Here is a 72,089-nt window from a genome sequence, read left to right as displayed (position 1 = left end):
TGTACAATGTCAAATCCAGTGGCGGCTGGCCCATAGAGGGCGCTTGGGTGCCGCCCTCCCAGATGTGGAGGGGAAAAATTATAAAATATATTTTTAAAAAAGAATTATCAATGTCAGTTTTACTTAATAGTATGTGCCTACATGTAATCTAAATTATTAAAACAACATTTCCACCAACTGACTCTCATTCAGCAGTGCATTTCCACCAACAGAAGCACAGAATGTATCATTTCTCTTCTTGGGCAATCACTCAAAGAGCCCCTTGAAGTGCAGTGAAATGACCAATTGTGTATGTTGCTAAGGAAAAATAATAAATATTTGGCCAATCAGCATCGGCAAATTTAATATCTTGGGGGTGAGAGAATTTTCACCCCTGGACCAATTGTGTGTGGTTGCTAAGGAAAAATAATAAATACGTTTAGGTTATTTTTATTTTTTTTTTGTCTCTGTGTGTTTTGCTGGAGTAAGTTGAAGAACTTTGGGACTTTACGATTGCTGCTTCTCCTGGCCATCATGTCCTCAGCGGTTTTCAGCTCTGGATTCACCTTTGGATCGCTCAGGTGAGCTGACGAGCTGTTAGGATTTACTCCCAAATGTTGCTCCTGGTGTGGAAATTAGGATGAAAACTTAAGATAAAATGAATGAGTGATGTTTGTTTATTTGTTTGTTTTAGGGGTCAAAGCTGTGATCTTTATTGGTACAGCGGACCAGTTATAATGGTTTGGGGAGACTGGGGCTGTTTGTAACAGTGTTCAAAGCTGCAGCCATGGTGGCATTTTGGTCATAAAATATAGGAGTAGTTTCAACTTGATTTCAGTTTACACATCATGAGGATCAGCCCACAGAAGTGAAATATTGTTTGGAGTATTCCACAGTCTAAAACAAATGATTTGCTCAACTAAAAAAAAAAAAACTAAAATAGCAATTTGCATGTTTTTTTTTTAAGAATTTCTAACTCAGTCACTACTGAGTACACAGAAGATGCTTATAGTCAGACTAACTCACGTTTAGCAAAGCATTTAATTAAGTGGTTTTATATATTTAGTTTGCTTTGTCCTCTTCATCATCATCATCAAACCTTTATTTAACCAGGAAAAGCTCATTGAGATAGAAAATCTCTTTTCCAAGAGAGTCCTGGCCAAGACAGGCAGCAAAAAGACTGATCTGGCCAACCAACACGAGAATACAACAAACAATGATGAGTAAGAGATTTTAAGTTGGTTGACAAATTCTTAAGGCACCATGATAAACAGAATCCAAAACAGACTTTGAACAGAAGCATTTCAATTTCAATTTATTTGAAAGGGACCATGTGCAATTAAAAACATAAATGTCACCATTTGATGCATTGCACCAGAGTTAGCCTTAGGCTAATTTACATCTGCAGTCCCTGACCACAAATAAATATGACACATATAAAATCATCAAATATCACAAATAAATACAACCAAGATGTTAAACATCACTTAACAAATAAAAACATATAGCGACACTACGTATTGTAAATAGAATGCCCCATTCATATAGATTACATCACTGTAATCCAACACAGACATAAAAGTAGATGCAACCAATCTCTTTTTTGCCTCAAATGACAGACAAGACTTGATTCTAAAGTAAAAACCTAATTTCACTTTCAGTCTCTTTGCCAGCTGCTGGATGTGAGGTGTAAAAGAGAGACTGTCGTCAACTAAAATCCCAAGATATCTATACTGAGACACTTGTTCAATTTGTACTCCTTGAGAAGTGATTCCTGGCAAATTCTGTGATTTAGATTTGGAGTTTGAAAACAACATGCATTTGGTTTTGGCTGCATTTAAAACAAGTTTTAAGCCATTAAAATTTGACTGGACAATATTAAAAGCAGTCCTCTACACTGTTAATTAATTTTAACCAATTTAATATAAAGGTTTTGGTGTTTATAGCCAAATTATTTAAGTTATTCTAGCTTCTTTTCTTTTTTGCCTCCATTCCACTCAGTAATGTTCATGCAAATTATTACCTTTATTTTTGTTGTGTGGGCCGCCAGAAGAGGAGGTACTGCTGGCCCACCACCAGAGGGCGTCCTGCCTGAAGGCAGGCTTCAGGCACTAGAGGGCGCAGTCGCCGCCCAGGAGCCAGAGCTGACAGCTGCCATCAATCATCCATCATCACCATCTTCCATAAAAACTTGGCAGTGACATCACATCCCTGCCGAGAAATCTGCTTACCCTACAGGTAACCTTCTCAGCCTTTCTCTGTGCCGTACGTACATATTGAATGCTAACCTGTTTGCAGTCGTAACCTACTGTAACTAACAGCTTGGAGCTGGTGTGTTGGAAATTTGGAGGAGTCGGCAATTCCACTCCTAAATTTCTTCATGTTCAGTAGGCGCTGCACGAACTGGTTTTCATGCTACCTGAGAGTGAAGGACTTGTCACTCCAGAAAGAACTGTGAGTTGCTGACTGTTGCTGGGTGTTTCACACACCCACATAATCTGTTTATGCTTCCTGCCAGCAGTACCCGATCCGACAGCTGGAGGCAGTGGCCACCTGGGGACTCAGGACTTAGCAGCTCCGGTGTGTTGCAGGTCTCCGCTGGCAGTGGAAATCGTGTGGGGGGCCGACTCTTCTCCAGACAGGCGTCTCCTATCCTCGAGCCTGCCCACACGTCACCTATTGTTTAATTGACTGTTTCCTAAAGTGGTATCTGTATTTCATTGTGCACCTTTTCACAACATTAAATTGTTATCTTTTGGCATTTTCATTGTCCATTCATTCACGCCCCCTGCTGTGGGTCCGTGTCACTACACTTTCCCAACAATTTTACCTTAAATCCCCCCCCCCCCCTTCTCTTTTGGAAGGTGGTGTGAACATTGTCATATGCACATAATGTTCAGGTTCAGGTGACTTTATTTGTACGCATAGGTAGATTTGACTTTTGTTCTTTTGTCAATTGAGGAATTGCGGAGTCTAAATTTGGTGATATTTTCTGTTAAGGTCGATGTCACTGTGAAACCTGTGATGTGTTTGGCTGAAGATAATGGCAGTGCAGTACAGTTTGGTGTACTATGTGTTAAATGGTGAAATGTTCCTTGCTCAAGAACTTGAGTGTTGTTGTATTTGATACTGTTCCTTTCCAAAGTATAAATGAGGCCTAGTATAGCTGTAAATGGTTAACATTATCTGTGAAACTGCTGATTTTGAGAAACACATGAAATGATTATTGTAGAATTGTAATAATTTTCCGACTGTTCATTTGAATGCCTGTACTGGACTAGGCAGGGAAATCTATTTGCACACCAGCCCCACCAAGACTTTTTTCCACCAGCCGCCACTGGTCAAATCTCTGTCATTGCCCAGACGATTGTTTTAAATGTGACCCATTTCATGTGGAAAATGGTCTAAGAGATTCACCAAAAAAGAGCAATTAAAACAGCACCAGCTGAGCCCATTGAAGTTGTTTCCCCATTTGTTTTGTTTCTGAATAAAATCCATGAAATGTTTTTACATTAATGTGTTTGTCATGATGGGTTTTTGTTCTTTTTTCTGAATTTTCATGTCGTCACCACTGACCAGTGGTGTTTATCATGAAGGCTGTGCAACTGACAAATTGTTCAAATGTGCACTCATACTTACTGTTGACTTCATTCTTCATCAAACCACAGAAGCAAACATCAGATGAACTGATATTAAAAACCACCAGGCTGCTCCACAGAGTGCCGAGAGTTCAGCTTGAGCTCAGTTGTTTCCGTAATCACCTTCCCTTTAGAAGGTGTTTTCTCCCCACAGCAGAGGCGGCACTTTGCTCGGGCTAATTCAGACACCAGGTGGATTTCAGAAGCAATTAGACACACCAGACAAGGTACGACATGCAATTATAACAAATTAGGCAATTATCACCATTCACCAATACTACTGGGGGGTAAAAGTAGCTCTTAGTGCTTAGCAAAATGGTGATCCAGGAAGACTGATGGAGCAAAGCGTCTCCAGCTCTGAGAAATACAACATCTTTATGTTAAAGGAGAAACTGAAGTCAGTGCTGGTCCTTTAAAGTACTGTTATCACTTTAACAGAAACAGTCGACCACTGTGACAAGCCAGCATGTGAAGATGATGGTTGCCCATGAATGTGATCTAGTGTCTGAGCTGATGATGTACCACAGCGGAATTAAGTTTAACATAATTTTAATTCAAGTTCAACTTAATTCTTCTGCATCCAGGCTGTGAGTTTTAAGTGACTACTTTGGTTTGTATTATATTTTTGTTTTTTGTCATCAAAACCTCATCACTACAGGTCTGCCCTTTTTTTTTCTCACAGTTTTGCAGTAGAAATTTCACACAACCTTGGTGCTTCAAGAAAACCTCCCGGTAATGTCATAGCATGTACGATGTACCTGGCTTATCAATATATATGTTAAGCAGTTTCAGACAGTGATTTTCTGGGATTTGTATCTGTTAAAGTGTGAATGAGGCTTAAACATAGACTGTATATATACTGGACAAATGCTACGTGACGTCACCCGTAGGTTTTCTATAGAGATTCAGAACAGCCGGTATGAAGCCCACATCTGGGCATCAATGGCAGCACTGACTCTATGTCACAATGAACCCAAATGACAAAGGGATGGCGCATGGGCGGGTTTATTGTCTGATAAAACACAATGAAAACACCCCTATCTTCAAGACCAAAGCAGCTAAGCTAACAGGCTAACCTTGGTTCAGGTGTTTATTAAATCATATTTTTGGGGACGGTGTGGTGGCTCTCAGAACATTTTGCTTAGGTGTGGGCATAAAACATTATGAACCACTATTTTCTCTGTAATAGTCCATTAAATTGACTTAATGAATCATGTTACTGAGATCTGCTAAAAGTGCTGATGCCGTTAGCGTACAACACTAATTAACACTAGAGTTTCACTCAGCGCGAATATTACAGCAGGGGCATCTTAGATGATGTGTTAGGTTGTTTCACCACACAACAACCCAGATTATTCCAGGTGTTTGTAATAAAATGCTCAAGTCAACAGACACAGCCTCCACAACAGCTACAGTTGGGTTCAAAATAATAGCAGTGACTACGTTTACATACAGCCAATAACCCTTTCATAACCCTTTCATAACCGGAATATTAGCAATAACCCGGTTGTGCACAGCCATGTAAACACCTGCAAAAACCCAAATATGCTCATATTGTTGGGAAAGTGTAGGTACACGGACCCACAACAGGGGGCGCAAATGAACGGACAATGGAGGAAGTCAAATACAACACTTTACTGTTGTGAAAGGGCACAACAAACACAACAGATTACAATAATAGACAAAAGGTCAAATCACAACAGGTGTCGTGTGGGCAGGCTCGAAGATAGGAGACGTCTGTCCAAAGTAGAACCGGAACCACACGATTTCCTCCGCCACCAGACCCCGGGAATACTGGAGCCGCCAAGTCCCGAACTCCCGGGTGGCCACTGCCTCCGCGTGTCGGATCTGGTACTGCTGGCGAGGAACAAAAAAACAATTAAAGGTGGGCGCGTAGGCACCCAGCAATTCACACAGCAGGAAAACCAACTCCACCTCTTGTTGGAAAAAGAGTCTGTTATACGATACACAAAAAGTCACAAAAGGTTACTGTCGAATAAATCTCACAGCCAGCTGAGAACGTTACCTTCCTGGTAAAGCGATATCTCGGCAAAGAGGTGGAGATGACGTCTTGCTGATATACTGATACTGATCAGATGAGTGGTGACAGCTGTCATAGGTGATGAGTGTCAGCTGTCACCCCGGCTACTCCTGTTAGGCGGCAGCGCCCTCTGGTGCCTGGAGCCCGCACTCCAGGCAGGGTGCCCTCTGGTGGTGGTGGGCCAGCAGTACCTCCTCTTCAGCGGCCCACACAACAGGACCCCCCCCTCAACGGGCGCCTTCTGGCCAACGGGTGGCGGCGGTAGAAATCGGCCAGGAGGGCCGGGTCCAGGATGAAGCTCCTCTTCACCCAGGAGCGTTCTTCGGGTCCGTACCCCTCCCAGTCCACCAAATACTGGAAGCCCCGGCCCATCCTACGGACGTCTAAGAGCCGGCGCACAGTCCAAGCCGGCTCGCCATCGATGATCCGGGCAGGAGGTGGTGCCGGACCCGGAGTACAGAGGGGTGAGGTGTGATGGGGCTTGATCCGGGACACGTGGAAAACGGGATGGATCTGCAGTGAGGCCGGAAGCTGAAGCCTCACTGCGGCTGGACTGAGTACCTTGATGATTTTAAACGGACCGATATACCGGTCCTGCAGCTTAGGGGAGTCCACGTGAAGGGGTATGTCCTTAGTAGACAACCACACTGCCTGCCCTGGCCGGTACGTAGGGGTCGGGGTCCGCCGACGGTCTGCATGGGCCTTCGTCCTCATCCGGGCCTTCAGCAAGGCAGAACGGGCGGCACGCCACACCCGACGGCACTTCCGTAGGTGGGCCTGGACCGAGGGCACACCGACCTCTCCCTCAACCACCGGAAACAGAGGAGGTTGGTACCCCAGACATACCTCGAAAGGGGAGAGGCCGGTGGCTGACGACACTTGGCTGTTATGGGCATACTCGATCCAGGCCAGATGGGTACTCCAGGCCGCCGGGTGCGCGGCTGTCATGCAACGCAGGGACTGCTCTATCTCCTGATTGGCCCGTTCTGCTTGCCCGTTGGTCTGGGGATGATACCCGGATGAAAGACTCACCGTGGCCCCCAGTTCCCGGCAGAAGCTCCTCCAGACGTGCGAGGAGAACTGGGGACCGCGATCGGAGACGATGTCTGTTGGGATCCCATGCAGCTGGACGACGTGGTGGACCAGGAGGTCTGCTGTCTCCTGGGCTGTTGGGAGCTTCGGGAGGGCCACGAAGTGGGCCGCCTTGGAGAATCGGTCCACTATCGTGAGGATGGTGGTGTTGCCCTGGGACGGCGGGAGGCCTGTGACAAAATCCAGGCCGATGTGGGACCAGGGGCGATGGGGCACGGGCAGCGGCTGGAGCAGTCCCGAAGCCCTGCGATGGTCAGCCTTGCCCCTGGCACAGGTGGTGCAGGCCTGGATATAATCCCGGACGTCGGCCTCTAGGGACGCCCACCAGAAGCGCTGCTGGACAACTGCCACGGTTCTTCGCACCCCTGGATGACAGGAGAGCTTAGAGCCGTGACAGAAGTCCAGGACTGCAGCCCTAGCTTCTGGTGGGACGTAGAGTCTGTTCTTCGGCCCAGTTCCGGGGTCCGGGCTTTGTGCCAGGGCCTCCCGGACGGTTCTCTCTACGTCCCAGGTGAGGGTGGCCACGATAGTGGACTCCGGGATGATGGGTTCCGGTGGATCCGACAACTCCGTTTTGACTTCATCTTCATGTACCCGGGACAAGGCATCCGATCTCTGGTTCTTGGTCCCGGGACGGTAGGTGATCCGGAAGTCAAAACGGCCGAAGAACAGTGACCAGCGGGCTTGCCTGGGGTTCAGCCGCTTGGCGGTCCTGATATACTCCAGGTTCCGGTGGTCAGTGAAAACCGTAAATGGCACGGACGTTCCCTCCAACAGATGTCTCCACTCTTCAAGAGCCTCTTTCACCGCAAGGAGTTCTCGATTGCCCACGTCATAGTTCCGTTCGGCCGGGGTCAACCTGCAGGAAAAATAGGCACACGGGTGAAGGACCTTATCGGTCTTCCTGCTGTGGGAAAGCACAGCTCCTATCCCTGAGTCTGAGGCGTCCACTTCAACCACTAACTGGCGACTAGGATCGGGCTGCACCAGAACGGGTGCAGACGAGAAGCATCGTTTCAACTCCTTGAACGCGGCATCGCAACGATCCGACCAGGTGAAGGGGACTTTTGGTGAGGTCAGGGCTGTCAGGGGGCTAACTACCTGACTGTAGCCCTTAATGTACCTCCTGCAGAAATTTGCAAAGCCGAGGAACTGTTGCAGCTTCCTACGGCTAGTGGGTTGGGGCCAGTCTCTCACCGCCGCAACCTTGGCCGGATCAGGAGCGACGGAGTTGGGGGAGATGATAAACCCCAGGAAGGACAAAGAAGTGCGGTGAAACTCGCAGTGGTCCGCCACCAAGCCGCGCCAACCCGTCGGTTGCGTCGGTTGTCCGGACAGGGCCCTTAACAAAGAAGTTTCTTTGTACTAGATTTCTGCTCTAAGGTTGTCCATTTTAAGGGCCCTGTCCCACTGGTGTTTAGGAGGATTTGCGGATGGAATGCTCACAAAAGTGGCCCACATCTGCCAAACAACCGCAATAACGTGTAACATTCCTGTATGAGTCGGCCGCCATCCAAACACGTCCGTGATCATCTGCAGAGGCACGCATGTCCGCAGCCAGGATTTTTGAGCAGCTCAAAAATCCTGCTGCGGATGAGATCCGCATCACTGCCTGAACACATACTGAAGACATACACAACCAACGCGCCGCATATCCCCTGTCATCCGCTGATATCCTCAACCGATGGGTTGGCACGGCTTGGCAGCGGACCGGGACAGCGTGCAAAACAGATATGACGCATGGCCAGCACGGCCACATCACGGTCGCAAATGGTATGTTGCGCATGCAGACTAGAGCATGACACAGGAGTGGATTTTCACTCCCGTCCCATCCCGCTCCCAGAAAAAAAGTCCCATCCTGTCCCAATCCTGGACTGGAGTAAAAAAATAAATCCCATCCCGTCCCACTCCTGTAAAGATGACTCCCAATCCCATCCCGCTCCCACTCAAAATCAGTCCCACTCCCATCCCACTCCTGTATGTCTCGCGCCGTGATGATCAATCACGGACTGAATATGTAGTGACGTGGAGATGTCTGGAGTTTGACTGAAGATGTGAACATGTCCTGTCGCTGGTAGCAGCCTGTGAGCAGGACTTATGTGTCTTTTGTCCTTTATTTCACAATTATGACAGAGTTTTTGGAGCGAGCAGCGCCCCGCAGCAGCAGGAGCAGGGTTTCTTTGTCTTTTTATGTTATGTGCGTGTGCAAGCGAATGAAGATTATTTTACTTATTAACTACACAGATGTATATTAGAACAAATGGTGACTGGTTTCTAAACACAATTATGACAGAGTTTTTTGGTGGAAGAGTGAGCTGCAGCAAGCAGCGGAGTTTCTTTTTTTATTATTATTATTATTTACATGTGCGCGCGTGAACGGGACAGTTGGTCCTCAAACTGGGTCCTGCAGAGGCGGAAGGACCACTGAAAGCAGCCGTCATCCAGACGCAGCTCCTGCAGCAAATAATGATACTCTCTGTATTGAGAACTTTCCACAACTCACTCCGTGTGATCAAGGTCCGTCATGTTAACTTGACTGACAGCCGGAGCCGGCGAGCGGAATGGAAGCTCCTCCTATTTGATGACGCACCGGGGTGAATTTTCACAGCAAAAGCAGAGCGACACACCGGGTGAAGGAGGCGCGTCCGTCGTCACGAGAACCCCACAAATTTGTAGCGTCTGATCGCGCCCGGTGTGAACGCGGCATTAAATAGATGAAAATCATCATCTATTTTTGGCATTCCCGCTCCTTCCCGCTCCCGTTCATGTTTATTCCCGTCCCATCCCAATCACAGGATTGATAAAATTTTGACTCCCATCCCGCGGGAATCCCGCAGGAATCACGTGACCCACGGGAATTCCAGAAAAGTGTCATCATGGGGGCGCCTCCGCGGTCGCCCTCGCTTCTGTTCCCTGTTATATCCGCTGTTCTTCCTCATGTATTCGCTGATCCACCCCGGGACATTTGTCATTTCCACCCACCTTTGTTGCGGATGCTCAGCTTTTGTCTCCTCATTTCATGCGCAAATCCTCCTAAACGCCAGTGGGATCTGCAAATGCGTATAGAAATCTGTGCGTGCATATTTTGATCTGTGCGTGCGTAAAGAGATTTACAAATGCGTATAGAAATCTGTGCGTGAATATTTTGATCTGTGCGTGTGTAAACTGATCTGCAAATGCGTATAGAAATCTGTCTGTGCATATTTTGATCTGTGCGTGCGTAAACAGATTCACAAATGCGTATAGAAATCTGTGCGTGCATAAACAGATTTGCAAATGTGTACAGAAATCTGTGAGTGCATATTTTGATCTGTGCGTGCATCAACAGATCCACAAATGCGTATAGAAATCTGTACATGCATATTTTGATCTGTGCGTGTGTAAACAGATTCGCAAATGCGTATAGAAATCTGTGCGTGCATAAGCAGATCCGCAAATGCATATAGAAATCTACGCGTGCGTATTTTGATGTGTGCGTGCGTAAACAGATCCGCAAATGCGTATAGAAATCTGTGCGTGCGTATTTTGATATGTGCATGTGTAAACAGATCCGCAAATGCGTATAGAAATCTGTGCATGCGTATTTTGATCTGTGCATGCGTAAACAGATTCGCAAATGCGTATAGAAATTTGTGTGTGCGTATTTTGATCTGTGCATGCGTAAACAGATCCGCAAATGCGTATAGAAATCTGTGCGTGTGTATCCGTGTGTCTGTGAAAGTCAGGCCACTCAATTGGATGTGTTGTTACATGCTACTTTTACTACAGTTCTGCTGCGTTAGATCTGTACATGTGTGTGTGTGGAGACTTGTCAGTGCCTCCGTGGTTATACAGCTTCATAGCACCAGAGGGCGCAAGCACCAATGACATCGCTCACCGCTGCCTGTCCTGGCTGGATCGACTGTATGGGGGATGAACAGACGATTCAGTGGAGTCTGGATGGTGTGCAGTAAGTACATAATCGTTATATTGTGATAACTTCAGTTGTAATAAGTGATATTTCTGAAGAAATAACAATGTTAAAAATATCTACTATCTGTTAACAAGTTATGTTTTCTTGTTGGAGACACAAGAAAATATCTGAAGTCCAACAAATTAGCAGCTAGCCTTGGAGCTGATACACAGCACATAAGATATCATCAAGGATTTCGCTTGCACTCATTCCATCTGACTATCTACCAGACTTTTCAGCATATTCAAGGAAATGTGATGTGGTGGCAAGAAGTATTTCTAATGTGGTAACTTTCACAGCTTTTTCAAAGTACCCAGTTTATTGTCATTGCGCCAAATGCCAGAGAAGTTCAGAGTTTGCATAAAAATAAATATAGTTAGGTTAAAAATTGCTTTTCTTGTAAGGTCAGGATCTTGGATCACAGAAAAATGTGGAGTCTATAGCAAGAACTCTGGTTGCACACATCCAACAAAATATGGATGCTCGTAGTTGTGAGGCAAGAGCATCCATCAACCCCTCATCCAGCGCTGCCACTGACGTCAATCCTGCACCCAGAGCAATTCCTGTCCTCAACCCGTTGTCTGGAACAGCCACCACGATGCAGTCATCATTCTCAGCAGAAATGCAACGTTTTTACACGCAACAAAAATATAAACGCAACACTTTTTGTTTTGCTCCCATTTTGTATGAGATGAACTCAAAGATCTAAAACTTTTTCCACATACACAATATCACCATTTCCCTCAAATATTGTTCACAAACCAGTCTAAATCTGTGATAGTGAGCACTTCTCCTTTGCTGTGATAATCCATCCCACCTCACAGGTGTGCCATATCAAGATGCTGATTAGACACCATGATTAGTGCACAGGTGTGCCTTAGACTGCCCACAATAAAAGGCCACTCTGAAAGGTGCAGTTTTATCACACAGCACAATGCCACAGATGTCGCAAGATTTGAGGGAGCGTGCAGTTGGCATGCTGACAGCAGGAATGTCAACCAGAGCTGTTGCTCGTGTATTGAGTGTTCATTTCTCTGCCACAAGCCGTCTCCAAAGACGTTTCAGAGAATTTGGCAGTACATCCAACCAGCCTCACAACCGCAGACCACGTGTAACCACACCAGCCCAGGACCTCCACATCCAGCATGTTCACCTCCAAGATCATCTGAGACCAGCCAATCGGACAGCTGCTGAAACAATCGGTTTGCATAACCAAAGAATTTCTGCACAAACTGTCAGAAACCGTCTCAGGGAAGCTCATCTGCATGCTCGTCGTCCTCATCGGGGTCTCGACCTGACTCCAGTTCATCGTCGTAACCGACTTGATTGGGCGAATACTCACATTTGCTGGCATTTGGCACATTGGAGAGGTCAATCAATCAATCAATCAATCAATTTTATTTATATAGCGTCAAATCACAACAAACAGTTGCCCCAAGGCGCTTTATATTGTAAGGCAAAGCCATACAATAATTACGTAAAAACCCCAACGGTCAAAACGACCCCCTGTGAGCAAGCACTTGGCGACAGTGGGAAGGAAAAACTCCCTTTTAACAGGAAGAAACCTCCAGCAGAACCAGGCTCAGGGAGGGGCAGTCTTCTGCTGGGACTGGTTGGGGCTGAGGGAGAGAACCAGGAAAAAGACATGCTGTGGAGGGGAGCAGAGATCAATCACTAATGATTAAATGCAGAGAGGTGCATACAGAGCAAAAAGAGAAAGAAACACTCAGTGCATCCTGGGAACCCCCCAGCAGTCTAAGTCTATAGCAGCATAACTAAGGGATGGTTCAGGGTCACCCGATCCAGCCCTAACTATAAGCTTTAGCAAAAAGGAAAGTTTTAAGTCTAATCTTAAAAGTAGAGAGGGTGTCTGTCTCCCTGATCCAAATTGGGAGCTGGTTCCACAGGAGAGGAGCCTGAAAGCTGAAGGCTCTGCCTCCCATTCTACTCTTACAAACCCTAGGAACTACAAGTAAGCCTGCAGTCTGAGAGCGAAGCGCTCTATCGGGGTGATATGGTACTATGAGGTCCCTAAGATAAGATGGGACCTGATTATTCAAAACCTTATAAGTAAGAAGAAGAATTTTAAATTCTATTCTAGAATTAACAGGAAGCCAATGAAGAGAGGCCAATATGGGTGAGATATGCTCTCTCCTTCTAGTCCCCGTTAGTACTCTAGCTGCAGCATTTTTAATTAACTGAAGGCTTTTCAGGGAACTTTTAGGACAACCTGATAATAATGAATTACAATAGTCCAGCCTAGAGGAAATAAATGCATGAATTAGTTTTTCAGCATCACTGTTGTGTGGGCCGCTGAAGAGGAGGTACTGCTGGCCCACCACCACCAGAGGGCGCCCTGCCTGGAGTGCGGGCTCCAGGCACCAGAGGGCGCCGCCGCCTCACGGGAGCAGCCTCGGTGACAGCTGTCACCCATCACCTGAGACAGCTGACGGCAATCATCAGTGGGGTATATCAGCAGGACGGCATCTCCACCTCATTGCCGAGATATCGTTCTAACTGGAAGGTAATATTCTCAGCTGACTGCTTGACAGTAACCTTTTATGACTTTTGTGAGTGATAACAGACCTTTTTTTCCAACGAGAGGTGGAGGTAGCTTTCCTGCCGTGTGGATTACTGGGTGCAAACGCGCCCACCTTTAATTGTGTTTTTGTTCCTCGCCAGCAGTACCAGGTCCGACACGCGGAGGCAGTGGCCACCTGGGAGTTCGGGACTTGGCGGCTCCAGTATACCCGGGGTCCTGTGGCGGAGGAAGCCGTGTGGTACCGGTCTTACCTTGGAGAGGCGTCTCCTATCTTCGAGCCTGCCCACACGACACTTTTGTAAATTGACTGTTGTCCATTTCTGTGATTGGTTGTATTCGTTGTGCACATTCACAACAGTAAAGCGTTGTTATTTGACTTACTCCATTGTCCGTTCATTTGCGCCCCCTGTTGTGGGTCCGTGTTCCTACACTTTCCCAACAATCACTCTGAGACAAGACCTTTCTAATTTTAGAGATATTGCGTAAATGCAAAAAAGCAGTCCTACATATTTGTTTAATATGCGCATTGAATGACATATCCTGATCAAAAATGACTCCAAGATTTCTCACAGTATTACTAGAGGTCAGGGTAATGCCATCCAGAGTAAGGATCTGGTTAGACACCATGTTTCTAAGATTTATGGGGCCAAGTACAATAACTTCAGTTTTATCCGAGTTTAAAAGCAGGAAATTAGAGGTCATCCATGTCTTTATGTCTGTAAGACAATCCTGCAGTTTAGCTAATTGGTGTGTGTCCTCTGGCTTCATGGACAGATAAAGCTGGGTATCATCTGCGTAACAATGAAAATTTAAGCAATGCCGTCTAATAATACTGCCTAAGGGAAGCATGTATAAAGTGAATAAAATTGGTCCTAGCACAGAACCTTGTGGAACTCCATAATTAACCTTAGTCTGTGAAGAAGATTCCCCATTTACATGAACAAATTGTAATCTAGTAGATAAATATGATTCAAACCACAGCAGCGCAGTGCCTTTAATACCTATGGTTTGCTCTAATCTCTGTAATAAAATTTTATGGTCAAAAGTATCAAAAGCAGCACTGAGGTCTAACAGAACAAGCACGGAGATGAGTCCACTGTCTGAGGCCATAAGAAGATCATTTGTAACCTTCACTAATGCTGTTTCTGTACTATGATGAATTCTAAAACCTGACTGAAACTCTTCAAATAGACCATTCCTCTGCAGATGATCAGTTAGCTGTTTTACAACTACCCTTTGAAGAATTTTTGAGAGAAAAGGAAGGTTGGAGATTGGCCTATAATTAGCTAAGATAGCTGGGTCAAGTGATGGCTTTTTAAGTAATGGTTTAATTACTGCCACCTTAAAAGCCTGTGGTACATAGCCAACTAATAAAGATAGATTGATCATATTTAAGATTGAAGCATTAAATAATGGTAGGGCTTCCTTGAGCAGCCTGGTAGGAATGGGGTCTAATAGACATGTTGATGGTTTGGATGAAGTAACTAATGAAAATAACTCAGACAGAACAATTGGAGAGAACGAGTCTAACCAAATACCGGCATCACTGAAAGCAGCCAAAGATAATGATACATCTTTGGGATGGTTATGAGTAATTTTTTCTCTAATAGTTAAAATTTTATTAGCAAAGAAAGTCATGAAGTCATTACTACTTAAAGTTAAAGGAATACTCGGCTCAATAGAGCTCTGACTCTTTGTCAGCCTGGCTACAGTGCTGAAAAGAAACCTGGGGTTGTTCTTATTTTCTTCAATTAGTGATGAGTAGTAAGATGTCCTAGCTTTACGGAGGGCTTTTTTATAGAGCAACAGACTCTTTTTCCAGGCTAAGTGAAGATCTTCTAAATTAGTGAGACGCCATTTCCTCTCCAACTTACGGGTTATCTGCTTTAAGCTGCGAGTTTGTGAGTTATACCACGGAGTCAGGCACTTCTGATTTAAAGCTCTCTTTTTCAGAGGAGCTACAGCATCCAAAGTTGTCTTCAATGAGGATGTAAAACTATTGACGAGATACTCTATCTCACTTACAGAGTTTAGGTAGCTACTCTGCACTGTGTTGGTATATGGCATTAGGGAACATAAAGAAGGAAACATATCCTTAAACCTAGTTACAGCGCTTTCTGAAAGACTTCTAGTGTAATGAAATTTATTTGCTGGGTAGTCCATCAGAGTAAATGTAAATGTTATTAAGAAATGATCAGACAGAAGGGAGTTTTCAGATAATACTGTTAAGTCTTCAATTTCCATACCATAAGTCAGAACAAGATCTAAGATATGATTAAAGTGGTGGGTGGACTCATTTACATTTTGAGCAAAGCCAATTGAGTCTAATAATAGATTAAATGCAGTGTTGAGGCTGTCATTCTCAGCATCTGTGTGAATGTTAAAATCACCCACTATCTTATCTGAGCTAAGCACTAAGTCAGACAAAAGGTCTGAAAATTCACAGAGAAACTCACAGTACGACCAGGTGGACGATAGATAATAACAAATAAAACTGGTTTTTGGGACTTCCAATTTGGATGGACAAGACTAAGAGTCAAGCTTTCAAATGAATTAAAGCTCTGTCTGGGTTTTTGATTAATAAATAAGCTGGAATGGAAGATTGCTGCTAATCCTCCGCCTCGGCCCGAGCTACGAGCATTCTGGCAGTTAGTGTGACTCGGGGGTGTTGACTCATTTAAACTAACATATTCATCCTGCTGTAACCAGGTTTCTGTAAGGGCAGAGTAAATCAATATGTTGATCAATTATTATATCATTTACTAACAGGGACTTAGAAGAGAGAGACCTAATGTTTAATAGACCACATTTAACTGTTTTAGTCTGTCGTGCAGTTGAAGGTGCTATATTATTTTTTCTTTTTGAATTTTATGCTTAAATAGATTTTTACTGGTTATTGGTGGTCTGGGAGCAGGCACCGTCTCTACGGGGATGTGGTAATGAGGGGATGGCAGGGGGAGAGAAGCTGCAGAGAGGTGTGTAAGACTACAACTCTGCTTCCTGGTCCCAACCCTGGATAGTCACGGTTTGGAGGATTTAAGAAAATTGGCCAGATTTATAGAAATGAGAGCTGCTCCATCCAAAGTGGGATGGATGCCGTCTCTCCTAACAAGACCAGGTTTTCCCCAGAAGCTTTGCCAATTATCTATGAAGCCCACCTCATTTTTTGTACCGAGGTGTCCTCTTCATGGATGAATCCCGGTTCACACTGTTCAGGGCAGATGGCAGACAGCGTGTGTGGCATCGTGTGGGTGAGCGGTTTTCTGATGTCAGTGTTGTGGATCGAGTGGCCCATGGTGGCGGTGGGGTTATGGTATGGGCAGGCGTCTGTTATGGATGAAGAACACAGGTGCATTTTATTGATGGCATTTTGAATGCACAGAGATACCGTGACGAGATCCTGAGGCCCATTGTTGTGCCATACATCCAAGGACATCACCTCATGTTGCAGCAGGATAATGCACGGCCCCATGTTGCAAGGATCTGTACACAATTTTTGGAAGCTGAAAATGTCCCAGTTCTTGCATGGCCGGCATACTCACCGGACAAGTCACCCATTGAGCATGTTTGGGATGCTCTGGACCGGCGTATACGACATCGCGTACCAGTTCCTGTCAATATCCAGCAACTTCGCACAGCCATTGAAGAGGAGTAGACCAACATTCCACAGGCCACAACTGACAACCTGCGAACTCAACTCTATGCGAAGGAGATGTGTTGCACTGCATGAGGCAAATGGTGGTCACACCAGATACCGACTGGTATCCCCCCAATAAAACAAAAATGCACCTTTCAGAGTGGCCTTTTATTGTGGGCAGTCTAAGGCACACCTGTGCACTAATCATGGTGTCTAATCAGCATCTTGATATGGCACACCTGTGAGGTGGGATGGATTATCTCAGCAAAGGAGAAGTGCTCACTATCACAGATTTAGACTGGTTTGTGAACAATATTTGAGGGAAATAGTGATATTGTGTATGTGAAAAAAGTTTTAGATCTTTGAGTTCATCTCATACAAAATGGGAGCAAAACCAAAAGTGTTGCGTTTATATTTTTGTTGAGTATATATGGACTCAACACACACATAAATTCACATGGGAAAAGGAAGTCTTATATGATGCATAGTGCCCTCCAAAGCTATTGGAGCACTTTAAATAATACTTAAAGAATAAATAATAACATTGAATATTTACAGGTATTACACCAAAGTGTTCCATTACTTATGCAACCCATCATCTTGGCTTTTATATTTTTAATTAATTTATATCAAGTTAATAATTTTAGAAACTTAAATAGATAGAAACATAGATCATTTCAGAACCATTTATTTATTTTTTGTATTTGAAATTACTGAGGCATTACCTAGATTTACAGAATTTGACAGTATCTCACTAGGCATGCTGACAAAACCCATAATGTCAACAAAAAGCACAACCTGTTTATTTTATCCTATACCAACATAACTGTTTAAAGACCTTTGGCCCAATCTTTCTTTAACTTCTGGATCTGTTCCTAAATGTTTCAAATCTGCAGTGATTACACCATTACTTAAGAAACCTAATCTTGACTCTGGTGTATTGAAAAACTATCAGCCGATATCAAATCTATCATTTTTCTTTCATTCTGGAAAAAGTGGTGGTGTTACGGCAGCTCGTTAGACTATCTTACTGAGAATAATCTCTTTGAGCCACTGCAGTATGCTTTTAGAAAATATCATTCCACAGAGACGACTCTCACTAAAGTGATGAATGATCTTCTGCTTCAGTGCTGCATTTGATACGGTGGATCATCATATTCTACTTGGTAGGCTGGAAAATCATTTTGGGATTACTGGGAGTGCCCTTGCATGGCTGACGTCATACTTGACCAGTCGTTCTCACTGTGTTTTGTACAGTAACACTACCTCTAACCTTAGTGACATGAAATTTGGGGTTCCACAGGGGTCTGTCTTAGGGCCCCTGCTTTTCTCCCTTTATAAAGCACCCCTTGAGCACATATTGTGGCGTTTTGGGATTACCTTTCACTGCTATGCTGATGATACTCAGTTGTACATGCCGATAACTGCTGGTAATCTCGTTCACATAAAATCCTTAGAAGACTGCCTTGCAGCAGTGAGAAGTTGGATGTCTAGAAACGTCCTACTTTTAAACACTGATAAGACTGAAATGATGGTTCTGGGTCCAGTGAGACATCGGCATCAATTTGACCAGTTAACGCTCAGCCTCAGCTCGGGTGTCATACATCACACTGACAAAGTGAGGAACCTTGGGGTAATTTTTGATCCTTCGTTGTCCTTTGGCCTCCACATTAGAAATATTACTAGGACTGCTTTCTTCCACCTGTGAAATATAGCGATGATTCATTCCATCCTGTCTATGGCTGATGCTGAGACCCTGATCCATGCATTTATCTCTTTGAGATTGGACTACTGCAATGTTCTATTTTCTGGTTTACCGCAGTCTAGCATTAGGGGTCTCCAATTGGTTCAAAATGCTGCAGCCAAACTTTTGACACGAAGCAGAAAATACAACCACATTACACCCAGTTTGGCATCCCTTCACTGGCTTCCTGTCCCAGTGAGATCAGATTTTAAGGTTCTGCTGCTAACCTATAAAATTACGAGGTCTATTAGAAAAGTATCCGACCTTATTATTTTTTTTTCAAAACCATATGGATTTGAATCGCGTGTGATTGCGTCAGACAAACTTGAACCCTCGTGCACATGCGTGAGTTTTTCCACGCCTGTCGGTTGTGTCATTCACCTGTGAGCAGGCTTTGAGTGAGGAGTGGTCCACTCCCTTTGCGGATTTTCATTGTCAGGAAATGGCGGAACGATTTGGGCTTTTTTCCATCAGAATTTTTTCAGAAACTGTTAGAGACTGGCAGCTGGAAACCATTCAAAAAATTTATCTGGCTTTTGGTGAAAATTTTACAGGCTTCACAGAGAATAAGGACTGATACTACAGCTTTAAGGATGGCTTTAAGGACGCTCGGCACGCCGCGCTCCGTGCAGCCATCGAGAGCCACAAACCACCGGATCATTTCTAAACGGATGGCTCTGTGGATCCAAGACCATCGTGTGCACTTTCTCTGGTTATCACAAGAGCTGGGCATCAGCCATTTGCCGGCAGATTTCACTTTTAACAGGAGATTTTGTCATGGAAAGCCGAGCGGAGGCTTCGCGCGTCACGACCGATTTGCTGATGGAGCGAGACAAAGGAACACCTCCGTTTTGGTCTCACAGGATGGCTTTGAGATGGCGTTCAGACAGCTGTTGGTGGTTTTTCCATTGAGTGATTATCCGAGAAATTGTGGATGTGCCTGGACATGCCAGAACATGTCCCATGAGGTTTCATCACGGCGTTGCTGTTCGCCATGCGACACCGCCGCGACGTGCGAAGCCTCCGCTCCTCTTTCCATGACAAAAACTCCTGTAACAGTGGAATGTGCCATTCATTTCCAAACTGGACGCTGTGTTTTATCCGGGACGTCGTCTGACTAGCACAGGAATCGTGAAAAGACGTGGACATCAGCACTTTTCGGCACATTGAGACAGACGTGCGGAGGAATTCTGTGCGTCGCGGCGGTGCTGCATGGCGCACAGCAACGCCATGATGAAGCCTCACAGGACATGTTCTGGCATGTCCAGGCACATCCACAATTCCTGTGCTAGTCAGACGACATCCCGGATAAAACACAGCGTCCAGTTTGGAAATGAACGGCACATTCCACTGTTACAGGAGTTTTTGTCATGGAAAGAGGAGCGGAGGCTTCGCACGTCGCGGCGGTGTCGCATGGCGAACAGCAACGCCGTGATGAAACCTCACGGGACATGTTCTGGCATGTCCAGGCACATCCACAATTTCTCGGATAATCACTCGATGGAAAAACCACCGACAGCTGTCTGAACGCCATCTCAAAGCCGTCCTGTGAGACCAAAATGGAGGTGTTCCTTTGTCTCACTCCATCAGCAAATCGGTTGTGACGCGCGAAGCCTCCGCTCGGCTTTCCATGACAAAATCTCTTGTTAAAGTGAAATCTGCCGGAAAATGGCTGATGTCCAGCTCTTGTGAGAACCAGAGAAAGTGCACACGACAGTCTCGGATCCACAGAGCCATCCATTTAGTAATGATCCGTTGGTTTGTGGCTCTTGATGGCGGCACGGAGCGCGGCGCGCCGAACGTCCTTAAAGCTGTCCTTAAACCTGTAGTAACAGTCCTTATTCTCTGTGAAGCCTGTAAAATTTTATCCAAAGCCAGATAAATTTTTCGAATGGTTTCCAGCTGCCAGTCTCTAACACTTTCTGAAAAATTCTGATGGAAGAAAAGCCCAAATCATTCCGCCATTTCCTGACAATGAAAATCCGCCGAGGGGGTGGACCACTCCTCGCTCAAAGCCTGCTCACAGGCGAATGACGCAACCGACAGGCGTGGAAAAACTCACACATGCACACGAGGGTTCAAGCTTGTCTGACGCAATCACACGTGATTCATATCCATATGGTTTTTGAAAAAAATAATAAGGTCGGATACTTTTCTAATATACCTCGTATTCATGGATGGCACCTCCCTACCTAGCTGACCTAATTAAAACTTACGTACCGGCCCGGGCTTTACGCTCTCGGGGTGCAGGACTACTTTGTGTCCCTAAGGTGAATAAGAAGTCTGTGAGTCACAGAGCTTTCTCTTATCGTCACGGACTAAGGTTAATTATGGAGTTCCACAAGGTTCTGTGCTAGGACCAATTTTATTCACTTTATACATGCTTCCCTTAGGTAGTATTATTAGAAAGCATTGCTTAAATTTTCATTGTTACGCAGATGATACCCAGCTTTATCTATCCATGAAGCCAGAGGACACACACCAATTAGTTAAACTGCAGGAATGCCTTTACAGACATAAAGACATGGATGACCTCTAATTTCCTACTTTTAAATTCAGATAAAACTGAAGTTATTGTGCTTGGCCCCACAAATCTTAGAAACATGGTGTCTAACCAGATCCTTACTCTGGATGGCATTACCCTGACCTCCAGTAATACTGTGAGAAATCTTGGAGTCATTTTTGATCAGAATATGTCCTTCAATGCGCATATTAAGCAAATATGTAGGACTGCTTTTTTGCAATTGCGCAATATCTCTAAAATTAGAAAGGTCTTGTCTCAGAGTAATGCTGAAAAGCTAATTCATGCATTTATTTCTTCTAGGCTGGACTATTGTAATTCATTATTATCAGGTTGTCCTAAAAGTTCCCTGAAAAGCCTTCAGTTAATTCAAAATGCTGCAGCTAGAGTACTGACAGGGACTAGAAGGAGAGAGCATATTTCACCCATATTGGCCTCTCTTCATTGGCTCCCTGTCAATTCCAGAATAGAATTTAAAATTCTTCTTCTTACTTATAAGGTTTTGAATATCAGGTCCCATCTTATCTTAGGGACCTCTTAGTACCATATCACCCGATAGAGCGCTTCGCTCTCAGACTGCAGGCTTACTTGTAGTTCCTAGGGTTGTAAGAGTAGAATGGGAGGCAGAGCCTTCAGCTTTCAGGCTCCTCTCCTGTGGAACCAGCTCCCAATTCGGATCAGGGAGACAGACACCCTCTCTACTTTTAAGATTAAGCTTAAACTTTCCATTTTGCTAAAGCTTATAGTTAGGGCTGGATCAGGTGACCCTGAACCATCCCTTAGTTATGCTGCTATAGATTAGACTGCTGGGGGGTTCCCATGATGCACTGAGTGTTTCTTTCTCTTTTTGCTCAGTATGCACCAATCTGCATTTAATCATTAGTGATTGATCTCTGCTCTCTTCCACAGCATGTCTTTTCTTGATTCTCTCCCCTCAGCCCACCAGTCGCAGCAGAAGACTGCCCCTCCCTGAGCCTGGTTCTGCTGGAGGTTTCTTCCTGTTAAAAGGGAGTTTTTTCCTTCCACTGTCGCCAAGTGCTTGTTCACATGGGTCGTTTTGACCGTTGGGGTTTTTCTGTAATTATTGTGTGGCTTTTGCCATGCAATGTTCTCCTTGAATTGCTGGCTGTCTGAGTGGTGTCCAAAAAATGAGGTGGGCTTCATAGATAATTGGCAAAGCTTCTGGGGAAAACCTGGTCTTGTTAGGAGAGACGGCATCCATCCCACTTTGGATGGAGCAGCTCTCATTTCTAGAAATCTGGCCAATTTTCTTAAATCCTCCAAACCGTGACTATCCAGGGTTGGGACCAGGAAGCAGAGTTGTAGTCTTACACACCTCTCTGCAGCTTCTCTCCCACTGCCATCCCCTCATTACCCCATCCCCGTAGAGACGGTGCCTGCTCCCAGACCACCAATAACCAGCAAAAATCTATTTAAGCATAAAAATTCAAAAAAAAAAAATAATAATATAGCACCTTCAACTCCACCACAGACTAAAACAGTTAAATGTGGTCTATTAAACATTAGGTCTCTCTCTTCTAAGTCCCTGTTAGTAAATGATATAATAATTGATCAACATATTGGTTTATTCTGCCTTACAGAAACCTGGTTACAGCAGGATGAATATGTTAGTTTAAATGAGTCAACACCCCCGAGTCACAGTAACTGCCAGAATGCTCGTAGCACGGGCCGAGGCGGAGGATTAGCAGCAATCTTCCATTCCAGCTTATTAATTAATCAAAAACCCAGACAGAGCTTTAATTCATTTGAAAGCTTGACTCTTAGTCTTGTCCATCCAAATTGGAAGTCCCAAAAACCAGTTTTATTTGTTATTATCTATCGTCCACCTGGTCGTTACTGTGAGTTTCTCTGTGAATTTTCGGACCTTTTGTCTGACTTAGTGCTTAGCTCAGATAAGATAATTATAGTGGGCGATTTTAACATCCACACAGATGCTGAGAATGACAGCCTCAACACTGCATTTAATCTATTATTAGACTCAATTGGCTTTGCTCAAAATGTAAATGAGTCCACCCACCACTTTATTCATATCTTAGATCTTGTTCTCACTTATGGTATGGAAATTGAAGACTTAACAGTATTCCCTGAAAACTCCCTTCTGTCTGATCATTTCTTAATAACATTTACATTTACTCTGATGGACTACCCAGCAGTGGGGAATAAGTTTCATTACACTAGAAGTCTTTCAGAAAGCACTGTAACTAGGTTTAAGGATATGATTCCTTCTTTATGTTTCTAATGCCATATACCAACACAGTGCAGAGTAGCTACCTAAACTCTGTGAGATAGAGTATCTCGTCAATAGTTTTACATCCTCATTGAAGACAACTTTGGATGCTGTAGCTCCTCTGAAAAAGAGAGCTTTAAATCAGAAGTGCCTGACTCTGTGGTATAACTCACAAACTCGCAGCTTAAAGCAGATAACCCGTAAGTTGGAGAGGAAATGGCGTCTCACTAATTTAGAATATCTTCACTTAGCCTGGAAAAAGAGTCTGTTGCTCTATAAAAAAGCCCTCCGTAAAGTTAGGACATCTTACTACTCATCACTAATTGAAGAAAATAAGAACAACCCCAGGTTTCTTTTCAGCACTGTAGCCAGGCTGACAAAGAGTCACAGCTCTATTGAGCCGAGTATTCCTTTAACTTTAACTAGTAATGACTTCATGACTTTCTTTGCTAATAAAATTTTAACTATTAGAGAAAAAATTACTCATAACCATCCCAAAGACGTATCGTTATCTTTGGCTGCTTTCAGTGATGCCGGTATTTGGTTAGACTTTTTCTCTCAGATTGTTCTGAGTTATTTTCATTAGTTAATTCATCCAAACCATCAACATGTGTATTAGACCCCATTCCTACCAGGCTGCTCAAGGAAGCCCTACCATTATTTAATGCTTCGATCTTAAATATGATCAATCTATCTTTATTAGTTGGCAATGTACCACAGGCTTTTAAGGTGGCAGTAATTAAACCATTACTTAAAAAGCCATCACTTGACCCAGCTATCTTAGCTAATTATAGGCCAATCTCCAACCTTCCTTTTCTCTAAAAATTCTTCAAAGGGTAGTTGTAAAACAGCTAACTGATCATCTGCAGAGGAATGGTCTATTTGAAGAGTTTCAGTCAGGTTTTAGAATTCATCATAGTACAGAAACAGCATTAGTGAAGGTTACAAATGATCTTCTTATGGCCTCAGACAGTGGACTCATCTCTGTGCTTGTTCTGTTAGACCTCAGTGCTGCTTTTGATACTGTTGACCATAAAATTTTATTACAGAGATTAGAGCATGCCATAGGTATCAGCTTTCAGGCTCCTCTCCTGTGGAACCAGCTCCCAATTCAGATCAAGGAGACAGACACCCTCTCTACTTTTAAGATTAGGCTTAAAACTTTCCTTTTTGCTAAAGCTTATAGTTAGGGCTGGATCAGGTGACCCTGAACCATCCCTTAGTTATGCTGCTATAGACTTAGACTGCTGGGGGGTTCCCATGATGCACTGAGTGTTTCCTTCTCTTTTTGCTCTGTATGCACCACTCTGCATTTAATCATTAGTGATTGATCTCTGCTCCCCTCCACAGCATGTCTTTTTTCCTGGTTCTCTCCCTCAGCCCCAACCAGTCCCAGCAGAAGACTGCCCCTCCCTGAGCCTGGTTCTGCTGGAGGTTTCTTCCTGTTAAAAGGGAGTTTTTTCCTTCCCATTGTCGCCAAGTGCTTGCTCACAGGGGGTCGTTTTGACCGTTGGGGTTTTTACGTAATTATTGTATGGCCTTGCCTTACAATATAAAGCGCCTTGGGGCAACTGTTTGTTGTGATTTGGCGCTATATAAATAAAACTGATTGAAAATTGATTGATTGATTCAATGTGGAGTGCCTTGGGGTGACTGTTTGTTGTGATTTGGCGCTATATAAATAAAATTGATTGATTGATTGATTGATAGTGTCTGAGGTAATAGTAAAGTGATGCAGCTGGAAAGGATGCTCTCAATGGTGCCACGGTAGAAAGTGCTCATGATGGTTGGTGGAGCACTTGCCAGCTTGAGTTTGCACAGGAAGTAGAGACGCCGCTGGGCCTTCTTTGCCAGTGATGCAGTGTTGGTGGTCCAGGACAGGTCCTCACTGATGTGCACCCCCAGGAATTTGGTGCTGCTCACTCTCTCCACAGCAGCACCCTCGATGGCCAGTGGCAGGTGTTGGGTGTGACCTTTCCGGAAGTCAACAACAATCTCCTTGGTCTTGCTGACATTCAGCAGGAGGTTGTTGTTTCTGCAACACGTGGTCAGAAGGTTGACCTCTTCCCTGTAGTGAGTTTCATCGCCCTTGGTGATGAGCCCCACCAGAGTTGTGTCATCCGCAAACTTCACTATGTGGTTTGTGCTGTGGTTTGTTGTGCAGCCGTGTGTCAATAACGTGAAGAGCAGTGAACTGAGCACACAGCCTTGGGGAGCCCTGTGTTCAATACAATGCTGCTTGAGGTGTTGTTGCCAACATGGACTGCTTGTGGCCTCTGGGGTGAGGAAGTCCAACAGCCAGTTGCAAAAGGGAGGTGCTGAGCCCCATCACCATCTTATCCAGAATCGGGTCGCGGGGCAACCACTCTACCAGGGAATCCCAGACTTCCCTTTCCCTTGCCACATTGACCACCTCTGACTGGGGGATCCCGAGGTGTTCCCAGGCCAGTGTGGAGATATAATCTCTCCACCTAGTCCTGGGTCTTCCCTGGCATCTCCTTCCAGATGGACGTGCCTGGAACACCTCCCTAGGAAAGCGCCCAGGAGGCATCTTTACCAGATGCCCAAACCACCTCGGTTGGCTCCTTTCAATGTGAAGGAGCAGTGTCTCTACTCTAAGCTCCCCATGACCGAACGTCTCACCCTATGTCAAAGGGAGATACCAGCCACCCTCCTAAGGAAGCCCATTTCTGCCTTTTGTACCTGCGATCTAGTTCTTTCGGTTATGATCATAGGTGAGAGTAGGAACGAAGATTGATCAGTAGTGTTGTGAAAGTGTAGTGACACGGACCCACAACAGGGGGCGCAAATGAACGGCCAATAGATGAGCCAAAAGGTAACAATTTAATGTTGTGAAATGTGCACAACGAACATACAGACAATCTCAGAATATAATTACAGTCAATCCACAAAGGTGACGTGTGGGCAGGCTTTAGGATAGAAGACGTCTGTCCTGAGAAGAGCCGGAACCACACGATTTCCGCCGCCACAGAACCTGGTGAATACTGGAGCCGCCAAGTCCTGAATTCACAGGTGATCACCGTCCCCGACTGTCGGATCTGGTACTGCTGGCGAGAACAAAGACAGTCAAGTGTGGGTGTGTGTACACCCAGTAACAACAGCGGTGGGAATGCCACCTCCACCTCTCACTCAATAACTGCAGAGTACTGTAGATTCCTCAGGGGAAAAGAGTGCCTTCAACGCTCTCTCAGCTTTCACCGACGGAGGTACCAGTACTCCTGCAAACACTCACAATATACAAATATTGCAATCACAAATGGCTGAGGATATTACCTCCAATGAAGTATGATATCTCAGCAACGAGGTGGAGATGACGTCTGGTCTTATGGAGTGAGAGGACGTTGAGTAGATGGGTGACAGCTGTCAAGAGGTAATGAGTGACAGCTGTCACCCCCGGCTGTGTCCATGGCGGCAGCGCCCTCACGTGCCTGAAGCCCGCACTTCAGGCAGGGCACCCTCTGATGGTGGGCCAGCAGTACCTCCTCTTCTGGCGGCCCACACACAACAGGACCCCCCCCCCAACGGGCGCCTCCTGGCGCCCGACCCGGCTTGTTGGGGTTTCGACGGTAGAAGTCGGCCAGGAGGGCCGGATCCAGGATGAAGCTCCTCTTCACCCAGGAGCGTTCTTCGGGTCCATACCCCTCCCAGTCCACCAAGTACTGGAACCCCCGGCCCATCCGACGGACGTCCAGGAGCCGGCGCACCGTCCAAGCCGGCTCCCCGTCGATGATCCGAGCAGGAGGCGGCGCTGGTCCGGGAGCATAGAGGGGTGAGGTGTGGTAAGGTTTGATGCGGGACACGTGGAAAACCGGATGGATCCGCAGTGAAGCCGGGAGTTGGAGCTTCACTGCGGCAGGACTGAGGACTTTGAGGATCTTGAAGGGGCCAATGTACCTGTCCTGAAGTTTCGGGGAGTCCACCTGGAGGGGGATGTCCTTCGTGGAAAGCCACACCTCCTGCCCGGGCTAGTAAGCAGGGGCCGGGGATCGCAGGCGGTATGCATGGGTCTTCGCCCTCATCCGGGCCTTCAACAAGGCAGAACGGGCGGAGCGCCACACCCGACGGCACTTTCGCAGGTGGGCCTGGACCGAGGGCACACCGACCTCTCCCTCCATCACGGGAAACAACGGGGGCTGATACCCCAAACACACCTCAAATGGGGAGAGGCCGGTGGCAGAAAAGACCTGGCTGTTATGCGCATACTTGATCCAGGCCAGATGGTTACTCCAGGCCGTCGGATGCGCAGATGTGACGCAGCGGAGGGTCTGTTCCAGTTCCTGGTTGGCCCGCTCTGCCTGTCCGTTCGTATGTGGATGGTACCCGGACTAGAGGCTCACGGTGGCCCCCAGTTCCCTGCAGAAGCTCCTCTAGACGTGTGAGGATAACTGGGGACCAAGATCAGAGACGATGTCGGAGGGTATCCCATGCAGACGGACGACGTGGTGGACCAGGAGGTCTGCTATCTCCTGGGCTGTTGGGAGCTTTGAGAGGACCACGAAGTGGGCCGCCTTGGAGAATCGGTCCACTATCGTGAAGATGGTGGTGTTGCCCTGGGACGGCGGGAGTCCCGTGACGAAATCCAGGCCGATGTGGGACCAGGGGCGATGAGGCACCGGCAGCAGCTGGAGGAGTCCTTGGGCCTTCTTATGTACTGCCTTGCCCCTGGCACAGGTGGTGCAGGCCTGGATATATTCCCGGACGTCGGCCTCCATAGACGCCCACCAGAAGCGCTGCCGGACAACTGCCACGGTCCTTCGCACCCCTGGATGACAGGAGAGCTTGGAACCGTGACAGAAGTCCAAGACTGCAGCTCTGGCCTCTGGTGGGACGTACAGACGGTTCTTTGGACCGGTTCCGGGGTCCAAGCTCCGTGCCAGGGCCTCCCGGACGGTCTTCTCCACATCCTAGGTGAGGGTGGCCACGATAGTGGACTCCAGAATGATGGGCACCGGTGGATCCGACAGCACCGTTTTGACTTCGTCTTCGTGTACCCGGGACAAGGCATCCGATCTCTGGTTCTTGGTCCCGGGGCGATAGGTGATCCGGAAGTCAAAACGTCCGAAGAACAGTGACCAGCGGGCTTGCCTGGGGTTCAGCTGCTTGGCGGTCCTGATATACTCCAGGTTCCGATGGTCAGTGAAAACCGTGAATGGCACAGACGCTCCCTCCAACAGGTGTCTCCACTCCTCAAGAGCCTCTTTCACCGCAAGGAGTTCTCGATTGCCGATGTCATAGTTCAGTTCAGCCGGGGTCAACCTGCGTGAAAAGTAGGCACACGGGTGAAGAACCTTATCGGTCTCTCCGCTCTGGGATAGCACGGCTCCTATCCCTGAGTCAGAGGCGTCCACGCACACACAACACGTAGATCGAGAGCTTCGCCTTTTGGCTCAGCTCCTTTTTCGTCACAATAGTACAGTAGAGCGAATGCAATACCATTCCTGCTGCGCCGATTCTCTGGCCAATCTCACGCTCCATTATACCCTCACTCGTGAACAAGACCCCAAGGTACTTGAACTCCTTCACTTGGGTCAAGACCTCATTCCCTACCCTGACGCTGTCATACACCAGTCCTCCATTTTGCTCTTCCTCATGTGAACTTCCCTTACCAAAAAATAGTACTGATAAGTATATAAAAAGTAAACTAGAAGTATACTTGAAACATACTTGCATATATTACTTTTTGGTAAGGGTTCCTCCTCCTCCTTCCCCTGATTTCTACATGCCTCTGTAGTCACACACCTGTGCTGAGTTAATCGTTTGTAGTTTAAGCCCTCACTTTTTCCTTGCCTCTTGTGGGTTCATTCACTTACATTTGTTTGTGGTGCCTGGCTGTGAGTATTTGGCTTTTGCCCTTATCCATGCTCCCTGTGTTAAATTGTTTCTCAGAGAGTTATTTTCTTTTATGTTAGTTACTTGCCCGATCATCGGTTTCCTGCTGAGAACTATGGCCTCAGATTTAGAGGTGCTGATCCTCATCCCAGCCGCTTCACACTCGGCTGTGAACTGATCCGGTGAGTGTTGGTCACCAGCTGATGAAGCCAACAGGACCACATCATCTGCAAAAGGCAGTGACGAGATCCTGAGCCCACCAAACTGGAAGCCCTCCTCCCCCCGAGTACACCTTGATATCCTGTCCATGAGTATCACAAACAGGCTTTGTTGACAAGGCACAGCCTTGCTGGAGGTCAACCCCCCACAGGTTAACGAGTCCGACTTACTGCCGACCACTCGAACATGGCTCTTGCTTTGTAAGTACAGAGATTGTAGGACCCTGAGAAGGGACTCCCCTCACTCCATACTCCCACAGCACCTCCCATAGTATCTCCCGGCGTAACCAATCATACACCATCTCCAAGTTCACAAAACGCATGTAGACTGGATGGGCATACTCCTAGGCAGAGGCGATTTTAGACTTCCAGTTTTAGGGGTGCTTAGCACATTTTTAAAATTTTTAAAATCTAGATGTCCAGAAATACAATTTCCCATGATTTCAGAGTGAAAACATTGCTTGTAAAAACTGCATTCATTGTCAAAATGATAAAAAAAAAAAAAAAACGTATATTAGCAATGGATAATGGCCCATACATAAAATTCCTGCATTCTGGTGCAGTTTATATAACAAATAATTTAATCTCCTAATGTGGTGAGGGCAATTAGTAATTGCAACTTAGGAGCAGGTCTGAAATATTCAGAGTAAAGTATATTATCCTTGTTTTTTATATTAGTCTTATGAGCCTCTAGTATTGAAGATTTTTTTGTTTCATCTTAACAGATTATTATGTCATAGTACTTATTACAGAACACTCACCCTGGTATCACTTTTCAATTACATTTAGACAGTTTTAGGCATTACTTAGATTGTGTTTTAGTTTTGGCTATTCATTTATTTATTCTAACAAACTGATTGATGTCTCGGTTTTTTCTGGCAGCACGCACATCCACTCTGCAAGTAATACACATACAGTAGTTGCAGTTATTATGATCAGTGAGGTTTAGTGCCGTGTGCAGGAGGACCTGATTTAACACAGTGACAGCAGCACTCCACTATAAGGCTGGATGGAGAACACAGATGGTACACTGCACATAAATGGGTTCAGGATAAGAAATATATGAATATGAATTATTTATTGAATTAACAGCAAAGCATAGAAGGGACAGACAAGATCTAATGAAGTCCTTAAAAGTCATATAAATTAAAACAAAATAAACAAAAAAAAAAAAAACAATACAGCAGTGTGATCAAAATCTAGCATTCTTAGATAACAGCCTTTTATCTCTTTTCAACTCTTCATCTCACAATAATCTTAGATAAAACTTCTGAAACCATTCATGTATTGGAAATGTGCAGAAAAGCCTCCTGCAAGTTAGACTAACATCTGTGCTTCTCACTCTTATCTACCAAATCGAACAATAACTCTCATGTTCTATGTTCTCAAGCATTTCCTTCTCATGGCAAACATGATCATTCTTTTATTACAGAACACAGAAAAATAAAAATGTGTGACTTAAAAGTCAGAATTCATACCAAAACACCAGTAACACAAGTAAGACACCTCCACAGTCTGATACACACATCAATTTGCCCTTAGCTTCACTTTCCATCCTTTGCTATTCTCAATGTCCATATCTATGTACTATCACATAAGGTCTATAGAGTGCACAGACCTCACCTGAAGCTTTTTTTGCTTTTTTTTCTGATATCCATCACTGCAATGCAGGCTTGGTTTGCCACTTACTGCCAACAAAATAAAAATACAAACTGAGGTTGTTATGATTATTGCCCTTTTAGCAGGAATTTTAATTATTCACTTATATCATGCTGTGCATTAAACTTTGTGGTAAAGTTTACTGTCTACCGGCGTGAAGTTAGACAGTAGACAGTAGTTCATTATTCAGACAGTAAGTCGCGATGAAGCAGTTCTGGTTGTATTATGGGCAAAAAATGTTTTTAAAATGGAAATAAACATGCCCTGTTGAATTCTACCTTTAAAAAATCCAAAGTAAAACAATGATTTGGTTTTGATGCTTAAACCAAAAATATGACAGAATATGGAAAGTGTAAACAGACATATAATCATTTATTAGGCTTGTGCTTTGAATTTAATCTGTCAACTCCTTACACCTCACTCTAGTCACAACTTTAGTTAAAAAGTGCTGCAAAAACAATTATGAAAAGAACTGACAGTTACACATCAAAAAACAACTAAAAATAAAAGAATGACAAAAACAATTTAAAAATTTAAAAAATAGTCAAGATGACAAGTGACTACTGTACAAATAGTATTTCGAAAATTCTGATTTTCTGCGCTGAATAACTGTCCACATTTAAGCAATAATAGCTTTTACATGGGCAAGTGCATTTTGGCGCCACATGACTAGAAATGTCAAGTGCCCTTGCCCCATGCCCACCAACTTCCATTTCACCCCCTCCCACCCCTCAATTTCACTGTATTTAATGATGCACTTGCCCATGTAAAAGCTGTTACTGCTTAAGTGTGGACAGTTATTCAGTATATGGACAGTAGTTTGTCATATCATTAAATACAGTGAAATTGAGGGGTGGACGGGGGTGAAATGGAGGCTGGTTGGCATGGGGCAAGGCCACTTGACAGATCTGGGCAGGTGGCACCAAAATGCACTTGCCCATGTAAAAGCTATTACTGCTTCAGTGTGGACAGTTATTCCACACTGTTATTTATTTCGAAATATTATTTGTATAGAAGTCACTTGTCATCTTGAGTATTATTTTTAAATTGTTTTTGTCATTCTTTTATTTCTTGTTGTTGATGTGTAACTGTAAGTTCTTTTCATAGTTGTTTTTGCAGCACTTTTTTCACTAAAGTTGTACCTGGAGTGAGGTGTAAGGAGTTGACAGATTTAATTTTTGGTTTAAGCATTACAACCAAATTACTGTTTTAAGCATCAAAACCAAATCATTGTTTTATTTTGGATTTTTTTAAAAGGTAGAATTCAACAGGGCACGTTTATTTCCATTTTAAAAACATTCTTTGCCCATAATACAACCAGAACTGCTTCATCGTGAATTACTGTCTGAATGATGAACTGCTGTCTACTGTCTAACTTCATGCTGGTTTACCGTCTTAATTCTGAAATGCTTAGTTAAGGACCTTAACTAAGCATTTAAGGTCAGATCTGTGTACATGGCATTTGATGTAGGAGAGTGATTTGTTAATGGAAGCTACACAGATTGAAGGGCGAGCACTGTTTAGTAGCTGACAAGAGGATTTAGTTGAAAGAAAAACAACACCATATCAATCTTACATTTGACCACGCACAGCCGCGCACTAATTTGTAGAGCAATATACTGTTTAGCGATAGATAGCTAGGTGAGTACAATAAGCACTTTTCAGAAAGTTGCACTTGCTCTTCACATTCAGAGACATAAACTGTGAATAAATACCTCGCAAATGTGACAGTCGCCTGGCAATCACTTGACAGCACGGCTGCATGAGGTTACCACCAGCGCTCACAGGACAGCGTCTCTCCTAAATTAGCGCCACCTACAGCAGCACCACGCGACACAAACACATGCCAGAGCAGACGCAGTTGTGGACAGAGAGAGAGATGAATGTAGGCGCACTTTGTGGATTGAACCATTTGCCCAAGAAGGGGAGATGATCAAATTACTTGTAATACATATAACTCCACCCCCGCTCTCAGGCCCCCACCAGGATCTTTGTGAGAGTGAAGAGCTGGTTGCTTGTTCCACGACCAGGATGGAACCCACATTGTTCAACTATCGGCCGAACCCTCCTTTCCAGCACCCTAGAGTAGACTTTACCAGGGAGACTGAGTAGTGTGATGCCCCTGTAGTTGGCACACAATCTCTGGTCCCCCTTTTTAAATATGGGGACCACCACCCCAGTTTGCCACTCCTTAGGCACTGTCCCAGACCTCAACGCAATGTTGAACAGATGTCTCATCCAAAGCAATCCCTCCAAACTTGGAGCCTTCAGCAGTTCTGGATGAATCTCATCAACCCCCGGGGCCTTGCCACTGCGGAGTTGTTTGACTACCTCAGTGACTTCTGCCAGGGAAATTGATGAAAAGCCACCACCAGCTTCCAGTTCTGCCTCTACTATAGAGGGCACTCTGGTCTGATGCAGTAGTTCCTCAAAGTGTTCCTTCCAGTGCTGGATTACATCCTCAGTTGAGGTCAACAGAGTCCCATCCTTACTGTAGACAGCTTGGATGGTTCCGCGTTTTCCCCTCCTGATGTGCCTCACGGTCCGCAAGAAGCACCTTTGTGTCGACCGAAAGTCCTTCTCCATGGTTGCTCCGAACTCCTCCCACATCTGCTGCTTTGCTCCCCCCCCTCCACCCACACAGCAAAGGCTGCTGCCCTTCGGGGCTGTCGGGTACCTTGCTACTGCCTCAGAGTCCTCCAAGATAACATCCCGGAAGGACTACTTCTTCAGTCGGATGGCTTCCCTGACCACCAGTGTCTACCACAGTGTTCAAGGGTTGCCGCCCCTTGAGGCACCTAAGAATTTCAGGCCACAACTCCCCACTTCAGCAGTGGAAGCTTTAAACATTGCCCATTCTGGTTCAATGCCCCAACCTCCGCAGGGATGCTAAAAAAGCTCCGCCGGAGGTGTGAGTTGAAGATCTGTCAGACAGTGGGTTCCTCCAGATGTTCCCAGTTCACCCGCACTACCCGTTTGGGCTTACCAGGTCTGTCCAAAGTCCTCCCCATCCTCTGATCTAACTCACCACCAGATGGTGATCAGTTAACAGCTCTGCCTCTCTCTTCACCCGAGTGTCAGAACATGCAGCATTAGATAAGATGATCTATCTTCCTTATGTTCGAACATGGTCTTTGTTATGGACAGTCCTTGAATAGCACAGAAGTCCAATAACAAATGACCATTCGGGTTTAGATCAGGGAGGCCGTTCCTCCCGATCACGTGTCTGTCATTGCCCATGTATGCGTTGAAGTCCCCCAGCAGAACAATGGAGTCCCCCACCAGAGCCCTATACAGGACTTCATTCAGGGACTCCAAGAAGGCCAAATACGCCAAACTGCTGTTCGGTGCATACGCACAAATTGTCGGAGTGCCATTAATTACATTTTTTCTTCCAACCTATTTTTTTGTTCTCTCTTCATTTCTTTCTATCTGAAGATGAAAGAAAAGCATGAACTCCACGGTGAACAGCGTGACAGTGTTGTCAACCTTTGCATGGCATGGGACCTTTCGCTTCCAAATCTAAACAACATGAAGTGGCTCCATGACAAGCTACTCATACATGCAGTAAAATTTCAGTCCTTCTGCCCCGTTAATGATTTGATTAGTTGTAACGAATTTGGTTATTAAAATAACTGTTTTTGTTTATCCAGACTTTGAATGCTCTATTACACAGGTTCTGGATCGATCAGCAAAACAAGTGAAGCAGTTATGGAAGGGACTGAAGGAGACTGGCATTTGGCCTCTTCTCTGCTATAGAGCAAATGTAGTGAAACTGCTTTTCCCTTGTGAGAAAGATGCAGAGATCACACCCCAGGTGCATGAAATAAGTTTGTATATTAATCATTTATTCCCAACTGTATTATATTCCCTTTAAAAATGCCTCCCTCATTTTTTACTTCTATGTATGAATTTCTTTTGAGACCAGTCCCTGTCTTTACAGATGATTCTTGCACACATCATATGGCCCAAGCTGAAATCAGATTTTGACTGTGATGATGAAGATGATGCCTCTGTAGAGGTCATCACACAGGTCACAAGTTACTTCAGGAATTTTACTGAACAAGGTCTGTTTTTAACATTAATTCTCATAAATGTCCTTTACTTCTTCTGTTAAATACAGTAATGTTCAGAATAATAGTTCATAAAAAATGAGGTGGGCTTCATAGATAATTGGCAAAGCTTCTGGGGAAAACCTGGTCTTGTTAGGAGAGATGGCATCCATCCCACTTTGGATGGAGCAGCTCTCATTTCTAGAAATCTGGCCAATTTTCTTAAATCCTCCAAACCGTGACTATCCAGGGTTGGGACCAGGAAGCAGAGTTGTAGTCTTACACACCTCTCTGCAGCTTCTCTCCCCCTGCCATCCCCTCATTACCCCATCCCCGTAGAGACGGTGCCTGCTCCCAGACCACCAATAACCAGCAAAAATCTATTTAAGCATAAAAATTCAAAAAGAAAAAATAATATAGCACCTTCAACTGCACCACAGACTAAAACAGTTAAATGTGGTCTATTAAACATTAGGTCTCTCTCTTCTAAGTCCCTGTTGGTAAATGATATAATAATTGATCAACATATTGATTTATTCTGCCTAACAGAAACCTGGTTACAGCAGGATGAATATGTTAGTTTAAATGAGTCAACACCCCCGAGTCACACTAACTGTCAGAACGCTCGTAGCACGGGCCGAGGCGGAGGATTAGCAGCAATCTTCCATTCCAGCTTATTAATTAATCAAAAACCCAGACAGAGCTTTAATTCATTTGAAAGCTTGACTCTTAGTCTTGTCCATCCAAATTGGAAGTCCCAAAAAACCAGTTTTATTTGTTATTATCTATCGTCCACCTGGTCGTTACTGTGAGTTTCTCTGTGAATTTTCAGACCTTTTGTCTGACTTAGTGCTTAGCTCAGATAAGATAATTATAGTGGGCGATTTTAACATCCACATAGATGCTGAGAATGACAGCCTCAACACTGCATTTAATCTATTATTAGACTCTATTGGCTTTGCTCAAAATGTAAATGAGTCCACCCACCACTTTAATCATATCTTAGATCTTGTTCTGACTTATGGTATGGAAATAGAAGACTTAACAGTATTCCCTGAAAACTCCCTTCTGTCTGATCATTTCTTAATAACATTTACATTTACTCTGATGGACTACCCAGCAGTGGGGAATAAGTTTCATTACACTAGAAGTCTTTCAGAAAGTGCTGTAACTAGGTTTAAGGATATGATTCCTTCTTTATGTTCTCTAATGCCATATAACAACACAGTGCAGAGTAGCTACCTAAACTCTGTAAGTGAGATAGAGTATCTCGTCAATAGTTTTACATCCTCATTGAAGACAACTTTGGATGCTGTAGCTCCTCTGAAAAAGAGAGCTTTAAATCAGAAGTGCCTGACTCTGTGGTATAACTCACAAACTCGTAGCTTAAAGCAGATAACCCGTAAGTTGGAGAGGAAATGGCGTCTCACTAATTTAGAAGATCTTCACTTAGCCTGGAAAAAGAGTCTGTTGCTCTATAAAAAGCCCTCCGTAAAGCTAGGACATCTTTCTACTCATCACTAATTGAAGAAAATAAGAACAACCCCAGGTTTCTTTTCAGCACTGTAGCCAGGCTGACAAAGAGTCAGAGCTCTATTGAGCTGAGTATTCCATTAACTTTAACTAGTAATGACTTCATGACTTTCTTTGCTAACACAATTTTAACTATTAGAGAAAAAATTACTCATAACCATCCCAAAGACGTATCGTTATCTTTGGCTGCTTTCAGTGATGCCGGTATTTGGTTAGACTCTTTCTCTCCGATTGTTCTGTCTGAGTTATTTTCATTAGTTACTTCATCCAAACCATCAACATGTTTATTAGACCCCATTCCTACCAGGCTGCTCAAGGAAGCCCTACCATTATTTAATGCTTCGATCTTAAATATGATCAATCTATCTTTGTTAGTTGGCTATGTACCACAGGCTTTTAAGGTGGCAGTAATTAAACCATTACTTAAAAAGCCATCACTTGACCCAGCTATCTTAGCTAATTAAAGGCACTGCGCTGCGGTGGTTTGAATCATATTTGTCTAATAGATTACAATTTGTTCATGTAAATGGGGAATCTTCTTCACAGACTAAAGTTAATTATGGAGTTCCACAAGGTTCTGTGCTAGGACCAATTTTATTCACTTTATACATGCTTCCCTTAGGCAGTATTATTAGACGGTATTGCTTAAATTTTCATTGTTACGCAGATGATACCCAGCTTTATCTATCCATGAAGCCAGAGGACACACACCAATTAGCTAAACTGCAGGATTGTCTTACAGACATAAAGACATGGATGACCTCTAATTTCCTGCTTTTAAACTCAGATAAAACTGAAGTTATTGTACTTGGCCCCACAAATCTTAGAAACATGGTGTCTAACCAGATCCTTACTCTGGATGGCATTACCCTGACCTCTAGTAATACTGTGAGAAATCTTGGAGTCATTTTTGATCAGGATATATCATTCAAAGCGCATATTAAACAAATATGTAGGACTGCTTTTTTGCATTTACGCAATATCTCTAAAATTAGAAAGGTCTTGTCTCAGAGTGATGCTGAAAAACTAATTCATGCATTTATTTCCTCTAGGCTGGACTATTGTAATTCATTACTATCAGGTTGTCCTAAAAGTTCCCTAAAAAGCCTTCAGTTAATTCAAAATGCTGCAGCTAGAGTACTAACGGGGACTAGAAGGAGAGAGCATATCTCACCCATATTGGCCTCTCTTCATTGGCTTCCTGTTAATTCTAGAATAGAATTTAAAATTCTTCTTCTTACTTATAAGGTTTTGAATAATCAGGTCCCATCTTATCTTAGGGACCTCGTAGTACCATATCACCCCAATAGAGCGCTTCGCTCTCAGACTGCAGGCTTACTTGTAGTTCCTAGGGTTTGTAAGAGTAGAATGGGAGGCAGAGCCTTCAGCTTTCAGGCTCCTCTCCTGTGGAACCAGCTCCCAATTCAGATCAGGGAGACAGACACCCTCTCTACTTTTAAGATTAGGCTTAAAACTTTCCTTTTTGCTCAAGCTTATAGTTAGGGCTGGATCAGGTGACCCTGAACCATCCCTTAGTTATGCTGCTATAGACGTAGACTGCTGGGGGGTTCCCATGATGCACTGTTTCTTTCTCTTTTTGCTCTGTATGCACCACTCTGCATTTAATCATTAGTGATTGATCTCTGCTCCCCTCCACAGCATGTCTTTTTCCTGGTTCTCTCCCTCAGCCCCAACCAGTCCCAGCAGAAGACTGCCCCTCCCTGAGCCTGGTTCTGCTGGAGGTTTCTTCCTGTTAAAAGGGAGTTTTTCCTTCCCACTGTCGCCAAGTGCTTGCTCACAGGGGGTCGGCCTTGCCTTACAATATAAGGCGCCTTGGGGCAACTGTTTGTTGTGATTTGGCGCTATATAAAAAAAATTGATTGATTGAATAGTAGTGCTATGTGACTAAAAAGATTAATCCAGGTTTTGAGTATATTTCTTATTGTTACATGGGAAACAAGGTACCAGTAGATTCAGTAGATTCTCACAAATCCAACAAGATCAAGCATTCATGATATGCACACTCTTAAGGCTATGAAATTGGGCTATTAGTAAAAAAAAGTAGAAAAGGGGGTGTTCACAATAATAGTAGTGTGGCATACAGTCAGTGAGTTCGGCAATTTTGTGGAACAAACAGGTGTGAATCAGGTGTCCCTATTTAAGAATGAAGCCAGCACCAGTTGAACATGCTTTTCTCTTTGAAAGCCTGAGGAAAATGGAACGTTCAAGACATTGTTCAGAAGAACAGCGTAGCTTGATTAAAAAGTTGATTGGAGAGGGGAAAACGTATATGCAGGTGCAAAAAATTATAGGCTGTTCATCTACAATGATCTCCAATGCTTTAAAATGGACAAAAAAAAAAAACAGAGACGCATGAAAGAAAATGGAAAACAACCATCAAAATGGACAGAAGAATAACCAGAATGGCAAAGGCTCACCCACTGATCAGTTCCAGGATGATCAAAGACAGTCTGGAGTTACCTGTAAGTGCTGTGACAGTTAGAAGACACATGTGTGAAGCTAATTTATTTGCAAGAATCCCCCGCAAAGTCCCTCTGTTAAATAAAAAACATGTGCAGAAGAGGTTACAATTTGCCAAAGAACACATCAACTGGCCTAAAGAGAAATGAAGGAATATTTTGTGGACTGATGAGAGTAAAATTGTTCTTTTTGGGTCCAAGGGCTGCAGACAGTTTGTGAGACGACCCCCAAACTCTGAATTCAAGCCACAGTTCACAGTGAAGACAGTGAAGCATGGTGGTGCAAGCATCATGAAATGGGCATGTTTCTCCTACTATGGTGTTGGGCCAATATATCGCATACCAGGTATCATGGATCAGTTTGGATATGTCACAATACTTGAAGAGGTCATGTTGCCTTATGCTGAAGAGGACATGCCCTTGAAATGGGTGTTTCAACAAGACAATGACCCCAAGCACACTAGTAAACAAGCAAAATCTTGGTTCCAAACCAACAAAATTATGCCTCGCAGATGAGAAGAAATCATGAAAAACTGTGGTTATACAACTAAATACTAGTTTAGTGATTCACAGAATTGCTAAAAAAGCAGTTTGAACATAACAGTTTTGAGTTTGTAGCATCAACAGCAGATGCTACTATTATTGTGAACACCCCCTTTTCTACTTTTTTTACTAATAGTCCAATTTCATAGCCTTAAGAGTGTGCATATCATAAATGCTTGGTCTTGTTGGATTTGTGAGAATCTACTGAATCTACTGGTACCTTGTTTCCCATGTAACAATAAGAAATATACTCAAAACCTGGATTAATCTTTTTTAGTCACATAGCACTACTATTATTCTGAACACTACTGTATATTCAGTAGAGCCCACAATTTTTCATACATCATAATGAAATTTTTACTGTAGATTCATATCCTGATAGACAAGAAGTGGTTCAGTTTTCAAGGGCAAAGTCCAGAATTAATCCCTCTTTAACATCGAAGAAATTTTAAAAAAGTCATAACTCAAAAAAATCACATTTCTTTCATACTTGAGAGCTTTATGTAGGACGGTATCCTTTATCGACAGTCTGATACGGATTGTGGATTTTGTGGACATTTGAATTGATGTACATTTTGCATTATTATTATTATCTCAAATGCGCCTCTGTTACTCTTATTTGTGACAATGAGGTGCAAAGTGGCTGATCGGCATCTGATCCATATTGTGTATTCAGCGAATATCTGATTCTTTTTAACATTGAAAAGCCCTTTTGAGTTATATTTTAGCTTATGAAAAGCCACTTATAACAGGACTTTGACCTTAACTTTTTTCCAAGGTAAAAATTTGTGGAGTTGGAAAATGGTGTTGAGCACGGTGCTCTAGTTTAGGAGGCATTTCACAGGTCTGCACTGTCTTTTCAACAGTTTCCTCAGAACAAGTGAAGAATCTTGTTGTGTGGGCCGCCAGAAGAGGAGGTACTGCTGGCCCACCACCAGAGGGCGCCCTGCCTGAAGTGCGGGCTTCAGGCACGAGAGGGCGCTGCCGCCATGGACACAGCCGGTGGTGACAGCTGTCGCTCATTACTTCTTGACAGCTGTCACCCATCTACTCAACATCATCTCACTCCATAAAGACCAGACGTCATCTCCACCTCGTTGCCGAGATATCATACTTCATAGGAGGTAATACTCTCAGCCTTTTTGTGAGATTTGTAACTCTGTTATTGTGAGAATTTGCAGGAGAACCGGTCGTTTGTGAGGAGGCTGTGCAAGACGGCGCTCCTTTTCAGCTGAGACCGCTGCAACATATTGAATGAGAGGTGGAGGTGGCATTCCCACCGTTGTTGTTACTGGGTGTACACACACCCACACTTGACTGTCTTTGTTCTTCGCCAGCAGTACCAGATCCGACAGTCGGGGACGGTGATCACCTGGGAATTCGGGACTTGGCGGCTCCAGTATTCACCAGGTTCTGGGGCGGCGGAAATCGTGTGGTTCCGGCTCTTCTCAGGACAGACGTCTTCTATCCTCGAGCCTGCCCACACGTCACCTCTGTGTATTGACTGTTATGATATTCTGTGATTGTCTGTATGTTCGTTGTGCACATTCACAACATTAAATTGTTACTTTTTGGCTCATCTATTGACCGTTCATTTGCGCCCCCTGTTGTGGGTCCGTGTCACTACACTTTCCCAACAAATCTGCTGCAATTCTGGGTGGGTTGGGAGGTTCAAATCAAATCATTTTTATTTATATAGCGCCAAATCACAACAAACAGTTGCCCCAAGGCGCTTTATATTGTAAGGCAAGGCCATACAATAATTACAGAAAAACCCCAACGGTCAAAACGACCCCCTGTGAGCAAGCACTTGGCGACAGTGGGAAGTAAAAACTCCCTTTTAACAGGAAGAAACCTCCAGCAGAACCAGGCTCAGGGAGGGGCAGTCTTCTGCTGGGACTGGTTGGGGCTGAGGGGAGGGCTTTTTTATAGAGCAATAGACTCTTTTTCCAGGCTAAGTGAAGATCTTCTAAATTAGTGAGACGCCATTTCCTCTCCAACTTATGGGTTATCTGCTTTAAGCTGCGAGTTTGTGAGTTATACCACGGAGTCAGGCACTTCTGATTTAATTTCCAACCCTGGATAGTCACGGTTTGGAGGGTTTAATAAAATTGGCCAGATTTCTAGAAATGAGAGCTGCTCCATCCAAAGTGGGATGGATGCCGTCTCTCCTAACAAGACCAGGTTTTCCCCAGAAGCTTTGCCAATTATCTATGAAGCCCACCTCATTTTTTGGACACCACTCAGACAGCCAGCAATTCAAGGAGAACATGTGGCTAAACATGTCACTCCCGGTCCGATTGGGGAGGGACCCTGAGAAAACTACACAGTCCGACATTGTTTTTGCAAAGTTACACACCGATTCAATGTTAATTTTAGTGACCTCCGATTGGCGTAACCGGGTGTCATTACTGCCGATGTGAATTACAATCTTACCAAATTTACGCTTAGCCTTAGCCAGCAGTTTCAAATTTCCTTCAATGTCGCCTGCTCTGGTCCCCGGAAGACAATTGACTATGGTTGCTGGTGTCTCTAACTTCACATTTCTCAAAACAGAGTCACCAATAACCAGAGTTTGATCCTCGGTGGGTTTGTCGCCGAGTGGGGAAAAACGGTTAGAGATGTGAACGGGTTGGTGGTGTACAAGGGGCTTCTGTTTAGGACTACGCTTCCTCCTCACAGTCACCCAGCCGGCCTGCTTTCCCAGCTGCTCGGGATCTGCTGGGGGAAAGCTAACGGCGGCTAAGCTACCTTGGTCCGCACCAACTACAGGGGCCTGGCTAGCTGTAGGATTTTCCAAGGTGCGGAGCCGAACCTCCAATTCGCCCAGCCTGGCCTCCAAAGCTACGAATAAGCTACACTTATTACAAGTACCATTACTGCTAAAGGAGGCTGAGGAATAACAAAGCATTTCACACCCAGAGCAGAAAAGTGCGGGAGAGACAGGAGAAGCCGCCATGCTAAACCGGCTAAGAGCTAGTAGCTGCGCTAAGCTAGCGGATTCCTAAAAACACAGAAAGTGAATAATGTGTGAATAATTTAGAGGTAATTCAGCAGAGGGGGTGCTTTAGTTAAGGCACGTGAAGATTACACTGTGAAACCGTTATCTAGATCAATCTAACTACACAGATTAAACAGCTAACAGATACAGCAAAACACCGCTGTGCTCCGGAACAGGAAGTGATACAAGCCTCTACCAGTGGTTGGCTAGAGTACAATCAGCTCCTTTGGGTTCCACCCAAGGAGCTGATTGTGAAGAGGACAAGTGGCTCCCAAGGGCCCTGACATGCTTTTAAACTATCAAGTTGCCTGACCATTACACAACCTACAAAGACTTTGAGTCTGACTTGGTTGCTGCTGTTACTCATTACTGGCACACAGGATTTGGTCTTGTTTAAAGATAATAAAAGATTGCCACCACCTAATTAGTGTGGTATGGTGTGTATTCCCATAGGATTTTCATGCTAAAATTGATCTTGTTGTTTGGTTTCAATAGGGCCTAGCTTGTTAGAAAATGATAGAGTTCAAATTATCAGACCCCTACTTCTCTTTGCAAGGGGGCAAACATTAGTACAGGGGTAAATTGAAAATAGTTAAATTACGTTAACATATTCACCAATATATCTGTCTTGTTGAGAAGATTAAAATGTTTAGTTGTTCCCAGCAAAGTTGATGATTTTTCACTCAAAAGCTTAAGCTTACTTTTATTTGAGTAAGGATTAGTACAGAAGCATGTTGCATTACTGTACAAAAAAAAAAATTCAACCGCTGATCTCGTAATTACGAGAAAATATCAAGTGTCTAATTTTTTTTATATATAAAATACACAAGTTCACCTCTGCCACTCTTAATCAACTTGTAAAATGCCTTTGTCAAATGATGGAATCAGTTATTTCATACATCACTGCAACCACAATTTGGAATTAATAAAATACATTCAAGATAAGTAATAAATAGATAATTCATGAACTACTATTCTGAAAGGATGGGAACTTTTGGAGAACTGGTGGCTACTTTTTGGTTCAACACATTTGACCAAAATTTTTATGATACCCCCTCCAGTGTTGACCTGAAGTTGGGACCACCGATTTTTACATACATTTGGGACATCAGACAATAGGCAGTTGTCCTGTTTCCCACAGTTGGTTGGGTGACATGTTCTGCTCGGATTTCAATGAATGGTTGTTCCACCCATCACGGAATACATCAAGGGAGGCCTGGAGCCATGGAATGAAGACATAGTGGCAACAGAACAAGTGTAGTTCACTGGACAGATCAAGATGTCCTTCATCTTCTAAGGTGTGAAGAACACTGTAGAAGACATTTGTCACTGTCATGTAAACATCTCTCCAAAGTCTGTCAATCCTGTAAAATTGGCAGAAATAATTTGGGAAGGGTTAATTTCTCTCAAACATGGATGTGGCATAAAAAGATAACATACATATTAATATTAGATAAAAGTTTGAATAGCACAAGATTTAACACAAAATATGCCAGACTACAGGCCAACTACTCCCTGTTGGAATTCACCTGAGAAACCAAGCCAGTACGGCTGTTCATTGCCAGTTTTTTTTTTTTTTTTTTTTGCGGGGGGGGGGGGGGGGGGTGGCGGCTACTGAAGCTGCTGAATGTAGTTAACACTTTTCAATTAGGCTGAGGGAGATGACAAGAGCTGTTGAATCATTGTTTAGTCTGTTTTAAGGCCCTTATGCGAATGTTGAACAAAACAGGTCACAACAAAAATAACACCAGTAGATGCCATTGTTAGGCTGTTATAGGTGGATAAAATATGGTGATGCTCAGATTACTCCATCATAAAATACATGGCAACTTTGGTGGATGCAAAAGTAAACAGGGTGGTTTATTATAGAAAGGGAGATGGTTGTTAGTGTATTGTAGGTGAATGCAAAACCCTGCCAGTTTGCCTTTGATTGTAAATTGTATTGTTGACCCTTCATCCAATGTTTTAATAAAGTCTACCTTTGATTGTGTTCACTTTTTCCACAAGCATGTTTTAGCTACATTTTCATTCACAAACCCACCTTCCTGTAATACCCATCTATTCCACCAAAAATCACAATACTATACCTGTTGGGTGAAAGAAAAAAAAAACAAAGGTCAACAAAGGTCAAAGTGGAGCAATAGGAATGTATGAACTGGATTAGGAAAACCAAATACAGATCTCTATATGCATTCATGGATCTGTTTACACACGCACAGATTTCTATATGCAATTACGGATCTGTTTACACGCACAGATTTCTATATGCAATTACGGATCTGTTTACACACGCACAGTTCTCTATACGCATTCATGGAACTGTTTACACACGCACAGATTTCTATATGCAATTACGGATCTGTTTACACACGCACAGATTTCTATATGCAATTACGGATGTGTTTACACACGCACAGATTTCTATATGCAATTACGGATCTGTTTACACACGCACAGATCTCTATACGCATTCATGGAACTGTTTACACAAGCACAGATTTCTATATGCAATTACGGATCTGTTTACACATGCACAGATTTCTATATGCAATTACGGATGTGTTTACACACGCACAGATTTCTATACGCATTTGCGGATCTGTTTACGCACGCACAGATTTCTATACGCATTTGCGGATCTGTTTACGCACGCACAGATTTCTATACGCATTTGCGGATCTGTTTATGCACGCACAGATCAAAATACGCACGCACAGATTTCTATATGCATTTACGGATCTGTTTACACATGCATAGATCAAAATACACACGCATAGATTTCTATACGCATTTGTGGATCTGTTTACACATGAACAGATTTCTATATGCAATTACGGATGTGTTTACACACGCACAGATTTCTATACGCATTTGCGGATCTGTTTACGCGTGGACAGATCAAAATACGCATGCACAGATTTCTATATGCATTTGCGGATCTGTTTATGCACGCACAGATCAAAATACGCATGCACAGATTTCTATATGCATTTACGGATCTGTTTACACATGTATAGATCAAAACACACACGCATAGATTTCTGTATTCATTTGTGGATCTGTTTACACATGCACAGATCAAAATACGCACGCATAGATTTCTATACGCATTTTCGGATCTGTTTATGCACGCACAGATCAAAATACGCATGCACAGATTTCTATATGCATTTACGGATCTGTTTACACATGCACAGATCAAAATACACACGCACAGATTTCTATATGCATTTGCGGATCTGTTTACGCATGCACAGATCAAAATACACACGCACAGATTTCTATACACATTTGCGGATCTGTTTACACATGCACATATCAAAATACGCACGCACAGATTTCTATACGCATTTGCGGATCTGTTTATGCACGCACAGATTTCTATACGCATTTGCGGATCTGTTTACGCATGCACAGATCAAAATACGCACGCACAGATTTCTATACGCATTTACGGATCTGTTTACGCACGCACAGATCAAAATACACATGCACAGATTTCTATACGCATTTGCGGATCTGTTTACGCACGCACAGATTTCTATACGCACGCAGATTTCTATACGCATTTGCGGATCCGTTTACGCACGCACAGATTTCTATACGCATTTGCGGATCTGTTTACGCATGCACAGATCAAAACACACACGCACAACTTTCTATACGCATTTGCGGATCTGTTTACATATGCACATATCAAAATACGCACGCACAGATTTCTATACGCATTTGCGGATCTGTTTACGCATGCACAGATCAAAATACGCACGCACAGATTTCTATACGCATTTACAGATCTGTTTATGCACGCACAGGTCAAAATACGCATGCACAGATTACTATACGCATTTACGGATCTGTTTACGCACGCACAGATCAAAATACACATGCACAGATTTCTGTACGCATTTGCGGATCTGTTTACGCACGCACAGATTTCTATACGCACGCACAGATTTCTATACGCATTTGCGGATCCGTTTACGCACGCACAGATTTCTATACGCATTTGCGGATCTGTTTACGCACGCACAGATCAAAATACGCACGCACAGATTTCTATACGCATTTACAGATCTGTTTATGCATGCCCAGATCAAAATACGCACGCACAGATTTCTATACGCATTTACGGATCTGTTTACGCACGCACAGATCAGAATACGCACGCACAGATTTCTATACCCATTTACAGATCTGTTTACGCATGCACAGATCAAAATACGCACAGATTTCTATATGCAATTATGGATCTGTTTACACTCATAGATTTCTATACACATTTACGGATCTGTTTACGCATGCACAGATCAAAATATACACGCACAGATTTCTATACACATTTACGGATATATTTACGCCTGAGGAGTGGAGACGAAGTGTGCTGGTTCCTATTTTCAAGAACAAGGGTGATGTGCAGAGCTGCAGTAACTACAGAGGCATAAAGCTGATCAGCCACAGCATGAAGTTATGGGAAAGAGTAGTAGAAGCTAGGCTTAGAAAACAGGTGAAGATCTGTGAGCAGCAATATGGTTTCATGCCGAGAAAGAGCACTACAGATGCAATGTTTGCTCTGAGAATACTGTTGGAAAAGTACAGAGAAGGACAGAAAGAGTTACATTGTGTGTTTGTGGACTTAGAAAAAGCTTATGATAGGGTGCCAAGAGAAGAGTTGTGGCATTGTATGAGGAAGTCTGGAGTGGCAGAGAAGTATGTTAGGGTAGTGCAGGACATGTACAAGAATAGTGTGACAGCGGTGAGATGCGCAGTCGGAATGACAGACTCATTCAAGGTGGAGGTGGGATTACACCAAGGATCAGCTCTGAGTCCTTTCTTGTTTGCAGTGGTGATGGACAGGTTGACAGATGAGATCAGACAGGAGTCCCCATGGACTATGATGTTTGCAGATGACATTGTGATCTGTAGTGAGAGTAGAGAGCAAGTTGAGTCTAGTCTGGAGAAGTGGAGATATGCTTTGGAGAGAAGGGGAATGAAAGTCAGTAGAAGCAAGACTGAGTACATGTGTGTGAATGAGAGGGAGCCCAGTGGAATAGTGCAGTTACAAGGAATAGAAGTGGTGAAAGTAGATGAGTTTAAATATTTGGGGTCAACTGTTCAAAGTAATGGAGATTGTGGTAGAGAGGTGAAGAAGAGAGTGCAGGCAGGGTGGAGTGGGTGGAGAAAGGTGGCAGGAGTGATTTGTGACCAAAGAATATCAGCAAGAGTGAAGGGGAAAGTTTACAAAACAGTAGTGAGACCAGCTATGTTGTATGGTGTATAATAAAAATGTTATTGTGCTGTTTTGCACCTGTCTTAAAGTAACCCTGAGAATGTATTTGTTGTTTAATTTTGTTTTAGCACTCTGGGGTCAGTCTGAACTGGGAGCGAAGAGCTGGATGTACTTGTTATTATTACACTGATAGCACGACTTTGTTTTCGTAGCCACTAACGACTGGGAGTGAAGCATGCTGGGATCATTCTGAACTGGGAGTGAAGAACTGCTTTTATTATATCTTTGAAATAACTTTCAGATGCCTGTTGATTAAAGAAATTATGTGCGCCAGGGAGGTTGAGTTGGCCACTCACCCTCCCTTCGCGGACACACTAGAAAAGAGGGAGTAGAACCATGCTTCAACAGAGTCTGCTGCGGGTTAACGTACGAACGCCCAGCCGGTTGACAGGCGCACTCTGCTGAAGGTGTTGGCTCTCCACCTTAAAGGCGTCACGGTAAGAGAAAAATGCGCTGCAACCACTTGTGTTTGATGTAACTGCTTTTGTGGGGAATAAATATATGCCTTTTTATTCTAGCAAAATGCAGTCTGTGTGATCATTTCTGTGTGCCGATCTGACCGAACCTTGTGTTTCAAAACATTTTTGGCGTTGTCGGCAGGATACGGTTATGCTCAGACTACACACAGAAATGTCTTGCTTTAGATTGGGAAAGAGAGATGCGGAGGTGGCATCTCAACAGGAAGAAGTGGTCCCTGGGTGGGATGGGATCACTTCTAAAGAAATAGGCCAGCTTCTACGGCGACGTGGGGGACGCCCTGGGCCGTGGACTGGAGCGATTCCCACCGCGACTCCGCCAGTTTTATGTGAAATGTTAAAACGGGTGGAGGTTAAAGAGAAAGCTCCGTTGGGAGGTATTCATGAAATGATGTGGATTTGTGCAGAAGCCTGGAAAGAGCGGGTTTTAACTTTAGATACAGTCCGCTCATCAGAATGTGCTAAATCACAAAAGGTGACAAGATTAGAACAACAAGTGAAGCAATTGGAAATTCAAGCCGAAGAAATAGACGGTGTACCAACTTCCTTCTTGGCTGAAAAATGTAAACAAAAAGGATTGAAAGTGACTTGTGTGTCAGGGATGCGCCCTGATATGTTTGAATTGGCCTCATTGTTGAAAGAAATTGTGCAGGGAGAAAAGAAAGGAGTGAAACCTAGTGCCCCTCCCCTACAGGAGGAGGAGGAGGAGGACTCTGATGATGATCAGCTGCAAATAGCTGCAGTCCGGAAAGGAAAGAAAGACAAAAAGAAGGGGAAAAATAAAGAAAGGCGTTCTTGGAGCTTTGACCCTTGCAAGGAAGATTAGGATGATGGTCAAACTCTTGTGGCCCACCGAGAATTAAAACAATGGTTCACAAGTGATATTAGACCCCACAACATCGGGTTTTGTATGAGTATATTGTTTGGGACAGGTATAATCACGACTATATTACTCAAAATTTTGTTTGTGAATCACTGGAAGAAAATGTGGGAAATGCTATGGCAGGACATAATCGCTGGAATAGGCTGGAGCCCAGCCTTACCTGAATCTGTTGGTGGTTACATAAATTGACTGGTGCAAAACACCTAGAGTGGAATGTATAATAAAAATGTTATTGTGCTGTTTTGCACCTGTCTTAAAGTAACCCTGAGAATGTATTTGTTGTTTAATTTTGTTTTAGCACTCTGGGGTCAGTCTGAACTGGGAGCGAAGAGCTGGATGTACTTGTTATTATTACACTGATAGCACGACTTTGTTTTCGTAGCCACTAACGACTGGGAGTGAAGCATGCTGGGATCATTCTGAACTGGGAGTGAAGAACTGCTTTTATTATATCTTTGAAATAACTTTCAGATGCCTGTTGATTAAAGAAATTATGTGCGCCAGGGAGGTTGAGTTGGCCACTCACCCTCCCTTCGCGGACACACTAGAAAAGAGGGAGTAGAACCATGCTTCAACAGAGTCTGCTGCGGGTTAACGTACGAACGCCCAGCCGGTTGACAGGCGCACTCTGCTGAAGGTGTTGGCTCTCCACCTTAAAGGCGTCACGGTAAGAGAAAAATGCGCTGCAACCACTTGTGTTTGATGTAACTGCTTTTGTGGGGAATAAATATACGCCTTTTTATTCTAGCAAAATGCAGTCTGTGTGATCATTTCTGTGTGCCGATCTGACCGAACCTTGTGTTTCAAAACATATGGTTTAGAGACAGTGGCACTAACAAAAAGACAGGAGGCAGAGCTGGAGGTGGCAGAGCTGAAGATGTTGAGATTCTGAGGAAGATACAGAGGACAGGGTGAGATGGAAAGGATTGATCTGCTGTGGCGACCCCTACACTAATGGCCCCATATAACTGCAGTTTTGTAGCACGACATGACACAACTAGTAAAGGAAATGACCACCTCAGAGGTGTTCATAGCAGATGAAGATTTAGGGTGTTCAATTTTAACGACTGATCGTAGAATTCAACTGATGATCAGCTAACCCCCAGAGAGCATGGGGGTTAGCTGAATGCAATAGTGAATAATAGTGAAATAGGAATAATGGTGAATAAAAAGTCTGTGGGTGACAGTGCTTTCTCTTATCATGCACCTGTTTTGTGGAATGATCTCCCTGTGTCAATAAAACAGTCAGATTCTGTAAAGACTTTGAAGTCTAGACTTAAGATACATCTATTCTCCCTCTGGTATGGCCAGCATACTGGCATAGTTTGGCACTATGCCTTCACATCTTTGTAAAGTCATTTTACTAGCAACAGAACAGGTCTCTGCCTCAACTCATCTAAATTTTGTGGTCTGTGAGTGAAGCTTAGGGCTAATGCCCAGTGATAAACTTAGTAATTTTGTCTGTTTTCCTGTTGATTTTCTGCTGAGAATTATACCTTAGGGCCTGTCTCACTGGCATTAGGAGGATTCGCATATGGATTGCGCACAAAATTGGCCATATTCGCTTAACATCCACAATATACGTGAAACATCTTGTGTGAGTTGGGCGACACCCGCACACGTCTGCAATTATCTGCAGAGGCACGTTTTTCCGTTTCCAGGATTTCTGAGCTGCACAAAATTTTGGCTGCGGATGACATCCTCCTTACATACTCCATACATACTCAATACATACACAAACATACTCAAATATGCGCTGTATATTCGCTGTCATTTGCTGACATCCACAACTGACAGGGATTTGCGGCTTGGCAGCGGACTGGGACAGTGTGTAAAATGGATATTTTGCGTGCCCATCATGTCCACATCACGAACTAAAAGAAGTTGTAGCGAGTGCATACAGACTGGCCACAAATAAAGCGTTTTTAGCAACATGTGCGCGATGCATCATAATACACCCATAATACTGCTGTGATGATCGCAATGCATCTGATCTGTTTCCTCACTACATGCGTTATACAACCATGATTGTTCATCATATATTCGCTATATATTATTAATATATCCGTAATTCATACTGGGACATTTGTCATTTTTGGCCATTTTTGTTGCGGACGACAACAAACGCCTGTAATTTGTGTACTCAATTCATGCGCAATTAATCCTCTCCCCAGTGGGACAGGGCCCTTAGGTGTAGTTTTTTCTGGATGACTGATTCTGCTGTTTGTCTCCGAGGTACGAACCACGGATGGATCCAAACTGAAGGGCCCAGATGGACTGTGAGGTGGAAGACCTGAGGCGGGTGCTGCATGATGCAGATTTCATGTGAAAGGCCCACTGACGGCGTGGACGACCTGTGTGGCTACACCCATGAGTGCAAAAGAAGGTCAACTAAGTCAGTTGCAAAACAGACTATACTCAAAGACTGAATCTGAAGACCCAATCTCCCCCTCCCATCCCCAACCAACTGGTGCTGTCCTGGACGTATGTGTGGACTTAATAATTTTCAAAAACTTGACAAGGTCCTCTGTATTGTTAACCCCTTAATGCCCATCGTCGCATATATGCTACAATCTCTGACTCAAATATGCAACTTACCAAATTGACCTGTATGCCCGTTGTCGCAAATTTGCAACATACCATCATTATTATTATAACATTATAACATAAAGTCATTACCAGAATACACAATATTACTATCTAGTTTTTGTGCAAAAGTGAAATTAATAATCTCAACATTATTTACCATCTACTTAAAGACAAAAACACACACAAAATATCTTTTTATATACAGCTATATAAATTCATGCATTAAGGGGTTAAAAATGTTTTTTATTAGTACAGTATGGTCTAGGCAGTGGGTCAGCCCTTTGAGTCTGGACTGCTTGATGTTTCTTCCTCAGTAGAGGGAGTTTTTCCTTAACACTGTCGCCTGTGTGCTTGCTCTGGGGGTTGGTAAGGTTAGACCTTACTTGTGTGAAGCACCCTGACGCAGCTTTGTTGTGAGCTGGTGCCATACAAATGAAACAAAATGAAAAATGAAAATGAATCTCCCTGTGTCCTCAGCTGAACTGAGACGCACATCCCTACTGCTCAGGAAAGGTCTGTGAAACTGACATGCATCATGTCACTGTGGTGCACTGTGGGATGCCAGATAATGTGGTTGGAGACACTGACTTTGGATCAAACACAACACAACAGATGAGGAATGTTTTTGTTGACCATCCATTATACTGGTAGTAAATCTGTATCTGTTTTCATGTGTTCAGATCATTGAGCTGTCTGTCTCTTTGGCTCCATCTTACCTCATTTAATAAAATCTTGTTTATCATCCTTCACACCAAAAAGCTTTTGGTCTCCATAAAAGCTTCAGTTTAATGAGATTCCTCTTTCTCCATTGGAAATCAAAGTTCAGCACTATGGACAGCGCAGGAGGTTTTCTCCAGAGTTCTAATGGTGGATTTTATTAACTACAGAACAACGGCAAGCTGTTGATCAGGTTTGACCAAAAACACGGGTCTTTTGGATTGTGAAAGTCTGAAATCAAATGTGCACAACAGCAACCTGTAAATGTCAAGTGCATTTGGCCAATAAAACCTGAGAACTACATTCGCCCTAAATGAGGGTGTCGAAATGGCCAGAACATTTCAGAGGACAAAAACTGGCAGTGTCATTATTATGCAAATCGTGTAACAACGACTTTAGTTACTGCAGTTGAATTAATCCGAACTACACACACGAGGAAGTATGTTGAACACAACCATTAGAAACAGAAAACAGTTGCCAGATGAAGCATACACAATAAAATGAAGGTAGTTTCTTCAAATTCAGTTGCATAATATTGAGATTTTGAGGCTGGCTGAGCTCAGTGTTAAAACAACACCCCAAGTTCAAATTGAATCTGAAACATCTGAGTAAGATTTTAACACTTGTTTTTGCTTGGGACCTTGGTTCCCAAGCTGGAGTCCAAGTTGGTTAGCATCCAAGTTCACAACCATACAGCAAGGCAGGCAGCACCAAGAGCCTAAAGACTTGGACCAGCAACCTCATGACTCCAGAAGCTCTTCTCAGGTGCCTCTCAGTCTCAATGGCTGAGGACAGAGAGACGTGTATGTCACTGCCGAGATAAGAGAACGTCTCTGCAAGTTCAACACGTTCACCACATACAGATACACTTCTGATGGTCGAGCCCAGGAAGTCATTAAAAGTCTGAATCTTAGTCTTGATCCAAGCCAGTCACAAATCGATTGCTGCAGTCAGAGTAAACATTTATTCCACAAAGATCACAGCATCATCCACAAAGTCAAGATCACTAAACCTTTCCTTGCCAACAAAAGCAGTCTCTGGTCTCCACACCCTGACCCAACACACAGTTCATGCATTGAAGAGTGTAGGAGACCCCCCCACCCCCACCCCGGGGTTCAGCTCAGCTTGTTTAACTGAAGTTACTCTGCTTCATGCCCTATAGATGCTGGGATAGGCTCCACCCTCCCCTTTGACCCTTAATTGGAGTAAGTGGGTATAAAAAATGAATGAATGCCTCTGAACATGCCTCTGGACCTCTGGTAGTTGGGGCGTGCCTTCGGCACACCAACCACAGCTATAGGAATCGTAGCCCAACAACAGGATCAGCTATGAATTGGGCCGGATACTGGCCTCCATCTTGGAGTGAGACTTCCCATTCCTGGATGACCAATAGGAGAGCAGGGCTCGTGCAACATGAAAGTGATTCTGATGTCAGCATCCTGGCTGCCAACCAATCACACGCTAGCAGAGAGAGGCCAGTATCTGGCCCAATTCAGAGCAGGTTGTCAGGCTATAGGAATCGTGTGTTGGAGCCCTGCAGCGCCCCCTGCTTGAAGAGATGACATCACAGCCCCCCCCCCCCCCCCCCCCCCATGACAAAATCTAATAATAATCAATTAGTAAACTTTCTTGATATTTACACAAAAATTTAATGTTTGATTTTTTTTAATTTTTTTTTTTAAGAATAAGAAGCAATTCTGAAAAAATTCTAGATCCGCCCTGTCATCACAATCGCTGTGGAGGCAGATGATGCTGAGGGCGGAGCAGCAGGAGGAGGAGGAGGAGGAGAGCTACGTGTTGCTGCTCAGCAACAGATAGAAGGAGAAAGAGAGGAATTCCCTCGCAGAAAGAAGAAGCCGTCAGCAGGGCGTGTGCCGCACAATCCACTGGACTGATACGTAAAAGCGGCGCAATGAAGGACCGAGCCACAGTCAGCTGCGACGATCCTTCAGGGTTTCTGTGAGGACTGAATGCGCTTTCTCCTGCGCGTCTGGAAGAGGCATCACACCGACTCCCTTTTTCCTCCCGCTGGTTTCTCCTCCCTGACGGAGGCGCGTTCGGACTCCGTGCACCTGACGGACTCTTTCCGTCACACAACTTGCCCACAAACTGCATTATGGAGTTCAAGTCCAGATCTTCTCTGAGGAGGTTTCTTCTCTCCGTTCTTTAAAGTAAATGCTTCGGCGGAGTGTGTCTTTCTTTGACGTTTTACTGCTCGCAGTTCTTGTCATTTGGGTGAAAACACGTGGCTTCAACGAGCAGGAAAAAGGTGATCGACACGATCTGATTTAATAAATCGCTTGTTTTTCTCTGTCTGTCTGTCTGTAGATATGACGGGTCACATCTTGACGGAACCGGGCGGCGGAGCGCACATGGACGACAGCGCCGCCATCCGGATCAACGTTGGGGGCTTCAAAAACAGGCTCCACTCCAACACTCTCTCCCGGTTTCCAGAGACAAGACTGGCGCGTCTCCTCCACTGTCAGTCCAAAGAGTCCATCCTGGAGCTGTGTGACGACTATGACGACACAGAGAAAGAGTTTTACTTTGACAGAAACCCTTTGCTTTTCCCCTACGTGCTGAATTTCTACAAGACGGGGCGACTGCATGTCATGGCTGAGCTGTGCGTCTTCTCCTTCAGCCAGGAGATCGAGTACTGGGGCATCAATGAGTTCTTCATCGACTCCTGCTGCAGCAGCGCCTACCACTGCAAGAAAATGGACCAGGGTCAGGAGGAGTGGGACGACCAAAGCGATGAAGGAAGCACCACTTCATCTTTTGACGAGTTGTTGGAGTTTTACACAGAAGGCACAAAGTTTGACAAGCAGCCGTGTGGAAGTGCACGGAGGCAGATCTGGTTGATGCTGGATAACCCTGGATACTCCATCACCAGCCGCGTCATCAGCCTCCTCTCTGTGCTCGTGGTGATTGGCTCCATCTCTGCCATGTGCATGAACAGCATGAGTGAGTTCAGCCTGTTGGACAGTGAGGGTCAACCCATGGAGGACCCTCGTTTTGAGACCGTGGAACACTTTGGCATCGGTTGGTTCACTTTGGAGCTAGTTGCCAGATTAGCAGTGGCACCGGATCTAGTGCACTTTTTCTTCCACCCGTTGAATGTGATAGACCTGGTGTCCATACTCCCCTTTTATTTGACACTCCTGGTAAATCTGGTGGTGGAGAGTAGCCCAGCGCTGGCCAACCTGGGACGCGTTGCACAGGTTCTGAGGCTGATGAGGATTTTCCGCGTCTTGAAGCTTGCCCGTCACTCCACAGGGCTGCGGGCCCTGGGGGCCACCCTAAGAAACAGCTACAGAGAAGTGGGCCTGCTGCTCCTCTACCTGGCTGTTGGCGTGTCATTTTTCTCTGTGATAGCATACACTGTGGAGCAAGAGGAAAGTGAAGATCTCTCCACCATCCCAGCATGCTGGTGGTGGGCCACCGTCAGCATGACTACTGTTGGGTACGGAGACGTGGTGCCGATATCCATACCGGGCAGGCTGACTGCATCAGCATGCATCCTGGCTGGGATCTTAGTAGTTGTGCTTCCGATTACTCTCATTTTCAATAAATTCTCTTTCTTCTACAAACGGCAAAAACAGCTGGAACTGGCGATGAGGAGCTGTGATTTCAATGAGGGACTAAATCAGCTGCCTGCCATCAATCTGAGGATCTATTACGCACAGAAAGTCAAATCTCTCATGGCAAGCTTATCAAACATGAGCCGGAGTTCACCCAGTGAACACAGTCTAAACAAGTCCATAGACTGAAATATTGATCAGGTATTGATGAGAGAAAGCAGAATGTGTCTGTGTGAGGAGCTCTCCAGGGTACTGAAAACTCACAGACGTCTGGTTGTTTGCCTCTCGGTAGCTCAGTGCAATAACGTCTTCAGCGGTCTTCACAGGAAGAAAGAGACAAAATGTGCTGCCGGCTTCAATATTATGTTCACTGTTTGTTATTGTGGCCGTTCAACAATAAGTCCAACTGTTCAAATTAGACCGTGTTTAAAAAGACATGATTCTGTAGGTCACAGGTCTCAGACACAGATTTGCAGAGGGGTCTTGGATTGCTCTGAGGGAGCCAGACATGTAAAGTCCTATTTAATCAGGGGTTTCTCCCCCGGGATATTTAAAAATTTGAACTGCTGAATATGCAATTAGAATGTAGAAGGAAAGAGCAATCTTGTCATGTCTGAGTCATGGGAGCAAAGTGCTGGGCTGTAGCACCACAGCAGAATAAATTCACCTCTAATGTCAGGCTACTGAATAGGATTTAAAAAACTTCATGCACCTCCTTTTTGCACCAAATGCAAGTACACACCCAACTCATACCCAACACGAGTCATCTGGTGAAATTCTCTCTCTCACTCTCTTCTAGGACCCTCCGTGGCCCTTGATTAAAGAAAAGCCGTATATCCATCTTTTAGTTCAGCATTTTTTTTTCTCTTCTCGCTCTCTTTCACAGCTATGTCCAAAAATCTGTAGATTTTTTTATTATGGCTTGGGAATTCTCACACTTGTCTTTACTGAGGGATTGATTGGAAGCAATGGAATTGCATAAAGACGTTTTCTTTGTGGATGTGCAGTAGGTGATTCTGAGCGATGCAGTGATCAATGTGGCACCTTTCTTGATCTCATAAACATGAGATCCTTTCTTGTAATTATGAGATAAGGTGTCTAATTTTTTTTCTCATGCAGTAAGTGCAATGTGCTTCCGTAATACAGAAGTAGTCTACACTCTACACAAATCAGTTATCTTTTACATTTGTGTTTTACCCAAATCATTTCATGAACCAATCAAATCATTCACAGTTATTTTAGTAAAAATTTGATCAAGCACAGCATGTTTATTAATATTATTATGAATCATCTATATTGGAAATTTGTACAAATTGTAATCATGGTAGCCTGCAATATTTTTCTTTTTTCTTTTTTTTTTTTGTGGTTGGCAGGTGACTAACAGCCTTGTCTATCCTTGGCGGTATCAACTGCCTCAGAGGGCGGACAAGGCACCCTAAGGCCCGCCCACGATGCTGGGTACGCCTGGAGGTCACAGGGTTTAAATTTTTTTTTTTAATACATTCAAGGTCCTCTGAGGACAGTCCTGCTTTTGTATTATCTGTGGATTCCATTGGGGTGGGGTGGGGTGAAAATTTTACAAATTTCTTCACTCAGTAACACTCAAATGAATTAAGTTGGTCCCAATTACAGTTTTTCTCAAATGCTAAGACACATTTATCTAAAGCTGCTCTCCTTTTCTCTAATCTGTGAACACAAAACCCAGTTTCAAGCTACATTCATAAAACCCGACTCCTTCTTGCAAAACCAAACTTTCACCTCAAAACAGTTCAATCTGTGATCAAAAATTAATATGTTGTCAAATCGTGTCAATCAAAATGAAAAAAAAAAAACCTACTGAGCAGTCTCTAAACATGACATAGAAGATAGAAACTGCAATGTTCAGGACGTGAAGCTGTAGAAATAAATTATTCTTGGTCACTGTAGGCTAAATGCATGTTTCAAAACAAAAAAAAACCTGTGCATTTAGCACTTGTGCATAGTAAAAAAAAGTACATAAAACAAATCCTGTGCATTTAAACATAGCACTTGTACAGCACAAAAACAAACAGAAATCATGTGCATTTAGCACTTGTATACAGTAAGACTACACAAAAAATAAAGTACAAAATATACACGGAATACTAGGCCTACAAATAGACTAACTCTCCATTAAAATACTGCAGTACATTGGCGCAGTGATGTACTGAAACATGTATTTACTTACAGTATACTGTGGCACAGTATATAGTATAGTCATGCAGTAATTCCTGTCAACATTTACATCCTATAATGTCAGAAAAGGTAATTATCTGCTCTTTTCTCTAAATCTTTGGATTCTGGTTGGACACAGTGAATCTACTGATGTTTGGTTGGTTGGACCCTTTGTCCGGCCTCCTTCATGCTCACACCGTGGACAAGAACATGGACAATCACAGTAGCTCTGATGTCATCAGATATTACTGTTCTTTGTCTTCTCTGACCACCTCGACCTCCTCTCACACCAACTCCTCCTCTCAGATTTCTATCCATTGTGGTGCCTCATAAACCATTGCTCTCTGAACTGGCTTATCTATGTTCTCTCACATCATTGGCCACAAGTGTGATGAGTTGTGTTCAACTGATGACACCAGTGCTTCAACTGTGTTTGACTTTTACCACCTGTGCTCCCCATTATGCAACACAGGTGCATCACAATGAAAATGTGTTGGCAAGTTGTGTCTAAACAGGTGAACAGTGCTTATGGTTTTGGCAAAACAGTGACTGATTCCCTCAGTGGGTTCAGGAAACTGAGCATTTGGTTCAGATAACAGGGTTTAGTGTTTTAGCAATTGAGAAAAACTAAGTGACATTAATGTAAATATTATATATAATGTTAATTTATCTCATCATACGTTATTTGAGTGGTACCAGGACCACAAAACCCATGGTTTGGATCTCTTTTTTGGATCTGGGTGGGGGGGGACAAATATGCTTCACTTTCAGTTTTTAAAAAAATACTTCAAGAACAATGAAAATAAATAACTTTTGTGGTCCTGAATTAAAACAAGGTGCACAACGTTTAAAGAAGTAAGTTCCTTCAGCTTCTCCGTTGTTTTCACTTGGGGTTGGCACAGCAGGGGTGGATCTGCATGTTGATTTGGCACAGGTTTTACACCAGATTCAGTTATATTGCAATATGAAGACTATGAGCAAATAAAAATAGTCATAAAATCATAAAAACAAAGAAATCAAAACAGACCTGAGTTTACATCTCTAACTTCTTTTTTTCAAGAAGATGAGAATGGGCTGGTGAGAGGGCAAATAATGACAATAATGACTTTATTTCTCTGGCACTTTCAGGATAAAAGCTGTCCTCTTGAGCAGGGACACCACTCGGTAAATGTCAATAAAATACTTTTATCAGAGCTCAGTGGATTCTCAGGCCCCAGCTAAAATGGGACAAGGTGTACACTCATTGAATCATCTCAGTGACATCAGTGTGCACATTTTGTCCTCATCTCCTGACACTTTGGAGTAATTTCTTCAGTGCTTGGACCCAGATGGGCAATGAGCATGCACCTGTAATGATCTGATGCAATCGAAGACCCCAAAACAGAGAAACATGCAGACAGTGCTATGCAGAGTAGCGGGCCATAGAACAAATGTATCCATGTGCAAACAAACTGCAAACAAGCTGCAAACAAGGGGTTTACTCTTAAATAAGGCATGTGGTCATGATATACCAGGAAGTCAGTCCATGACACACTTGTTGCCTCAAACAGGTTAACCAGGGATACAGGTTACAGGGCATTCGGGCAGCAGACATGGAGGCATCATGGGTTTGTAACTGAAGGACAAACACAATGAGATAAATGAATCAATGCAATCTGACACTGGAGTGATGGGCTGTGGACGATTATATAGCGCATAAAACAATGACGACGTCAGACTGCACGTGAAACCACAAGCCGAAGTGACAGGAAGTAAAGCCACTGAAAATACACATGGAGTAGGTGTCAAAGTAAAAGCACGAGAAATAACCAACATAGAGGTAAAAGAGAGAGCAATAATAGATACAGTAAATACTAAAAATATAAGACGCAGCAGATAACAGAAGAGACAGAAACTCAAAGATCAGTAAATTAATACCAGAGACGTGAACCATGAGAGCACCAGGCTCAGTGGTGTGGAACACAAGCGGCTGCCTGCTTTCAACATGCTCCATTCATGTAAACACACAACTGCTTAAACTGCAAATCTGCATTAAGATTAACACAGTTGTTACTTTAAAAACAAATTAATATGTATTTCAAACTATTATGTAAACCTGCCAATTCACCATGGTTCACATGAGTGCCAAACCGTGAGGGGTGGGCCACACGGATCCATATGATTCATTAGACCCCAATTACAAACTGAAGCACTTCAAGTTGGTCCATCACTTTTTTCAGTGTAAAAGCTTCCCTTAAAGGCTCCTCAGTGCCGGTAACGAGACCATGGTTATTGTAATGCTACTAGAAATTAGTTTTATAATCAACTGTCTCCTTGTAGATGAGAAAGGTAACGTCACATAAGCAAAAGACAGAAAAATATGAAAATCAGAGCTGATTACACTTTCTTATTAATCTTCAAACAGAGAATAACACAGGTTATCCAAAGATAAGAAGCAAATTTCAGTCATTTAAAGCATGAAGCTTGAGATGTATTCAAGCTTGTGAATGTGAACGTTTGACTTGTCGTAAAGTGTTTACAAATCAGAATTCCAGTACAGTTAAGCTTCAGGAAAAGCAAAAACATTCCACTCATGAGGATCCGTGTCGTGGGATCAGAGTCAGTGACCACAGGAATCTCTTCCAATCAGTTAACGGTGCCATTATGATTTATGGTGATATGTTATAGGTATTTTCATTGAGGATTCATTTGGTAACATAAGCATGAAGAATGCTGGGCGTTATGGTGCTCCTCAGAGCATGAGGTTCTCGCTCTTCAGAGTATGAGGTTCTCGAACCTCAGAGCATGAGGCTCTCGCTCTTCAGAGCATGAAGTTCTCGCTCTTCAGAGCATGAGGCTCTCGCTCTTCAGAGCATGAAGTTCTCGCTCTTCAGAGCATGAGGCTCTCGCTCTTCAGAGCATGAGGTTCTCACTCCTCAAAGCATGAGATTCTCAGTCTTCAGAGCATGAGGTTCTCGCTCCTCAGAGCATGAGGTTCTCGCTCCTCAGAGCATGAGGTTCTTGCTCTGAGGAGCATGAGGTTCTCGCGCTGTGGTCATACCAGCTGTTGACCAAACTGTTCCACAAGAAAGTTCAAGAGCCTGCAGCTAATTCTGACCTAATTGGTGCCACCTAAGATGACTATAATGTTCCAGTTATGTTGAAAAATATACCTCATTATTAGAGTGATGATAAGGATGACAACAAAAATACAGTATCTATGACAGAAGGTTTTGGAACTGGAGAGTAGAAACAGCAAAAATATTTTGGTTTTTGTCGAGGTTATAAATTAAAGTTTCTCCAGTTTTTGAAAGAGGTGATGCATATTAATGGTTGTGCTAATAGGATTTACAAATAAAATAGTTTTGACTGTTTGCTCTCCAAAGTAATGAACAAACTAAGTCTGTGTCCGATGGATTCTACAACCCCTGGCAATAATTATGGAAATACTGGCCTCGGAGGATGTTCATTCAGTTGTTTAATTTTGTAGGAAAAAAGCAAATCACAGACATGACACAAAACTAAAGTTATTTCAAATGGCAACTTTCTGGCTTTAAGAAACACTAAGAAATCAGGAAAAATAATTGTGGCAGTCAGTAACGGTTACTTTTTTAGACCAAGCAGAGGGGAAAAAAAATATGGACTCACTCAATTCTGAGGAATAAATTATGGAATCACCCTGTAAATTTTCATCCCCAAAACTAACACCTGCATCAAATCAGATCTCTTCGTTAGTCTGCATCTAAAAAGGAGCGATCACACCTTGGAGAGCTGTTGCACCAAGTGGACTGACATGAATCATGGCTCCAACACAAGAGATGTCAATTGAAACAAAGGAGAGGATTATCAAACTCTTAAAAGAGAGTAAATCATCACACAATGTTGCAAAAGATGTTGGTTGTTCACAGTCAGCTGTGTCTAAACTCTGGACCAAATACAAATAACATGGGAAGGTTGTTAAAGGCAAACATACTGGTAGACCAAGGAAGACATCAAAGCATCAAGACAGAAAACTTAAAGCAATATGTCTCAAAAATCGAAAATGCACAACAAAACAAATGAGGAACGAATGGGAGGAAACTGGAGTCAACGTCTGTGACCAAACTGTAAGAAACCGCCTAAAGGAAATGGAATTTACATACAGAAAAGCTAAACGAAAGCCATCTGTTGTGTGGGCCGCCAGAAGAGGAGGTACTGCTGGCCCACCACCAGAGGGCGCCCTGCCTGAAGTGCGGGCTTCAGGCACGAGGGGGCGCTGCCGCCTTACAGGAACAGCCGAGGTGACAGCTGTCACTCATCAACTATGACAGCTGTCACCGATCATCTGCACTTCACCCTGGATAAAAGCAGGATGACACCTCCACCACGTCGCCGAGATATCGACTTCTTTGAGAGGTAACTTTCTCTGCCTGTGTTGATTGATTCCAAGAGCTATTGTGTTGCAGCTGTCTACTCAGAGGACCGGCGTGGGTCGCGACTGTTTCGTCCTACTTCCCACCAGATAAGTACTGAGACAGGAGCTGCACGAGTGTGTGTTGAGGTGGAGGTGGAATTCCCACCGTTATTGTTACGGGGTGTATACACACCCACACTTGACTGTCTTTGTTCTCTGCCAGCAGTACCAGATCCGACACGCTGAGACGGTGGCCACCTGGGGACTTCGGGACTTGGCGGCTCCAGTATCCTTCGGGTTCGGTGGCGGTGGAAATCATGTGGTTCCGGTTCATCTCCAGACGGACGTCTCCTATCGTCGAGCCTGCCCACACGACACCTTCATTCATTGACTTGTATCTATTCTATAATCTGCTGTGTGTGGTTGTGACATTCACAACAGTAAAGTGTTCACATTTAACTTCCTCTATTGTCCGTTCATTTACGCCCCCTGTTGTGGGTCCGTGTCACTACACTTTCCCAACAGGATAACCGTTGGGGTTTTACATAATTATTGTATGGCCTTGCCTTACAATATAAAGCGCCTTGGGGCAACTGTTTGTTGTGATTTGGCGCTATATAAAAAAATTGATTGAAATTGATTGATTGATATCTCGGCCAGCGTCATGGACTCCGAGGGGCGTCACCCAGCTGTTGAACGACCAATGGGAGAGCAGGGAGTGCAGGCGTCTGCAGGAGGCGTGATTGGTGAGCTGCAGCACATCCTCACCGCCTTTACGGCTCAGTTGGATCAGATGACCGAGCAAAACATCCTCCTGAACCGCAGGGTGGAGGCTCTCTCCGCACAGGTGGCGGCGAGCGCTCAGGGCGCTGCAGCAGCTCCTCCTCCTGCCGACCCTGTGCAGGATATGAATGTTCCAGTGGTTGTTCAACAACCCCTCCCACCATCCCCTGAAGCATACATAAGCCCTCCAGAACCGTACGGAGGTTGTGTGGAGACGTGCGCGGACTTTCTCATGCAGTGTTCGCTCGTCTTTGCACAACGTCCCGTCATGTACGCGTCTGATGCTAGTAAAGTATCTTATGTAATTAATCTGCTTCGAGGAGAGGCATGCGCTTGGGCTACGGCGCTTTGGGAGCAAAATACACGGCTCCTTCATACGTATACTGGGTTTGTGAGGGAGTTCAGAACAGTGTTTGATCACCCTAACAGGGGAGAGACCGCTTCAACAGTGCTGCTGTCAATGCGACAGGGGCGCCGGCGTGCAGCCGAATATGCAGTTGACTTCCGCATCGCGGCTGCGAGGTCCAGCTGGAATAACATTGCGCTCCGCGCCGCCTTCGTAAACGGACTGTTGTCGGTCCTGAAGGAGCACCTGGTAGCTAAGGAAGAACCGCGGGATTTAGATGGGCTTATCGATCTCGTTATACGGTTAGACAATCGGTTGGAGGAACGCCGTCGGGAGCGAGGCGAAGGACGTGGCCGGGCACGCACCGTCCTTCTCCCTTCCGGGTTCAAGAAGGTTCCGCCCTCCCCACGCTCCACAGCCGCAGCGCTCCGTGGGGCAACAGTTCCCCCTGCTGACTTTGCTAGGGAAACGCACAGGGCCAAAATGAGAACAGCTGACAGAATGAGGAGGCTGGTCCACGGGGAGTGTTTTCTCTGCAGCTCAAAAGAGCACATGCAGAAAAACTGCCCCAAATGGCCAAAACGACAACACCCGCCCTTAGAGACTGGGCTAAGGGGGGGTCATAACATTTACGTGGGACACACACATATCGCCACACGACTCCCACTCACAATCCTGAGCGGGGATTTAACCCTTCAAGCCCCAGCACTGGTGGATACGGGGTCCGAAGGGAATCTGCTAGACAGCAGATGGGCAAGGGAGGTAGAGCTCCCTCTGGTGGCGCTTCCTTCACCATTGCAGGTGTGGGCACTAGATGGCACCCTTCTCCCTTTAATCATGCACAAGACACCACCTGTAACTCTGGTGGTGTCTGGGAATCATCGGGAAGAGATCGAGTTTTTTGTGACTCCTCCTACCTCCCGCGTGATTTTGGGCTTCCCGTGGATGCTAAAACACAATCCCCGGATTGATTGGCTGTCCGGGGTGGTGGTACAGTGGAGCGAGACGTGCCATCGGGTGTGTTTAGGATCCTCGGTCCCCCCCCGGTTCCCAGGCTAAGGAGCAGGTCAAAGTCCCTCCCAATCTGTCGGCGGTGCCGGTTGAGTACCATGATCTTGCTGACATTTTCAGCAAGGATCGGGCACTCACCCTTCCCCCGCACCGTCTGTACGATTGCGCCATCGATTTGATTCCAGGCGTGGAGTTCCCGTCCAGCAGGCTGTACAACCTCTCACGACCTGAGCGCGAATCGATGGAGACCTACATCTGGGACTCCTTAGCTGCCGGGCTGATCCGGAACTCCACCTCCCCGATGGGAGCAGGTTTCTTTTTTGTGGGCAAGAAAGATGGCGGTCTTCGTCCATGCATTGATTATCGGGGGCTGAACGAGATCACGGTTCGCAACCGATACCCGTTGCCTTTGTTGGATTCGGTGTTCACCCCCCTGCATGGAGCCAAAATATTCACAAAGCTGGATCTTAGGAACGCATATCACCTAGTTCGGGTCCGGAAGGGAGACGAGTGGAAGACGGCATTCAACACCCCGTTAGGTCATTTTGAGTACCTGGTCATGCCGTTCGGCCTCACTAACGCCCCCGCGACGTTCCAAGCTTTGGTAAATGACGTCTTGCGGGACTTCCTGCACCGATTCATCTTCGTGTATCTGGACGATATACTCACATTTTTTCTCTGGACCCTGAGACTCATGTACGGCATGTACGTCAGGTCCTGCAGTGGTTGTTGGAGAACCCGTTGTTTGTGAAGGGCGAGAAGTGTGAGTTTCACCGCACCTCTTTGTCCTTCCTGGGGTTTATCATCTCCTCCAACTCCGTCGCCTCGGATCCGGCCAAGGTCGCAGCGGTGAGAGACTGGCCCCAACCTACGAGCCGTAGGAAGCTGCAACAGTTCCTCGGCTTCGCAAATTTTTACAGGAGGTTCATTAAGGGGTATAGTCAGGTAGTTAGCCCCCTGACAGCCCTGACCTCACCAAAAGTTCCCTTCACCTGGTCGGATCGGTGCGATGCCGTGTTCAGGGAGTTGAAACAATGCTTCTCGACTGCACCCGTCTTGGTGCAGCCCGATCCCAGTCACCAGTTTGTGGTTGAAGTGGACGCCTCTGACTCAGGGATAGGAGCCGTGCTATCCCACAGCGGAGAGACCGATAAGGTTCTTCACCCGTGTGCCTATTTCTCCCGCAGGTTGACCCCAGCAGAGCGGAACTATGACATGGGCAATCGAGAGCTCCTTGCGGTGAAAGAGGCTCTTGAGGAGTGGAGACACCTGCTGGAGGGGGCGTCAGTGCCTTTCATGGTTTTTACTGACCACCGGAACCTGGAGTATATCAGGACCGCCAAGCGACTGAACCCCAGGCAAGCCCGCTGGTCACTGTTCTTCGGCCGTTTTGACTTCCGGATCACCTACCGCCCCGGGACCAAAAACCAGAGGTCGGATGCCCTGTCCCGGGTGCATGAACATGAAGTCAAGACCAAGCTGTCGGATCCACCGGAAGCCATCGTACCGGAGTCCACTATCGTGGCTACCCTTACCTGGGACGTGGAGAAGACCATCCGGGAGGCCCTAGCACGGAGCCCGGATCCCGGAACAGGGCCGAAAAATAGACTATACGTCCCACCAGAAGCCAGGGCTGCCGTCTTGGACTTCTGTCACGGGTCCAAGCTCTCCTGCCACCCAGGGGTGCGTAGGACCGTGGCAGTGGTCCGGCAGCGCTTCTGGTGGGCGTCTCTGGAGGCTGACGTCCGGGCTTACATCCAGGCCTGCACCACCTGCGCCAGGGGCAAGGCGGACCACCAGAAGGCACAGGGACTCCTACAGCCGCTTCCTGTGCCTCATCGCCCCTGGTCCCACATTGGTCTGAATTTTGTCACGGGCCTCCCGCCATCCCGGGGGCACACCACCATCCTCACGATAGTGGACCGGTTCTCCAAGGCGGCCCACTTCGTGGCCCTCCCGAAGCTCCCATTGGCCCAGGAGACAGCGGATCTCCTGGTCCACCATGTCGTCCGTCTGCATGGGATACCAACAGACATCGTCTCGGATCGCGGTCCCCAGTTTTCCTCGCAGGTGTGGAAAGTTTCTGCCAGGAACTGGGGGCCACCGTGAGCCTCTCGTCTGGGTATCACCCTCAGACTAACGGACAGGCTGAACGGGCCAATCAAGAGCTGGAGCAGGCCCTGCGATGTACTACATCCGCACACCCGATGGCTTGGAGTGAACACCTGGCCTGGATCGAGTACGCGCATAACAGCCAAGTGTCCTCTGCCACCAGCCTCTCCCCATTCGAGGTGTGTCTGGGGTACCAGCCCCCTTTGTTCCCTGTGGTGGAGGGAGAGGTCGGTGTGCCCTCGGTCCAGGCCCACCTGCGGAGATGCCGTCGGGTGTGGCGCACCGCCCGTTCGGCCTTGTTGAGGGCCCGGACGAGGGCAAAGGCCCATGCAGACCGTCGACGGTCCCCGGCTCCCGCATATCAGCCCGGGCAGGAGGTATGGCTATCCACACGGGACATACCTCTCCAGGTGGCTTCCCCAAAATTAAAGGACCACTACATAGGGCCATTCCGGATCCTCAAGGTCCTCAGTCCCACCGCTCCAACTCCCGGCCTCACTGCGGATCCATCCAGTCTTTCATGTGTCCTGGTTGAAACCGCATCACACCTCACCCCTCTGTACTCCCGGTCTGGCGCCGCCTCCTGCCCATATCATCGACGGGGAGCCAGCTTGTACAGTACGCCGGCTCTTGGATGTCCATCGAATGGGCCGGGGCTTCCAATATTTGGTGGACTGGGAGGGGTATGGACCCGAAGAATGCTCCTGGGTGAAGAGGAGCTTCATCCTGGACCCGGCCCTCCTGGTCGATTTTTACCGACGCCACCCGGACAAGCCTGGTCGGGCGCCAGGAGGCGCCCGTTGAGGGGGGGGTCCTGTTGTGTGGGCCGCCAGAAGAGGAGGTACTGCTGGCCCACCACCAGAGGGCGCCCTGCCTGAAGTGCGGGCTTCAGGCACGAGGGGGCGCTTCCGCCTTACAGGAACAGCCGAGGTGACAGCTGTCACTCATCAACTATGACAGCTGTCACCGATCATCTGCACTTCACCCTGGATAAAAGCAGGATGACACCTCCACCACATTGCCGAGATATCGACTTCTTTGAGAGGTAACTTTCTCTGCCTGTGTTGATTGATTCCAAGAGCTATTGTGTTGCAGCTGTCTACTCAGAGGACCGGCGTGGGTCGCGACTGTTTCGTCCTACTTCCCACCAGATAAGTACTGAGACAGGAGCTGCACGAGTGTGTGTTGAGGTGGAATTCCCACCGTTATTGTTACGGGGTGTATACACACCCACACTTGACTGTCTTTGTTCTCCGCCAGCAGTACCAGATCCGACACGCTGAGACGGTGGCCACCTGGGGACTTTGGGACTTGGCGGCTCCAGTATCCTTCGGGTTCGGTGGCGGTGGAAATCGTGTGGTTCCAGTTCATCTCCAGACGGACGTCTCCTATCGTCGAGCCTGCCCACACGACACGTTCATTCATTGACTTGTATCTATTCTATAATCTGCTGTGTGTGGTTGTGACATTCACAACAGTAAAGTGTTCACATTTAACTTCCTCTATTGTCCATTCATTTACGCCCCCTGTTGTGGGTCCGTGTCACTACACTTTCCCAACACCATCATTAACACCTAAACAGAAAAAAACAAGGTTACAATGGGCTAAGGAAAAGCAGTCGTGGACTGTGGATGACTGGATCAAAGTCATATTCAGTGATGAATCTCGAATCTGCAAGGTGCAAGGTGATGATGCTGGAACTTTTGTTTGGTGCCGTTCCAATGAGATTTATAAAGATGACTGCCTGAAGAGAACATGTAAATTTCCACAGTCATTGATGATATGGGGCTGCATGTCATGTAAAGGCACTGGGGAGATGGCTGTCATTACATCATCAATAAATGCACAAGTTTACATTGATATTTTGGACACTTTTCTTATCCCATCAATTGAAAGGATGTTTGGGGATGATGAAATCATTTTTCAAGATGATAATGCATCTTGCCATAGAGCAAAAACTGTGAAAACATTCCTTGCAAAAAGACACATAGGGTCAATGTCATGGCCTGCAAATACTGTAGTCTGGATCTTAATCCAATTGAAAATCTTTGGTGGAAGTTGAAGAAAATGGTCCATGACAAGGCTCCAACCTGCAAAGCTGATCTGGCAACAGCAATCAGAGAAAGTTGGAGCCAGACTGATGAAGAGTACTGTTTGTCACTCATGAAGTCCATGCCTCAGAGACTGCAAGCTGTTATAAAAGCCAGAGGTGGTGCGACAAAATACTAGTGATGTGTTGGAGCGTTCTTTTGTTTTTCATGATTCCATAATTTTTTCCTCAGAATTGAGTGATTCCATATTTTTTTCCCTCTGCTTGGTCTAAAAAAGTAACCGTTACTGACTGCCACAATTTTTTTTTCCTGATTTCTTATAGTGTTTCTTAAAGCCAGAAAGTTGCCATTTGAAATGACTTTAGTTTTGTGTCATGTCTGTGATCTGCTTTTTTTCTACAAAATTAAACAACTGAATGAACATCCTCCGAGGCCGGTGATTCCATAATTTTTGCCAGGCGTTGTATGTGAGCAGGTAACGTGATAACTAAGGATCCCTTTTTTAAAGTCATCATCATAGATCATCATAGATTTTTGTGTTGGTCACATTATGCTGAGGAGACAGGACTATAAGTGTTGTTTAGTCACCTTAGGAGGTACCGTAAACCTGCTTGGCCCATCGACTAAAAAGAATCATTTAGTACATGTTAAATGTGAAATAAAAGTGTTTTTATCGTCATTCAGCAGTGAGCTGGAAAACTCAAGGACGACTGAAATAAAAGACTGCAGTCGCTTTAAAATGGGCAAAAATAAAATCTATGTAATTGAATAGACCTCATGAGACCTGCTGATGGGCCAGATGTGGGCTCCGGGCCGTACATTGAGACCCTTCGTTGTAGTTGTTTACAGTCCTATATGGTGATGATGTAATGTACTCTGCAGCTGTACATGTTGTGATCAAATACTTCTGAAGTAGCTTCAACTATTCTGGAAGAGTGGTTCTATGTTTGTGTGGTGTTAAAACAAGATGACTTCAGATGAAGCAAAACTATTAAACAAGAAATATACAGACTTGTTTTTGTTTTTTTTTTCATTTTTAGTATTCCATTTATACACTGACTTGTCAGCCTGCAAGAAAAACAGTGATTTAAAGTGACTGACACATTATTTAAAACGGTTCGACGGGCATCACAGCGAGCGCTCGGAGCTGACAGGCTGAATCACTTTTATTCAGCTGCAGCTGATGTGACAAAAACATTTGTTTATAAATTATGAATGTGTTTTATCAATTAACAGTTAAATGTGTCACAATTAAACACCAGCTGGGGGCCTGATGGGATCACACTGGTAACAAAAGTGAACACAATATGGATCATGTGTGTATGTATACACACAGATCATCATTTGGCAGCCAGTTTTGTGCTGTGTGCGCTCAGACGTGGTTGGCTGGTCCCAGTGTGATCATGTCTGAACATACATATCAGCATTTCATGCAAGTAGGGGTGGGGCTCTGGCACGCCACATGTGTAGCCGGGGGGGGGGTACTCTGGCATGCCACGTGTGTTGTAGGATGTACCACTTAGACACTTTTCACAAATAGCTCGAATGTGGTCGCCTGCTGTCTACTATCATATCAGGAGCGCGAATAGCCACGCCTTTTCTAAGTGCCCGGCAAGCGGTGTTATGGCCCGGTCACACAGCACTTAACGAAGGGCAACGAAGCCTAAATGAAACAAGAAATCTGGACTTTGGTTGACTTTCCATGGCATCATTTAACCTTTGTGCATCTTTGTTCCTGCAGCTGGCGCTTTGTCAGAATTTTTAACCTTCTGAAAATTTTGAACAAATGCCACCGAAAACATCAATTCGTCTGTATTTTGTTTTGATGTACTTCTTGACGTTTTTATCGTTTGCTTAGTTTTTGTAACATTATTGTTTAGTTTGACTTCGTTTGACCAGCTGAATGTTTTCATACAATACAGAAGCCGGTTTGTGAGCCCTTTTGTGGAGGAGAGATGCAGCTACTTCCTCGGTGGTGGAGCTGGTGTATGGTGTGGTGCTTCTGCCGTTGCCTGTGATGTGGCGAGTGCTGCCACGGTCATGCGGTGGTGCTGGCCAGCCAGGAAGAATTTGTCGGCCTCTCCTTCAGTGCACAGCAGTCCGTGTGTTGTATGGGCCGCCAGAAGAGGAGGTACTGCTGGCCCACCACCAGAGGGCGCCCTGCCTGAAGTGCGGGCTTCAGGCACGAGAGGGCGCTGCCGCCATGGACACAGCCGGGGGTGACAGCTGTCGCTCATTACCTCTTGACAGCTGTCACCCATCTACTCAACATCATCTCACTCCATAAAGACCGGACGTCATCTCCACCTCGTTGCCGAGATATCATACTTCATTGGAGGTAATATCCTCAGCCGTTTTGTAATTGCAATATTTGTATATTGTGAGTGTTTGCAGGAGTACCAGTTCCTCCGTCGGTGGAAGCTGTGAGAGCGCTGAAGGCACTCTTTTCCCCTGAGGAATCTACAGAACTCTGCAAGTTATTGAGTGAGAGGTGGAGGTGGCATTCCCACCGTTGTTGTTACTGGGTGTACACACACCCACACTTGACTGTCTTTGTTCTTCACCAGCAGTACCAGATCCGACAGTCGGGGACGGTGATCACCTGGGAATTCGGGACTTGGCGGCTCCAGTATTCACCAGGTTCTGGGGCGGCGGAAATCGTGTGGTTCCGGCTCTTCTTAGGACAGACGTCTTCTATCCTCGAGCCTGCCCACACGTCACCTTTGTGTATTGACTGTTATGATATTCTGAGATTGTCTGTATGTTCGTTGTGCACATTCACAACATTAAATTGTTATATTTTGGCTCATCTATTGACCGTTCATTTGCGCCCCCTGTTGTGGGTCCGTGTCACTACACTTTCCCAACACCGTGTTCGTGGTGTTGTTCCAGCGCTACGTGTATCTGAGTACAGAGGAGCTGCACAAAAGTCTCTCTGGAGCTGCAGCATTCTGT

General features: G+C 44.9%; 1 protein-coding gene and 2 long non-coding RNA genes across 3 annotated transcripts; all 3 read left to right on the top strand.

Moving 5' to 3' along the window:
* Nucleotides 1-34,592: 34,592 nt before the first annotated feature.
* Nucleotides 34,593-35,142, top strand: LOC117513224. Its single transcript, XR_004561491.1, has 3 exons — nucleotides 34,593-34,688; nucleotides 34,798-34,938; nucleotides 35,065-35,142. It is a non-coding gene; the product is annotated as an uncharacterized LOC117513224 (long non-coding RNA).
* Nucleotides 35,143-41,499: 6,357 nt separating this feature from the next.
* On the top strand, nucleotides 41,500-61,204 carry LOC117513622. The gene is made up of 3 exons (XR_004561652.1): nucleotides 41,500-41,511; nucleotides 42,351-42,352; nucleotides 60,050-61,204. It is a non-coding gene; the product is annotated as an uncharacterized LOC117513622 (long non-coding RNA).
* On the top strand, nucleotides 54,918-56,693 carry LOC117513621 (potassium voltage-gated channel subfamily S member 2-like). The gene has a single exon (XM_034173843.1). The coding sequence runs from the start codon at nucleotides 55,016-55,018 to the stop codon at nucleotides 56,453-56,455; it is 1,440 nt and encodes a 479-aa protein (XP_034029734.1). The 5' UTR covers nucleotides 54,918-55,015; the 3' UTR covers nucleotides 56,456-56,693.
* Nucleotides 61,205-72,089: the final 10,885 nt, after the last annotated feature.

The sequence above is a fragment of the Thalassophryne amazonica genome, chromosome 7 (assembly GCF_902500255.1).
Source record: "Thalassophryne amazonica chromosome 7, fThaAma1.1, whole genome shotgun sequence".
Classification (NCBI taxonomy): domain Eukaryota; kingdom Metazoa; phylum Chordata; class Actinopteri; order Batrachoidiformes; family Batrachoididae; genus Thalassophryne; species Thalassophryne amazonica.
This window is presented reverse-complemented; position numbering and strand designations above follow the sequence as displayed.

Coding starts and splice junctions, on each gene's coding strand:
- LOC117513621 (XM_034173843.1), top strand. CDS start 55,016: ATGACGGGTCACATCTTGACGGAACCGGGCGGCGGAGCGCACATGGAC.